The sequence below is a fragment of the Tamandua tetradactyla genome, chromosome 13 (genome assembly GCF_023851605.1).
Source record: "Tamandua tetradactyla isolate mTamTet1 chromosome 13, mTamTet1.pri, whole genome shotgun sequence".
In the NCBI taxonomy this organism is placed as follows: Eukaryota; Metazoa; Chordata; class Mammalia; order Pilosa; family Myrmecophagidae; genus Tamandua; species Tamandua tetradactyla.
In genome coordinates this window covers 14,515,847-14,587,935 of record NC_135339.1, presented here as the reverse complement: position 1 = coordinate 14,587,935, position 72,089 = coordinate 14,515,847, and the positions used below count along the sequence as shown (strand labels likewise).

General features: G+C 35.1%; 1 pseudogene; it reads left to right on the top strand.

Moving 5' to 3' along the window:
• The first annotated feature begins 45,966 nt into the window (after positions 1 to 45,966).
• On the top strand, positions 45,967 to 46,690 carry LOC143653028 (D-aminoacyl-tRNA deacylase 2 pseudogene; annotated as a pseudogene).
• The last annotated feature ends 25,399 nt before the right edge of the window (positions 46,691 to 72,089 follow it).

Sequence of the window (72,089 nt, the reverse complement as noted above, 5' to 3'; positions counted from 1 at the left end):
TTTTAGGGGTTTAATTATAAACTTGTTCAAATCCATACGAATCTGATTCTGAAGTTTGAAAATTTTGACCAAAAACCACTCTACTTAGGATAAAAGATTACGCTGGGGCCTTGGTTATGCTCTAGGTTGGTATTATTGGAATGTTTATTTTCTTGACAACTTTTTGGGTTTAATATCTAGTTATAGCTGTGGTCATGTATCTATATGTTGAATATTTGGGTTAATAATGTGTACATTGGGGATAGGAGACAATATTACAACGAGTTAAATAATTGACAGATTTGATTTGGCCATACTTGAAAGAATTGTCACATTGAATTACAGAAATTGCAATGATTTAGACTTAGAATACAAATCAATGTTACATTTTGCAAACATTAAATTCTTCATGGTATGATAATGGTCCTTAATTAATGCATTTGTGATTGGTTAATTCAGTCGTCAAAAATCAGAGTGAGGCTTAGCAGAGGCATTAAATTGGATGATCCATTGGATGTAAGAGAAATAGTAGAAATATTTTGATTTAGTGCTAACCTAAAACATAATTATATTTCAGGAGGTTTCCTGGTGGAACTATTCAGAGATATTACTAATATCACCTGCCCTCAATGATTCACTATCAGTGAATTGCAGCATAATCATTATACTGGTGATAGGCTAGACATAATTATGGGTTATATTATCTAGTTCTGATGATAAAATATAAAGCATTTTCACTGATTCTTCCAGTTGTGAAAAAGAAAAAGGCAGAGCTGACATGGTTACTGCGAGGTATTTGTCAGCCATGTTAAGATGTAAAAGCTATGGCAGTTAAATAACTTCTGACAATACATGCTTCAAAACTTACAGTAATTGTTATTTCACTACATAAATGTACATCCATTTTCACTGATGATGATGAAATTCGTCTTTAGTTTATATTTTGACAAGAGATAGTGTAGAGATGATTAGCTCTCCATCAAAACTAATGTTCATTTTCTATATTTTAAGTTGTTGCTGGGAATAGATTATAAACCAAGAAATATATTTTCCAGTCTCTTTTAATCAATGAAAATTAGTGAACTGATGTAAGATATTTTAACACTGGCCTATAAAAGTCCCCTACAAGATCTTTTCCCCAACCTATTGAACATGTGTCAATGCACAGGGTATCAAGAAAGGCATGAGTTCAATTTTGAAAAATCTAGGTTAGCCATGAAACAAATATGAATAAGATTACTTTCTACCCTTTTATATCTATCTATCTATCTATCTATCTATCTATCTATCTATCTATCTATCTATCTACCTGTCTGTCTGTCTGTCTGTCTCTCTTTCATCATCATTATCTATATGCACACATATACATATATATAGATACATACATATAAACACACTTATATATTGAATTTTTCTCCTCTTGTTTCTATATTTTTTCTAGTTGATGTGAGAAGTTTCTGCATTTGCCTAACATACATTTTCGAGTTAGAATGCTATAGAATTTTTTATCTCACTGAAACCGTTTTTGATAATATATATACATACATATGTGTAGTTTCCTGGGTAGGAATTAATCCAATTCAGTATCTTGCTGTTTTCTTTTTTCCATTTGTTTTACCTAGTACTTCACTGAAATTTATTTGAAATAATTTTCCTTTGAAATTTATGCTTTAGCTAATAGAATGTACTTAAGTTTAGCAGGGGTACTTATTTTTGTAATACTATATATATATAATAAAGGATTAACAAATTATGTTTGATCAATTTCCATCATCACTAGTAGTATTCATTATCATCAATTGTTTATCTTGGATGTAGCTATATGATTTGTAGGGGAAATAGGATCATGCACATGAAATCCCTCTGGATTTCAGTATTGTATATATAATATTTGCATTAACAAAATAGTATATTTTTCTTATGAAACAATTTTGATTTCACTTAAGTCATTTATGATAGAGAGTTTCAAATTGATTATTTAAAAATATCCTTTTATAAATGAAAGACATTTTCTCATCTCTGGAATAATTATGATGCAAATTTTGTTCAAGTGCATTACTTTTCTCATTGTTTGCAAAGGCTACTTACAGACACAGAGCTAATAAACTGGTCTGCTAAGCAGGTTCCCCTTACTACATTTAGCTAGAAGAAATATTCTGTAGTGCTAAGATTTGAAAAAGTCTTTGGGTTAAAAGTGAGGTACTATTTTTTTCCCTTCTCGTAAAAAGACATTGGACCTTTCAAAAGGATAATACCAACCCAAAGACTTTGGGTGTTAGCGAGCCAGTGATGATCTCAAATACTTTCCTCAATATTAGTAAGCCTACTCATTTTAGAAATCACATCAATTTTTGTGACAATCTTAACAGCAAAAATTCATGTTATTAATGCTTTCCTTATTTTTTCATGTTGTTTAGCACATCTAAATGTTATTCTTCTTATATATTTTTATGTGTACATTTCCCTCACATTCCTCCTGCTCCTCTCCTCCTTCTCATCCTCTCTTTCTCCTTCTTCTTTTTCAACTTCTTCTTCATAGTCATGATATTATCTTTTTAATTTTTATTTGGCTCTTCTAAAAAGTTTGTGCAAATAGTATATTTTCTGAATTTGTATATCAAAACTTTTTAAATTTCTCACTTCACTGCCTTAATGAATGATGTTTTGGCTGGATATAAGATTGCAGTTTCAAAATAATTCACCCAATCTTATACTATCTATAACCATCAGATTATCCATTTATGTATCTATCCATTTATCTGTATATATTTTTTATCGTTCAATCTTTTGGGTGTGGGAAATATAAGCAAATCATGTCTTCAGTAATTTGAAGATAAACTCGTCTTGTATTTTTACTTCATTTTACACTTTTTTCACTTCTAGTCCTTCATGTAATATTTGCTACATACAAAAATATATGGATTATATATGTGAATTATGAAACAATAAGTCAACATTGAAGAACCTATCACACAATTTAACATTCTTTTATGCAAAAAGAATGTATTTTACCCCCACTTCATACTTTATAAAAAATATAGTATGAATATAAAATTTTAACTAAAAATGGAATAACAATCTAAATATAAGAGCAAAAACTATACAATTCTTAAAGGAAACAAAGGAAGAAACTTTCAGGACTTTTTGTATGGTAATTGGTTCTTAGACATGATACCAAAAGTATGAGCAACAGAAGATAAAATATATAAATTGGACTTCATTAAAATTTAAGACTTTTGCACATGCAAGTACATTATCAAGAAAATAGGCAGAAAACCTACAGAATGGGAGAAAATCATTTAAATCATATATCTGATAAGAGTTCAAAATCCAGAATATATAAAGGATTCCAGTAATTTAACATTAAAAGACAAACAACCCAATTAGAAATTGACAATATACTTGAACAGATATTTCTCCAAAGAAGATACACAAATAGCCAATAAACATATGAAAAGGTGCTCAACCCATTTTTGATTAGGAAAAAGAAAATCAAAACCATAATAAGATATGACTTTGCACCCAGTAGAATTGCTATTAATAAAAAAATATGGAAAACAATAAAGATTGCGGAGGATGTAGAGAAGCTGAAACCTCTGTATATTGTTTTTGGGAATGCAAAATGGTGCAGCTGCTGTGTAAAACAGTTTGAAATTTCCTCAAATAGCCAAACATAGAATTACCATCTGATCTGACAATTCAACTCCTAGATATACACCCCAAAGAATTGAAAGCAGGGACTCAAATAGAATCTGGTCCACCAACATTATTCACAAAAGCCAAATAATAAAAACTACCTACATTTTAATCACCAGATAAATGGATAAACACAATGTGTCAAACACAGCTATAAAAAGGAACGAACTTCAGATACATGCCTCAAAATATGGATGATCCTTGAAAGCTTTGGGTTAAGTGAAATAAGCCAGACACAAAAGGACAAATTTTGCATAATTCCCTTATATGAAATACATAGAAAAAGCAAATTCAAAGACAGAAAAGGCAGATTAGAGGTTATCAGGGGCTGGGGGAAGCGGAAATGGAGTTATTGTTCTGTAGGTTCAGATTTTCAGTTTTAGTTGATGAAAAAAATTTTGATAATGGATGGTGGTGATGGTAGCACAACATTGTAATTGCAATTAATGCCACTGAATTAAACTCTTAAAAATTGTTAAAATGGCAAATTTTATGTTACCAAAATAAAATATAATTAATATATATGCAAACTATGAAACACATTACCTTGACCAATGGAACCTAATCAAGAGTGTGAAAATAAATCACCAAATCTAAGGTCAACTCATTTTTGACAAGGCCCCCAAATCCACTGAACTGGGACAAAATAGTCTTTTCAATAAATGAGCATGAGGGAACTGGGTATCAATAGTCAAGATAATGAAAGAGGACCCTTAACTTATACCCTATAAAAAATTAACTCAAAGTGGATCAAAGACCTAAATATAAGAATCAATACTATAAAACTCCTAGAAGAAAATATAGGGAAACACATTCAAGAACTAGTAATAGGCAGTAGCTTCCTAAGCTTTACACCTAAAGCACAAGTAACAAAAGAAAAAAAAATAAATAAATGGGAACTCCTCAAAATCAAATGCTTTTGTGCCTCAAAAGACTTTGTCAAAAAGGTGAAGAGGCAGCCAAATTAATAGAAGAAAATATTTGGCAATCACATATTGAATAAAGGTTTGATATCCTACACATAGAGAAATCATACATCTCAATAACAAAAGAACTAACAGCCAAATTATAAAATGGGCTAAAGATATGAACAGGCATTTTTCTGAAGAGCAAATACTGATGTCTAAAAAGCACATGAAGAGATGCTCATTTTCATTAGCTATGAGGAAATGAAGATCAATACTGCAATGAGATACCACCTCATACCTGTAAGAATGGCTGCTATTAAACAAACAGGAAACTACAGATGTTGGAGAGGATGTGGAGAAATTGGAACACTTGTGCACTGTTGGTGGGAATGCCTAATAGTACACTTTGGCGGTTCCCTAGAAAACTAAATATCAAGTTGTCTTGTGATCTGACGATACCACTACTCAGTATATATCCAGAAAAGCTGAAAGCAGATATTTGCACTCTGATGTTCATAGCAGCATTATTCACAATTGGCAAACAATGGAAATAGTCTAAGTGTCCATCAAAGACAAGTGGATAAATACAATGTGGTATATACATATGATGGAATATTATGCAGCAGTAAGAAGAAATGATGTTCTGAACCACATGACAAGATGGATAAGCCTTGAGGACATAATGATGAGTGAAATAAGTCAGATATAAAAGGATAGAATCTGTATGATTTCCCTTTTATGACCTTGGTAAAGGTAAACTGAGAGGCTTATAATACAGAATATAGGAGACCTAGAGACACACGGAAGCTAGCAATGGGTGAATGGTTAGCTAATGAGGTTAAATGTAATTGTAAGGGAATGGATGACAGTGAAGGCAGTTCATTAATGGGTCTATAAGTAATATTACCATATTGAAGATGAGCATGATTGAAAGGGGTTATATAGACCCATGTGTCCCACAGATTAACACTACAAATATAAATAAATTCTTACTTATTATAACCACTTCATAGGTATGAATCTTGTACAGAGTTTATAATATTGGGTTACAGAGGGAAATCTGCCATTGCATGCTATGGGCTTTGTTTAACGGGAAAACATCAATAGTACCACAGCAATACAAGGGGTAAATAATTGCAGTGGGGGGAGAATAAGAGTTAAGGGAAGGTTTGAGTTTTCTGTTTGGTGAGGGTGTGTTTATCAGTTATTTTTCTCTTGGACGCAATGAAAATTTTCTAAAATTGAGAGTGTTAATGATTAAGGGGATAATGTGAGACATGGGCTATTGACTTTAGACATTATCCATGATGCCCAATGGATGGAGGTGGCTGAAGGATGCACTGACTGAGAAGTAGAATGGCAAACTGTGGTGTATACATATGATCAAATATTGTTCTGCTAAAGGGAGGAATGAAGGTGTGAGCGTGCAACGTTGTGAACGAACCTGAGGGACATTATGTGATGCAAAATAAGCCAGAAACGAAAGAGCAAATATTGTATGGTCTCATTTAGAAAATACCTATAAGAATACTGAGGCCTAGATTATAAACTCTTATAGCAGTCACAATGTGTCTGGATCAGTAATTTTCATTTCTAGATTTTGAGAGGCTGTGCTATATATGCATACTCTGGTATTTCCTGGAACTTTTGGGTACCTGTGCAACACTTAACTCAGGAGGAGTTCTGCAGGTCTGAAAGTCAGCACTGCCAAACACAACTGTTAAAGAAATCAAAACAGAGATCAGACTTCAATTAGAGATAAGAATGAAGCTAATCGGGTTGGGCTAAGGTAAATTAGATTGCAGGGGTAAGGAGGACATTGTCTGTGTTTAGAACCTCCCTTACTCTATGAGACCAAAGGAAGAGAGGTTTATTTTGTCTAAACTCTAAATATTCTGTAGCACTGAATATCTGTAACTGAACCTGTCTGGATAGGTCATTTAAACAACCCAAACACATGGAACCCTGGATAAGAATGAGGACTTGTTATTCTGTATAGCGTAACGGAATGCCCAGATACTCCCCAGAGTATGCTGAGCAGATAATCAAAAAGTATTGGCAAAGTTCCTTGAGGGATGGGAGAAAATAATCTGAAACTATTAAACTTTACCCCCAGGGAAACCCCTAATACTGACTCAAACATTAAGGACTCCCAAGTCAATATCCCAAGCCCTTGATATGAGAGTTCCTCTTGTGAAGCTTATTTATGTAGCAGAGAAGCTAAGCCTACCTAAAGGTATGCCTGAGAGTTATTTCCAGAGGACCTCTTTTGCTGCTCCGATGTGCCTCTCTCTTTCTCTCTCTCTATGCCCAACTCTGCAAGTAAATAATTACCCACCCCCATATATGGGACATAACCTCCACGGGTAAAAATCTCCCTGGCAACATGGAATATGACTCCCAGAGATGAGCCTGGCCCTGGTGCCATGTATTGACATGCCTTCCTGAAAAAAAGGAGGAAAAGAATTGTGACAAATAAGGTATCAGTGACTGAGAAAATTCAAATAAAGTCAAGAGGCTACTCTGGAGCTACTCTTATGCAAGCTTCAGCTAGATATTGCTGTTTATCATGGTTTGCCAACCCCAACCAAACCCATTCCTGCCAACCCTAAAGAAGAATTTTATTCATACAATTCATTTATTTTATTTTTTCTTTTAGTGGATTTACAAAGCATGATGTCAATCTGTTTGCATGTAGTCTTGCTAATTTTATTCATATGTATTCATTTAGATTTAGCTTACTCACTTGTGTCAAATCATGAAGTAAGCAGAGCTGTGATGTGAATCCAGAAAATCTGGGTCCTGACTCAATGCCTTAATATCTTTCTTTGAGAGCTCAGAAATCCATTTGTCTATGTAACATTTTGCATATAGGTTGTCCATGTGTGTTTCTGTGTGTGTGTGTGTTTTAAAATTTAATTGTAATTTCATTTCTTAATTTGTTCTCAGCTTTTTCTATCATTAAGTTTTTGAACATTTATAATCATTTTATGATAAAGCAAAGAAATATAATTACATTTATGTAATTTAATACAGGTGAGCTATTAAAGTTTCTCAATTCTTTAGTAATTTATTATGGTTTATTTGTAACTTGAAAATTTTATTTATTTATTTACATCTTTGCAAACTGGAGTTGTACACCAAATGCTAAACTTGATGACAGTAATGCAATTAAACACCCCTACTCAGTCAGTGATATGTGGTCAAACAACTTCTGAACTCATTAAATTAAAGAGAATATCTCATGTTTAACAGTTGTAGGACCATGAGAAAGAGAAAGCAAATCTTGAAACATTACTGGTTATAGTCAAATAAATAAAAAAGCAAAGTAATTTTTAATTTTAGGAAATTATCTACAATGATTTCATCCAGGTGCACAAGTACAATAAGAAATTTATAAATATGCTGATTGGCGTAGTCAACACAAGTATAAATTGAAGGGAAATATTACTTGGAGGTTCTCAAATATTAAATGCCACCTGATGGAAAAATAAAAACAAGCACTAGTGATAATTAGGTTATTTCACAGATATGGATTCTCATGAAAACAATTCAATTTCTACATTTTTCTGCATTTTTTATTTCATGCAAATCCCAAGAGGTAACACCCCCTACACAGTCTATTCATATTTTAGCACCTTGACAACATTATTTCCTTTTGCAGGTTAGAAAGAGAAAGGGTGCTTTTTGGGGGGTGGGGTGGGGAGGAGAGTAGAGTAGGGTGGGGTGCACCTGCAGGGGAGGTGGTTGCAACTTTGTTGGTTTTTATTTGAATTGCATCTATGTTGAGAAATCTTTACCTCAAGATAAATTGTGTTGGTGTGTGGGTGGGAGGTGAAAGAAAGACTATGAAATAGCAGATATCAGCTTTAATTGCTATATACCTCCAATTGCCTGTTCTACTACATACTGGCCACGTGATCCTGGGCAAATTAATTAATTTGTACTTCAGTTAAATTCTTTGTAAAATGTGTAATGAATTAGTACCTACCTCATAATATTAAATTATTTTTAAAATATAAAAAGCTTAGAACTATGTATACATAACAATTATTCTTATATCTTCGTATATTGCTCTGGGGGATTTCTATTATTTCTTATGCCTCACAGTTTCTCTTTTGGTCTTTCCCATCATTTCTTCAAAATATTATTTAATATTGCTACCAGCAATATAAATACTCCATCTATTCCATTTGAACCGAAAATCCTGCTGATGGGCATTATCTATACATATATAACCACCAGTTCTTAAGGATATATATGAATGCAAGGTGATTTATTATTTTAATCATAATCTAATTTCCTTCATGGGAAATGGAATAAATATATTATGGCAAATTCATGTTAAGGACTATTGTGCAAGTTTTGTTGTTATTTGTGTAATGGTTCACAATAGTCTGGTTATACTGCAGAAACAAACAATCTCAAAATCTTACTGGCTTATAATAAGAAATCATCTTATGTCAGCAAAGGCAACTGGATTTGTAGCCAAGACTTTCTCTGTGCAAAAGGGCAAAGAGAATGTGATGAAGTGGCCACTGTCATGTAAAGTTTCATTGGAAAGTAATACATGTAAATTTGCTTACATTTTATTCGTTAAAAAAAGTAATATGGCCATACCGAACTTCCAAGGAGTGGAGATGTTCCATCATACCATAAACTAGAAAAGGGAGAGCTGAAATATTTGTGAAAAGCAATGACTCCCACTATCTATATCCATAGACCTGGGGTCCTAGACACGAGAAAAGTAAATTGATGAGTAATGGATGTAATGTGATCCAATAAATGTTGACCAGAGCCAACATAAAGATGTGGATGTTTATAGGCATCAAGGTGAAAGAAGAGTTTAGTAAATGGAGAGACAGTGAGCGGTTATTGTTACTTTCCTTTGTATCTTTTCCTTTGTTGCATTTTTAATTTTTGAAAAAATGTAGGGATAAGTAAATAAAAACTCTGTGCTTATGTTTACTGTATTATACTTCAGAGTTTATATTCATTTCAATAAAAAGTACATGAACTGATGATGTACAATGTAAGTCATTTTATTAAATAGAAGCTGGGTCCATGAGGGTCCCAAACCTGAGATGGTCTCTGCACTTACTGGGTGCTCACTGACTTCAGGAGGGTGAATGCAATTATTAGTAAAGTCTTGTAAATTATTGGAATTTTCTTAAGTTGACTTTAGAGTCCATGCATTACTAAACCCATAAAAGAATTAGCTGTTTGATTATGAAATAAGAATTATATATATATACATTTTTAAATTTTTTTTTTAGGAAAGTTGTGGATTTACAGAACAATCATGCATAAAATAGATTCCCATATTCCACCTCACCACCAACTGGCATTGGTGTGGAACATTTATTACAACTGATGACAACACTTTTTATTTTCATAGTAGTTATAGTTGTTAAACTTGATGAAAGATTATTAAAATACTACTATTAACAACCATCCTTAGTTCACATTAGGTATATTTTTTCCATATGCGACCCTATTATAAATGCCGTATATTAATGTAGTATGTTTGTTATAATTCAGGAAAGAACACTCTTATGCTTGTACTATAAACTATAGTCCATCATCTATAATAGGATTGACTGTGTTATAGCGTCCTATATTTTATGTTTTAATTTTCATTCTAGTAACATATATGACCTAATGTTTCCCCTTTTAACCACATTCGCCAATATAATTCAGTGCTATTCATTATACTCACGTAAATGTTTTGCCATCACCACCATCTATTTCCGAACCTTCACAATCAACCTAAACAGAAATTCTAAACAAATTAACCATTGACTCCCCATTATCAACCCCCAGTCTATTCCCTGACAACCAATAGACTAGTTTCTAACTCCAAGAGTTTGCTTGTAATTAGCTCATATGAGTGAAATCATTTGTCCTTTTGTGTCTGACTTATTTCATTCAGCACAATGTACTCAAGTTTCATCCATGTTGTTGCATACATCAGGAATTCATTCATTCTTCATTCATTCCACTGAATGTATATACCATATTTTGTTTATCTAGTCATGGGTCGCTTCCAACTTTTGACAATTATATACAATGCTGCTAAGATCATCAGTGTGCAAATGTCTGTTTGAGTCCCTGCTTTCAGTTCTTCTGGATATACACCTAGAAGGGGATTGCTTGGTCATATGGTAATTCTATACTTATCTTTCTGAAGAACCGTCTTCTAGAGCAGATGCACCATTTTATAGTCCCACAAGTAATAAAGGAGTGTTCCTAATTCTTCACATCCTGGACATTTGTAATAGTCTGTTGTTTTTTTCTTTTTTGGGGGGGGGGGGGCGCATGGTCTGGGAATAGAACTTAGGTCTCCCAAATGGAAGACAAGCATCCTACCACTGAACCATCCATGCACACTTCTGTTGTTTTTTAACACTACCTATTACAGTAGGTGTGAAATGATATATCATTTGACAAATGACAATGACAAATCATATGTTTTTGATTTGTATTTCCCTAATACCTGGTGCTGTTGAGTTTCCTTTCAAATGCATTTGAGTCATTTGCATACCCTCCTTGGAAAAATGTCTATTCAAGTCTTTTAAATGTTTTTTAATTGGGTTGTTTTTATTTCTTTGCAGTTGAGTTGTAGGATTAATTATTTATTCTAGATATTAAACCCTTATTAGATACGTGGTTTCCAAATATTTTCTGCCACTGAGTAGGTTGTCTTTTCATTTATGTGACAAATCCTTCTGAGGCACATACATTTTTAATTTTCTTTATTAATTAAAGAAAAAAAAGAAATTAACACAACATTTAGAAATCATTCCATTCTAAATATGCAATCAGGAATTCTTAACATCATCACATAGATGCATGATCATCATTTCTTAGTAGATTTGCATCGATTTAGGAAAAGAACTAGCAAAACGACAGAAAAAGATATAGAATGTTAATATAGAGAAAAAAATAAAAATAATAATAATAGTTAAAAAAAGACACAAACAAACAAACAAACAGACAAAAAAAACCCCTATAGCTCAGATGTAGCTTCATTCAGTGTTTTAACATGATTACTTTACAATTAGGTATTATTGTGCTGTCCATTTTTGAGTTTTTGTATCTAGTCCTGTTGCACAGTCTGTATCCCTTCAGCTCCAATTACCCATTATCTTACCCTGTTTCTAAGTCCTGTTGGACTCTGTTACCAACGACATATTCCAAGTTTATTCTCGAATGTCGGTTCACATCAATGGGACCATACAGTGTTTGTCCTTTAGTTTTTGGCTAGACTCACTCAGCATAATCTTCTCTAGGTCCATCCATGTTATTACATGCTTCATAAGTTTATTCTGTCTTAAAGCTGCATAATATTCCATCGTATGTATATACCACAGTTTGTTTAGCCCATCTTCTGTTGATGGACATTTTGGCTGTTTCCATCTTTTTGCAATTGTAAATAACGCTGCTATAAACATTGGTGTGCAAATGTCCGTTTGTGTCTTTGCCCTTAAGTCCTTTGAGTAGATACCTAGCAATGGTTTTGCTGGGTCGTATGGCAATTCTATATTCAGTTTTTTGAGGAACCGCCAAGCAGCCTTCCACAGTGGTTGCACCATTTGACATTCCCACCAACAGTGGCTAAGTGTGCCTCTTTCTCCGCATCCTGTCCAGCACTTGTCATTTTCTGTTTTGTTGATAATGGCCATTCTGGTGGGTGTGAGATGATATCTCATTGTGGTTTTGATTTAAATTTCTCTAATGGCCAGGGACATTGAGCATCTCTTCATGTGCCTTTTGGCCATTTGTATTTCCTCTTCTGAGAGGTGTCTGTTCAAGTCTTTTTTCCATTTTGTAATTGGGTTGGCTGTCTTTTTGTTGTTGAGTTGAACAATCTCTTTATAAATTCTGGATACTAGACCTTTATCTGATATGTCATTTCCAAATATTGTCTCCCATTGTGTAGGCTGTCTTTCTACTTTCTTGATGAAGTTCTTTGATGCACAAAAGTGTTTAATTTTGAGGAGCTCCCATTTATTTATTTCCTTCTTCAGTGCTCTTGCTTTAGGTTTAAGGTCCATAAAACCGCCCTGAATTGTAAGTTTCATAAGATATCTCCCTACATTTTCCTCTAACTGTTTTATGGTCTTAGACCTAATGTTTAGATCTTTGATCCATTTTGAGTTAACTTTTGTATAGGGTGTGAGATACGGGTCCTCTTTCATTCTTTTGCATATGGATATTCAGTTCTCTAGGCACCATTTATTGAAGAGACTGTTCTGTCCCAGGTGAGTTGGCTTGACCGCCCTATCAAAGATCAAATGTCCATAGATGAGAGGGTCTATATCTGAGCACTCTATTCGATTCCATTGGTCGATATATCTATCTTTATGCCAGTACCATGCTGTTTTGACCACTGTGGCTTCATAATATGCCTTAAAGTCCGGTAGCGTGAGACCTCCAGCTTCGTTTTTTTTCCTCAAAATACTTTTAGCAATTTGGGGCACCCTGCCCTTCCAGATAAATTTGCTTATTGGTTTTTCTATTTCCAAAAAATAAGTTTTTGGGATTTTGATTGGTATTGCATTGAATCTGTAAATCAATTTAGGTAGGATTGACATCTTAACTATGTTTAGTCTTCCAATCCATGAACACGGTATGCTCTTCCATCTATTTAGGTCTTCTGTGATTTTGTTTATCAGTTTTTTGTAGTTTTCTTTGTATAGGTCTTTTGTCTCTTTAGTTAAATTTATTCCTAGGTATTTTATTCTTTTAGTTGCAATTGTAAATGGAATTCGTTTCTTGATTTCCCCCTCAGCTTGTTCATTACTAGTGTACAGAAATGCTACAGATTTTTGAATGTTGATCTTGTAACTTGCTACTTTGCTGTACTCATTTCTTAGCTGTAGTAGTTTTGTTGTGGATTTTTCCGGGTTTTTGATGTATAGTATCATATCGTCTGCAAACAGTGATAGTTTTACTTCTTCCTTTCCAATTTTGATGCCTTGTATTTCTTTTTCTTGTCTAATTGCTCTGGCTAGAACTTCCAACATGATGTTGAATAATAGTGGTGATAATGGACATCCTTGTCTTGTTCCTGATCTTAGGGGGAAAGTTTTCAGTTTTTCCCCATTGAGGATGATATTAGCTGTGGGTTTTTCATATATTCCCTCTATCATTTTAAGGAAGTTCCCTTGTATTCCTATCCTTTGAAGTGTTTTCAACAGGAAAGGATGTTGAATCTTGTCAAATGCCTTCTCTGCATCAATTGAGATGATCATCTGATTTTTCTGCTTTGATTTGTTGATATGGTGTATTACATGAAATTGATTTTCTTATGTTGAACCATCCTTGCATACCTGGGATGAATCCTACTTGGTCATGATGTATTGTTCTTTTAATGTGTTGTTGGATACGATATGCTAGAATTTTGTTGAGGATTTTTGCATCTATATTCATTAGACAGATTGGCCTGTAGTTTTCTTTTTTTGTAATATCTTTGCCTGGTTTTGGTATGAGGGTGATGTTGGCTTCATAGAATGAATTAGGTAGCTTTCCCTCCACTTCAGTTTTTTTGAAGAGTTTGAGGAGAGTTGGTACTAATTCTTTCTGGAATGTTTGGTAGAATTCACATGTGAAGCCATCTGGTCCTGGGCTTTTCTTTTTAGGAAGCTTTTGAATGACTGATTCAATTTCTTTACTTGTGATTGGTTTGTTCAGGTCATCTATTTCTTCTTGAGTCAAAGTTGGTTGTTCATGCCTTTCCAGGAACCCGTCCATTTCATCTAAATTGCTGTATTTATTAGCGTAAAGTTGTTCATAGTATCCTGTTATTACCTCCTTTATTTCTGTGGGGTCAGTAGTTATGTCTCCTCTTCCATTTCTGATCTTATTTATTTGCATCCTCTCTCTTCTTCTTTTTGTCAATCTTGCTAAGGGCCCATCAATCTTATTGATTTTCTCATAGAACCAACTTCTGGTCTTATTGATTTTTCTCTATTGTTTTCATGTTTCCAATTTCATTTATTTCTGTTCTAATCTTTGTTATTTCTTTCATTTTGCTTGCGTTGGGGTTAGTTTTCTGTTCTTTCTCCAGTTCTTCCAAGTGAACAGTTAATTCCTGAATTTTTGCGTTTTCTTCTTTTCTGATATAGGCATTTAGGGCAATGAATTTCCCTCTTAGCACTGCCTTTGCCGCTTCCCATAGATTTTGATATGTTGTGTTTCATTTTCATTTGCCTCGAGATATTTACTAATTTCTCTTGTAATTTCTTCCTTGACCCACTCGTTGTTTAAGAGTGTGTTGTTGAGCCTCCACGTATTTGTGAATTTTCTGGCACTCCGCCTATTATTGATTTCCAACTTCATTCCTTTATGATCCGAGAAAGTGTTGTGTATGATTTCAATCTTTTTAAATTTGTTAAAACTTGCTTTGTGACCCAGCATATGGTCTATCTTTGAGAATGATCCATAAGCACTTGAGAAAAAGGTGTATTCTGCTGTTGTGGGATGTAATGTCCTATAAATGTCTGTTAAGTCTAGCTCATTTATAGTAATATTCAGATTCTCTATTTCTTTATTGATCCTCCGTCTAGATGTTCTGTCCATTGATGAGGGTGGTGAATGAAATCTCCAACTATTGTGGTATATGTGTCTATTTCCCTTTTCGGTGTTTGCAGTGTATTCCTCACATATTTTGGGGCATTCTGGTTCGGTGCATAAATATTTATGATTGTTATGTCTTCTTGTTTAATTGTTCCTTTTATTAGTAGATAGTGTCCTTCTTTGTCTCTTTTAACTGTTTTACATTTGAAGTCTAATTTGTTGGATATTAGTATAACTACTCCTGCTCTTTTCTGGTTGTTATTTGCATGAAATATCTTTTCCCAACCTTTCACTTTCAACCTATGTTTATCTTTGGGTCTAAGATGTGTTTCCTGTAGACAGTATATAGAAGGATCCTGTTTTTTAATCCATTCTGCCAGTCTATGTCTTTTGATTGGGGAATTCAGTCCATTAACATTTAGTGTTATTACTGTTTGGGTAATATTTTCCTCTACCATTTTGCCTTTTGTATTATATATATCATATCTGATTTTCCTTCTTTCTACACTCTTCTCCATACCTCTCTCTTCTGTCTTTTCGTATCTGACTCTAGTGCTCCCTTTAGTATTTCTTGCAGAGCTGGTCTCTTGGTCACAAATTCTCTCAGTGACTTTTTGTCTGAAAATGTTTTAATTTCTCCCTCCTTTTTGAAGGACAATTTCGCTGGATATAGAAGTCTTGGTTGGCAGTTTTTCTCTTTTAGTAATTTAAATATATCATCCCACTGTCTTCTAGCTTCCATGGTTTCTGCTGAGAAATCACACATAGTCTTATTGGGTTTCCCTTGTATGTGATGGATTGTTTTTCTCTTGCTGCTTTCAAGATCCTCTCTTTCTCTTTGGCCTCTGACATTCTAACTAGTAAGTGTCTTGGAGAACGCCTATTTGGGTCTAATCTCTTTGGGGTGCACTGCACTTCTTGGATCTGTAATTTTAGGTCTTTCATAAGAGTTGGGAAATTTTCAGTGATAATTCCTTCCATTAGTTTTTTTCCTCCTTTTTCCTTCTCTTCTCCTTCTGTGACACCCACAACACGTATATTTGTGCGCTTCATATTGTCATTCAGTTCCCTGATCCCCTACTCAAATTTTTCCATTCTTTTCCCTATAGTTTCTGTTTCTTTTTGGAATTCAGATGTTCCATCCTCCAGTTCACTAATTCTATCTTCTGTCTCTTTAAATCTACCATTGTAGGTATCCATTATTTTTTCCATCTTTGCTACTTTGTCCTTCACTCCCATAACTTCTGTGATTTATTTTTTCAGATTTTCTATTTCTTGTTTTTGTTAAGCCCATGTCTTCTTCATGTCCTCTCTCAGTTTTTTGATTTGGTTTTTGAAAAGGTTTTCCATTTCTGTTCATATATTCAGCATTAGTTGTCTCAGCTCCTGTATCTCATTTGAACTATTGGTTTGTTCCTTTGACTGGGCCATATCTTCAATTTTCTGAGCGTGATCCGTTATTTTTTGCTGGCGTCTGGGCATTTAATCAGATTTCCCTATGTGTGGGACCCAGCAGTTTGAAAGATTTTTCTGTAAAATCTCTGGGCTCTGTTTTTCTTATCCTGCCCAGTACGTGGCACTTGTGGTGCTCGTCTGACTGCGGGTCCCACCAGTAAAATATGCCGTGGCTCCTTTCACTTTGAAAAACTCTCACTGTGGGGGAGCGTCACCAACTGAAGCGGCTTGGGGGAGTGCCGATCCAAATCTCCCAGCCGGCCTGGGACGCCAAGCGTGGTGGTGGGGCGCTGGTCGCTGTGGCTCGGGGAAGTGCCTATCCACCATTCCCAGCCGGACCAGGAAGCCACGTGTGTGGAAGGACCCCGGTCACCGGTCTCCACGGCTTGGGGGACCTCCGATCCAATTCTCCAAGCTGGTCCATGGGGCCACACGTGGGGTGAGGCACAAGCCGCCGTGGCTTGAAGAGACTGCCTGTCCAATTCTCCCAGCCAGCCTGGGAAGGAGGAAGGGAAGGACTCCGGCCGCCAACCGCCCCGGCCCGGGGAAGCACGCGCCCCTCGGTGATCTCACCGCAGCGGTTTCTCCCTGCCGGTTCAGCCATTCCAGAATTGGGTATGCTGTCTTTTTGGTCTCTGTCGTGGCTCTGGGAGCTGTTCTGTACCATTTCTATTTCTTTAATAGCTGTTCTGGAGGAGGAACTAAGACCCGCGCGTCTTACTAAGACACCATCTTCTCCGGAAGTCCCAAAAACCTTTTCTGAAGAGAGTATTCTTTTTCATTTGAGTGGACTTCAGATCCTTAACAAAAATCAATTGGCCATAGATGTGAGGGTGTATTTCTGATTTTTCAATACAGTTCCATTAGTCCATATATCTATCCTTATGCCAGTACATTCGTGTTGTAGAGAGGGTTCTGTCATCTGCAAATAATGACAATTTTACGTCTATTTTCCAATTAGATGCCTTTTATTTATTTTTCTTGACTAAGTGCTCTAGCCAGAACCTCCAGCACCACATTGAATAAAGGTGGAGACAGTGGGCATTCTTGTCTTGTTCCAGATCTTAGAGGGAAAGCTTTCAGACTCTCACCATTGTGTATGATGCTAGCTGTGGATTTTTCATATATGCCGTTGATCATGTTGAGAAATTTTTCTTCTATTCCTATATTTTTTAATGTTTCTTATCCAGAAAGGATGCTGGATTTTGTTAAATGCCTTTTCTGTGTCAGTCAGACACAGAATAGTAATAGGTTAGTATTTGCATGGAATACCTTTCTCCATCCTTTCACTTGCAACCTATTTGTGTCTTTGGGTCTAAGGTAAGTCTCTTGTAAGCAACATATATTTTGATCATGTTCTTCATCCATTCTAGCAATCAGTGTCTTTTGGTTTGAAATTTAATCCATTAGCATTCAATATCATTATTGTAAAAGCACATGATTATATTGATGAGCTAACTCTGAATATCAGTTTCTTTCTCTTGTGTAGGGTTTTATTTCTTACTGGTTTTGCACTAAACCTCTTCTTTAATGCTTGGTCCAAATTATTCTAGGTCTTTAGAAGAGCCTGTCTAACTTACCAGATTTTTTCAGCTTTTTAAAATCTGATTCTTGCCATATATAATAAGCAGTACACTTTTTAAGACTGAACTTTTTATGCAATTGTTTCACTTCCATGAGAAAGCTTGCTTTCTCTATTTATTCTCTAGGAATCTTGACCTGTTCTATTTGTTTTTGTGCAGAATTTTCACCCAGTTACTATGATTTTTAAAAATTATCCCAGTCATTCTGTGCCCCATTTTCCTTCCATATTTCAGTCTTGGAACCTCTGTTTTACAGAAGTTCAGTTTAACAATGCCATCTTTTTTTTTCTGTGATTCTTTTCCGCCACTGGTTTCTTCCCTGTTTGGGTATTATATCCTGGGGCACCAGATGGGTAATCCAGAAAAGTGGGTCACTACAGAAAAGTTAGTCTTGTGTTTAGGTGGTCAAGCCATTGGTAACTGGACTGAGGAAATACAATGCTTGCCAACCTTTCTATCATGTCTCTGTCTCTTCCTCCACCCATGGCCCCTTTGCTGGCAGGACTCCTCAGTGGCTTGTGTTCACTCTGAGTCTCTGCAGACTTGACTCCCTGTGCCTGGACGTGACTGGCATTGTAACTCACTGCTGTGAGTGGCTCTATAATTTGTGTCCCCAGTCGGAGATACTTTGTCACTGCCTCTGAGCAACTCCCAAGCTGCATGGGACCAAGTAAGGGGTCAGGAAGTAGACCAGTGGGTCCTTTCCCTTTTTCTTCAATTTGGTATTTGTGGAGTCCTTCTCCAGTCTCTACTGTCCTCCCAAGGTTGATTGAGTAGGATTTGTCCTTTTATTCATGAAATCTCTGGGTAGGTTTATTCAGGGCACATCTTACATTGTCATGTTAATGATGTTACCCTCCATGCATTAAATTTAAACGTATTCTTTATATTGATTGTGTGATTCATAGATTTGTTTTACAAATATAATATAGGCTAAAGGGATGGGATACTTAGTTTTTCTTGGTGGTCTGAAACAATGAAATGCTTCAAATTAGGGAGGTCACTAATAGAGTTGAGGAAGATAAAGAGGTGACTTAAGAATGTAAGAGATTGGGTGGGCCATGATGGCTCAGCAGGCAGAGTTCTTGCCTGCCATTCCAGAGGACCCCGGTTTGATTCCTGGTGCCTGCCCATGTAAAAAAAAAAAAAAAGAATGTAAATGATTAACTACGGGCTGTAGTAGAAGTGTATTAATGGTGGACCACAGCAATATATTGAATTTTCAATACAGCAAAATAGATAACCTGGCTGAAGATGAAGTTTATATGGAAAGCAGTATCACAGAAGCTTTTTTATGCCACAGTTTAATATTTATATTTCTTTGTTAATGTAAAATAAATTCAAATCATTATTTGAAAATATTTTCTATGAATTGTCAGAACAAATACAAGTTTTTAGAGAAACAAAAAGTCTCAGTGACGTATCTTTAAATCCTTTTTCATTCCTTCATTCACTCATTCAGCAAAATATTTAGTATAACTTACTAACTGAAAAAGCAGAGTCCAAATCTTATCAGTTTTATGTTATCTAGTATGTCAACTAGTAATATGTTGCTTTGTCCTATAAGAGACAATTTCTTTATCATTATGTCCCTTCATAGAAGGTTTCGAGGTAAAATTTGTCAAGAAACCATTTCTAATTTTTTATGTCAAATTTTGAGTAGTCATACTCATGTTGTCGAATCCACACAAGATGGCTCTCATTCAGTATTTGTGGAATAATATATATAATGGTCTCCATCATTTTCTGGGATAGTTTTTATGTTTGTTAATCATCTTCTCTCATCTGAAGATTTACATGTTCTGAGTGATTCATATACATGAATATGTATAAAGACTGTTTGCCAAAACAAGTAAATAAAGCAATGCTTCCTTATCACGTAATTAAGTGTGATAAAGGACAGGACACAGTTACATACTTTTCACTGATTAGGAACCTGTTCTCCATGACTAAGTACTCCTTTGAAGGGAACATGGAAGGAATCGACTGGACAAGAGCAATGGAAGCTAAAGGTCAAAGCTCAAGGCCTACTAATACCACATTAACCAAAAACCATCAAAAGAAAATAAAAGCTCAGAGGTAAATCTTAGTTATACTAGAATTTATGACTGCATATAAGGGCAAAGACAAAAATTTTTTAAAGACATATTAATACACCATTGCTTTTAGAAAGAAAATAGCTAAATGGTATGTACAGCAAAAGCTCATTTGGGGAATAATGAAACATTGCTGAAATATTCAACTTATTTTTCTACTGTTCAGTGAAGTGTTTCATACTTGCCTACTGAGCACATCATTTTCAATCCCTAATGCAAATAGATTCAGTTCCAATTCATTTCATCCTCTTTTTTCACTTATTTGTATCCTATTGAGCCATCTTGATGCCAGATATTGTTCTCTTTTTATCCTACATTTTATTTTTTAATCTATTCAATTCCCCACTGTGGAGTTCACTAGAAGTCATGTCCAGTAATGTTGCATTTAAATAACTGTCATATGTTTGGAATTCTAATGGTCAGTGACCATTACTGAAAAGAAAGAAAATATCATTAAAAATTTACATGCAGAAATGTGAAAAAGCTGATTAATTCTTTTCCTTTAACAAGACTGGTTATACTAAGACTTCAAAATTTTTAGCAAAAGTTCTTAGTCTCTGAATGTTGACTGCTGATAATAGAAGAAAGTTGTGTTTATCAATTATGCCAGATTATATAAATAATTAATACTGCATATGGCTTAAATGATACACAAAAAAATGAACTTGGTCTGAAAATCAAATTAATTGAGACTTTGTTTCTGTAGGAATTAGACAGATAAAGAATATCCTCATTTATTCACTCATATTAACATGGCAGACATTTAAATGCTAACCTAATCATTTTACATTTCTCTGTCCCTCCCTCTTTATACCATGTTCTAAGGAAAGCTTTCAGCCATAAACCATTGTCTAGGTTGGAAATCCTTAGTAAATGGGAGAAAATAAAAACATGTATTCAAAGGAGAAAAAGGAAAACAAGATTAAAAGAGATGGTAAACTTTTGAGGTATTATTGGCAGAGCGTATAAGCTTCTTGTTATTTGGGAAGCAGTCTTTTTTTTCTTTTTTATTGGGTCTATTTCCATAATAAAAATCTAACTTGGTTACTGTTTGTTCTAGTTTGCTAGCTGCCGGAATGCAGCACACCAGAGACGGATTGGCTTTTAATAAAAGGGGATTTATTTTGTTGGTCCTTCAGAGGAAAGGCAGCTAACTTTCCACTGAGGTTCTTTCTTACGTGGAAGGCACAAGATGGTCTCTGCTGGTCTTCTCTCCAGGCCCCTGGGTTCCAACAACTTGCCCCAGGGTGACTTCTTTCTGCATCTCCAAAGGCCTGGGCTGAGCTGCTAGTGCTGAGATGAGGAATGCTGAGCTGCTTAGACTGTGCTACATTGCATTCTCTCATTTAAGCACAAGCCAATTAAGTTAAACGTCACTCACTGCAGCAGACACGTCTCCTAGCCGACTGCGGATGTAATTAGCAACAGATGAGATTCACCTACCATTGGCTCATGTCCACAGCAACAAGACTAGGTATGCTCACCTGGCCAAGTTGACAACTGAATCTAACTAACACACTGTTATTATTGTGTTACATGTTTCTGAGACAACACCATAGAGTGAACTAAAATTAGGACCATGGCAATTATAGCCTTAATGAGTGTCCCTCTAATGCTGCTTCCTTCCACTAGAGGTATTTTGCTATCCCATTAGATGATACCTTAAAATTTCTCTCATTCCAACTATTGTTCAGAATATAATGTAGGGCAGGCAACAGGCAACGGGGGCTCAGTGGCCGAGTTCTAGCCTACCGTGCCGGAGACCTGCGTTTGATTTCCAGATCCTGCCCATGCAAAAAATAAAAATAATAAAAGTAAATATATATATATATGTATAATGTAACATTTTACTTTGATTTACATTTAGGAAATAGAGTCAGGAAATCTTCAAAGCAAATAACACATGAGAGCTAATGTGATTTGCCCAATGAGGTCAATGATTTAATAGAATGGGAAAACTGATTTTGTAGGAGACGTTCTGACAATTTGTTATAGCAAAATTCTTGGGGAGGAGATCTGGAAGGAAATTGGAGTAGAGATACTTCATTGAACATTAGTAGCGAGAAGGAATCATGATATATGGGTGCATATTCTGATAGGTAGATGTGGTTTTAGATTCTATTCAGATAGAAATTCTTTTCTGTTTGCTTAAATTTTCTAAATGAATCAGGAGGTATTTTCTTTAGTTATGAATGACTATGCTAGAATGAAGTGATGCTAGAGGTTGAAGGGAGAGGAAAAACTGCAAAAGAGCTGAGAGAATAGACTAGGAAGTTGTAATCTGATTATCCAGCAATATTTAGAGCCCACATCATGTATTCAACAAGTCCACTCAAAACGGTTATGTGTTTTACTCCAACCTTCTTCAGTTGAAAGAACACAGGCATAGGGCAGGTTGAGGGGTGGCCCCTTGCTAAGTGGGTATGACAGATAAGGAACCAGGATATTTAAGAATGTATGGAGGGAGTTATTGACCATACAATGAAGACTCAATGAGGAAAGGAAGTTTGTGAGAATGGAGAAAACAGTGAAAATGTGGTAAAATCAACCAGAACAGGTGGTCAGAGGAGTAGGATAACTGAAATTAAGTTTATGTATCTGTTGCTATTATTGGTAATGAGAAAGTTTAAGAATATATGACAATAAGAGTCACAGATAAGTTAAGGTTGGAAGACAGGGTCATTGGCGTAGAGGCCAGGGTATAGGAAGAAATATATTCAGACAATTCAGAGATATATTATAATCATTTATTTATAATCAATATTTTATTATAAATAATTACACACATATGTATATATTATAAAGATCTAACCTCAAGGATCAGAGACTTTGCCAGAGCTTTATCCTCCCAGAAGGAAAGGAATCCTACCTAATACTCTCAGAAGGAGAAATATCACAGTCAACAGTGACTTAAAGGAAAAATATTTGGGATGTTGTGGCCAGAGAAGAGAGCATGCGACTGGTAGATAAATACTTATATCAAAGGAGAAATACAAATAAAGGTGACAATCCCAAAACATAAGCCCATGGAAAGGCTGAGATTTAACAGAAAGATCATCAAATATTCACCCTGCTGTGAGGGGACCCTTCCCATCACAGCAACAGGGTTCTGTATAATAAGGATAAATTCCAGCTAAAAGAACTGAAAGGCACGGACTGTTTTTGAAGATGAGTCCCTGGGGGAGTTCAAAGCCAGGAGAACACAAGACCAAAGAAACAAGGTATCTCTGATGCCTAGAGCTACACAAATATTACACACAGCCTGATGCCCATCCAGAATAACCTAAATCCTCACAGTAAAGGCCATTTACCTCATTTCTTAATACCTAATATAACATGGCTTGATTTCAAGAAAAAATTACAAGGAATGCCAAGAGATTTAACAGAATAGTATTAATAAGACACATTCTGAAAGGACAAAGCAGTCATCAAAACCAGAATCAGGCATAACATATATGTTGGAATTATCTGACAGGGAATTTAAAATAAATATGCTTAATATGCTAATGGTTCTAATGGAACAAAGTAGAAAACCTGCAAGAAAAGATGGCTAATATAAGAAGACAGATGAAAACTTGAAGGAAGAAATGAAAATTCTAAAAATAAAAAAAAGTAACAGTGTAAGAATTTGAGAGTTTTGCCACGCAAAGGAAGACTCCAAGAGATGTTCTCTCATGCAACACGCAAGGGGTTTATTTACCACACATGCGTGGGGCTCACTGAACACGCAGGAACAGAGAGCCCCGAGCCTGAGTTTGGAAAAGCTTTTAAGGGGTAAGATGAGGGGGGTGGGGGTCGAGCATGGGTCACAGGTGCTGTTTTGCAAAAAGCAGATAACGAACAGTTTTACAACAAGCATTTCTTGAGCATGAGTCATGGGAGTTGCTTTTTGCATGAAGCAGATAGCCGCAGTTTTACAACAAGTAATTGTGGTGCAAGGAGTCATGGGGGTGGTGAGAAGCAGATAACTGCCCTGGGAAAGTCCCGGATTGTTTATCTTCAGCCTGATGGGGCCCATAATTTTTTTCTTTACAATTCTTAACTCACACCAAATGCATAGCCGTGAATATAAAATGACACAAATGCTTTTGCTGGATATTTCAGAAGCTAAAATATATATAAATAGCTAAATTAAGCAGGAAAAATTAGCTACTGTTAAGCTTTATAAAATCCCTTTTTACAACAGTAATAAAATGTCTTTGATGGGCTCATCAGTAGATTTAACATGACTGAGGAAAGAATCAGTGGTCTTGATGATAGGTCAATAAAAATTTCTGAAATTGAATTGCAAAGATAAAATGAATGATTAAAAAGAATGAAAAACTCAAGAACTGTGCAAAAATATACAAAATCGTAACAAATGCATAGTAGGATTATTGACATAGAAGATGAAAAGAACAGAGCAGGAGCAATATTTAAATAGTAATGGCAAGAAGTTTCCAAAAGTTGTGACAGGCACTAAACCACAGATATAAGAATGTCAGCGAAACTCAAGTACAATCAATCTTTCTCTAATAAAAACACATCTATGAATATTATCATTAAACTAAAGAAAACCAAGACAAAGAAAAAACATGGAAAGAAGCCAGAAAATAGAAATACCTTAAATATAGAGGAACTAAAATAAGAAATGCGATGGACTTCTTGTCAGAAATCAAGGGTACAAGAAGAAAGAGGAGCAAGGTATTAAGGTGCTAAAGAAAGGAACCTAAAATTTTAGATTCAGTAAAAGTTTCCTTCAAAAGTGAAGGAGAGGGGATGTGAGGGAAGTTCAGTGATAGAATTCTCACCTGCCATGTAGGAGAACCAGGTTTGAGCACAAACCCACACACTTCCCAAACAAGCAAACAAAAAACCAAACCAAACAAAAATTCAAAAACTGGTTCTGCAATAAAGGGATACTCACATGGAAAAAGAATGAAATGTGACCCTGCCGAACAGCATCCAAAGAAAAAAAAAGTGAAGGAGAATGTGTTGGTTTGAAAGGATTCATGCACCCTATAGAAAAGCCATGTTTTAATTCCAATCACTTGTATGGGAATAACCGTTTCTTTTAATCTGTATTCAGTAATGTAGACTGGAAATGTGATTAGATTATCTTGATGGAGAAGTGACTCACCCACTTGTGGGTATTAACCTTTCCTTAGAGGGAGCTGTGACTCCACCTATTCCAGGTGGGTCTCAATTAGTTTATTGGGATCCTTTGAAAGAGGAAGCGTTTTGGAGAAAGCTTGACAACAGTGCGAGAGCAACAGCCCACAGTCACGAGAATAACGAGAGCATCAGAGACACGAGAACTATACAGTCCCCCAGCCAGCAACCTCTGGAGATGAAGAAGAGAACACTCCTGGGGGAGTTTCATGAAGCAAGAGGCCTGGAGATGAAGCTAGCAGATGTCACCATGCTCACCATGTGCCTTTCCAGTACAGAGAGAAACCCTGAACTTCATCAGCCTTTCTTAAGTGAAGGTCACCTCTTGTTGGTGTCTTCATTTGAACATTTTTATAGATTTGCTTTAATTGGGACATTTTCTCAGCCTTAGAGTTGTAAACTAGCAACTTATCAAATTCTCCTTTTTAAAAGCCATTCCATTTCTGGTTTATTGCATTCTGGCAGCTAGTAAACTAGAACAGAGAAATATGAGTTTCTCTGAAAAAAAAAAAAGTGAAATCAGACAAATAAAAACCAACTGAAGTAATTTGCTCCCAGCAGACCTGTCCGGCAAGAAATGTTAAATGAAGTTCTTCAGGATAAAGGAAAATAATATGTCATAAACATAGAAAAGGAAGAATGGTAGAAAATGGATAAAGTGAAATAAAATATTTTATTTTCTCATATTCAATTTTTTTTTTTAACGTGGGCAGACACTGGGAATTGAACCCGGGTCCTCTGGCATGGCAGGCAAGCATTCTTGCCTGCTGAGCCACCATGGCCCACCCTCATATTCAATTTTGATTCACTATATAACTGCTTAAATCAATAATAGTAAAAACATAATGAATGATTAAAGAATATGGATAAGTGAAATGAATGAATAATATCTTGAGAGATAGGAGGAAAGAATTGGGGATATTCTAAGATATCTGCAGTATGTATGAAGTCATGTAGTGTTATTTGAAATGGAACTTACACTGGTTAAAAATGTATATGTAAATTCCAGGGCAAATGTCAAAATTAATAAAATAAGTATAGTTGATATTTGGAGGTATGTGAGAAAATATAATAATATAAAATGTTCAATAAAAACAAAAAGAAGGCAGGAAAGGGGGGAGAATGAGTAAATGCAACAAATAGAAAAGTTACAAACATGGCAGATTTAACTCAAGTTTATAAATAATCACTTTTAAATGTGAATGGTATAAATACACCAATTAAAAGTCAGTGATTGTTAGAATGTGTAAGACAAACTATATGTTATCTTCAAGGAACCTAGTGCTAATATAAATACTCAAATAGGGTAAAAGTGTAGGGATGACCTGAGAGAGAAAACTGGCAGACTTTTTCAGTGGCATTACCACAGAAGTATCAAAAGGCAAGCACAAACAATCAGAATAAACTTTACTGGGACTCCGGAAAACAATCAAAGTTTATGGCAACCAAATGAAAGATGAATCAAGAAAGACAATTAAAAAATAGTAGGAGAGGGTGATGCAACAGTTGCTCAGTGGCAGAATTCTCACTGCCATGCCAAGAGACCCAGGTTGGATTTCTGGAGCCTGCTTATGCAAAAAACAAAACAAAACAAAAACAATATATAAAGGAGAGTTTGTAACCTTTTTATTTGCTCATGTTGCAAGCTTTTCTGGCTTAGGGACCATCTTGAACATAGCAGACTTCATTCTCCATCGTCCCTGGTCCTGGAGGCAGCATAGCAGACTTTATTCATATATTGTTGCATTTTGTCTTTCTACCCTGTCTGGGGCCACCAGAAGGAATGATGCAAGGCATACTCCTAATTTGGTAACCACTCAGGAGAAAAGTGGTGGGCACTGTTCAGAAACAGCAGAGGGTAAATGAAAAAATCTGCAGGTGCCTTGCCCAAAAGACTGTAATTGTGACATATAATAGATGTTCTGAGCCTTGAAGGAATCAGAGAGAGAGTTTCTTTGGGAGATTACAACAATCAAAAGATCTGGTGTAAGGGGTACAAGGATAAGACAGTGGTAGAACTCTTGCCTGCCATGTGGGAGACCAGGGTTTGATTCCTGGCCCATGTGTTCCCCACTCCCAGCATCCACCTCCCCCCAAAAATTCAACAAACGGTGCTGCAATAACAGGATACTCACATGGAAAGAGAATGAAACATGATCCCCACCATAAAGCTACCAAAAAAAAAAAAAAAAAGTCCCTGTGTATACCGGGGATTTAGAAAGTCAGACATGCCCAGGATAGGATGCATGCTCAGAAAAGAACTGAGAAGACCCAAAACTTTCATTACAGGTCTATGTCTTGGCTTGGGTCAATTAAGAAGTGAAGGCATGGCAGAGTTGTGAATGAGGTGGATTCAATCTGCAAAGATGGAGAGAGGTACTTCCAGAGTCAACATATAATAATATTTAAATGTCCAATTTTCAACCTGAAAAGAAAAAGGCATGCAAAGAAACAGAAAAATATGGCCCAGTAAAGGGAGAAACATAAAAATATAAATTGACAGAACCGTCTCTGGGGAAGTCAGTATAAACCAATTAAAGCTAACAGCACACTCCTCTCAACAATAGCAGGATGAAAATTCTTCTCAAATACTCATCGAACATTCTCCAGTATGAACTACATGTTAGGCTACAAAACATGGTTCAATAAATGTACAAGGATTGAAACCATACAAACTATCTTTTTAAAATAACGATTGAAAATAGAAATCAGTAACAAAGGGAAATCTATAAAACTGGAAAAATGTAAAAAATAAACAACACACTCAAAATGAGAAATGGGAAAAAGAAGAAAGGACAAGAGAAATTAGAAAATACATGAAGATGAATGAAAACACAAAACACATCTTTCCAAACCATATAGAATGTAGAAAAAGCAGTGCTCATAGGGCACTTTATATCAGTAAAGGGCAAGGAGAACAGGGATTTATTGCTTAATGAGTTAAGAGTTTCTCTTGGAATGATGAACATTTTGGAACTACAGTAGGGCCTGATTTTACATGAAGTCAACCCGCGTGAAATTAGGTATATGAGATTGGCAATGGAAAAAAAATAAGGCAGAGAATGGGGGAGGGGAGACACAAATTACCAATATCTGGGAGGAAAGAACAGTCCTCATTGTTGATCTTATAGCCACTAAAAAGATAATAAAAGAACATAACTTAGATGAAACTAACCAATTCCTTAAAAGACATCAACTGTCAAAATCCACACAAAAAGAAATAGTTATCTTGAATAGACATTAAGAAATTAAACCAATGATTAATAATCTTCTGAAAATGGACAATTATATAACTATATAGCTTTTACAATGTGACTATGTGATTGTGAAAACCTTATGTCTGATGCTTTTTTTATCCAGGATATGGACAGATGAATGAAAAATGATAATAAATAAGTAAATAAATAAATAAATAAATAATAGAGGGGGATAAGGGTAAAAAATTAGGTAGATTGAAATACTAGTGGTCAATGGGAGGGAGGGGTAAGGGTATGGGAAGAATAAGTTTTTTAATACTTTCTTTTTATTTCTTTTTCTGGAGTGATGCAAATGTTCTAAAAATGATCACAGTGTTGAACATACAACTATGTGATGATATTGTGAGCCATTGATTATATACTATAGATGGGCTGTGTGTTTGTGTGCAGATTTCTCAATAAAAATATTTTTTAAAAAAAAAGTACACAAGAATGTCTGAAAAGAGATGGGGACATTAAAGGCACTGAAATTCATCAAGCCAGGGGGTGATAGAGTTTGGGAATGGTTTGGGGCTGTGAAAAGCAAACTGGCCTGACTGAGCTGTGAGAAGCTGGGACTAGATTATACTTGTGACAGGTCATGTGCCATGGAGACAATCACATGTCCAGACTGTGGATTTCTGGAAGAAGCAGGGTAAAAAGCAGGGGGAGAAGGGTTGTGCAGTCAGCAGTGAGAGAAAGACAGGAAGCAAAGAACGTGGAGTAGGAATCACACCTGACTGTGATACTCCCTGCACCCCACTCCACAGTCTGAACCCACACTTCTTCAAGTGGAGTTAAAAAAAAGAAAAAGAAAAAGAAACAAGGATGAATTTCTTTTGGAAACTGGTGAAGAAGATGGCAGTTCGCTTCAAGTGAGAGGTAAAATCAAGAATAGCTGCGCAATATAAGACTTGAAGAGACCTTTCTTCTAAGAGGAGATATAAATGACAAAAAAAGGAGATGAAAGGACGCTCGATATCACTACCTATTAGGTAAATGCAAATCACACCACAATGAGATACCATTTTGCACCCACTAGAAAGGCTACTATTAAAAAAACAACTGTAAGTGTTGGAGAACATGTGGAGAAATAGGAATATTCATTCATTGCTGGCGGAAACATAAAATGGTAGAGCCACTGTGCTGTGAAAGACAGTTTGGTAGTTCCTCAGAAAATTAAATATGGAATAACCATATAACCGGGCAATCCCACTAATAGGGACTTGAACAAATATTTGCACGTCAGTGTCCACAGGGGCATTATTCACAATTGCCAAAAGATGGAAGCAACCCAAGTGTCCATCAGCTGATGAATGGATAAACCAAATGTGGCATATACATACAATGGAATATTCAGCTGTAAAAGGAATGAAGTCCTGATAGAGGCAACAACCTGAATGATCCCTGAAGACATTGTGCTGAATTAAATAAGCTGGGCACAAAAGAACAAATATTGTATGATCTCACTGATATGATCTAATTATAATAAGAAACTCATAGAGTTAGAATCTACAATATAGTCATCAGGGAACGGGATGGGAGGTAGAGAATAGAGAGCCAATACTTAACTTGAACAGAATTTTTATTTAGGGATTTTAAAGTTTTGGAAATGATTGGTGGTGATGGTGGCACATTAGTAAGAGTGTAATTAAGAGCACTGAATTATATATGTGAATGTGGTTAAAAGAGTAACTTTTAGGTCATATATGTGTTACTAGATAAAACGTAGGATTGCACAACACAGGGTACCCTACTGTAAATGATGGGTTATAGCTAATAGTACAATTATAAAAATCTTCTTTTATGAATTTTGACAAATGTACCACATGTATACAAGGAGTTAATAATAGGGTTGTATCTAGGAAAAATATACCTAATATAAACCATGGACTGTAGTTAATAGTACAATTTTAATATTCTTTCATCAATCGTTAACAAAGAAAGGCACCACACTCATGCAAAGTGTCACCAAGAGGGGTTATACGGGAACGCTGCAGTTTTTACATGTTTATTCTGTAAAGCTACAACTTCCCTAATTAAAAATAAATTAAATATAATAATAATTTAAACAATAATCTTCTGAAAATGAAGGAACCACACCCAGATGGTTCCTTTGCTAATTTCTACCAAACATTTAAGGAAGAAATAATACTCATGCTCCCCATGTTTTCCTGAAAATAGAAGTAGGGTGGGAACACTTCCTAACTCATTCTGTAAAGCCAACATTATCCTAATGCCCAATATAAATAATGACAAAATAAAAAAATAAAACCATAGACCAACACCCCTCATGAACATAGATGCAAAAATGCTTAAATTGAAATCCATGATGGATTAAAAAAAGTTATATGCCATGATGAAGTGTATTGTCTGGACCAACATTTGACAATCAATAAATGCAATTCACCACATCAACTAAATAAATTAAAGAACCATACATCAATTAATGCATCAATATTGGGTTATTAATTGTGACAAATACACAATACTATAGTAAGATGTTAATAATTGAGGAAACAATATAGGTCCAGAGGAACTATATGTACTATTTTTACAACTTTAGCCTAAATCTAAATTGAAAATAAAAAGCTTTCTTTAAAAATAAGCAAATAATAAAGGTTTTAAAAAGCTGTTCAAAACTGGCAGAAGGAGAGACATATAGAACAATGGAATAGAATTGAGAGTGCAAAAATAAATACATACATCTATGGCTAATTCATATTTTTATTTTAAAAAATTTTTTATTAGAGAACTTATAGGTTCTCTAATAAAAATGCAGAAAATAGAGTTCCCATATTCCCCCCCAAACACAGTTTTCCCTATTTTAACAATTTGCATTATTGTGGTACCTTTGCTACAACAGATGAATTAATAATATTATACCAATATGTAAACTAAAGTTCATAGTTTATATTACGGTCCATTATTTACGTTGCATATTATATTGTGTAATATAATGAAGCATATGTTAGTGTTCAGTTTTGAGCTTTTTAAAATTTTATTCCAGTAACATATATAAAACCTAAGATTACTCCTTTAAACCACATTCTAACATAATTCATTGAATTTAATTATGTAATTCCAAATATTGGGCTACTATCATCACCATCCATTACCAAAATTTTCCATCACCCCAAACAGAAGCTCTGTACCAATTGAGTATTAACTCCCCACACCCACACCCTGCTTCAGGCTCTGGTAAACTGTGTTCTAGTTTCTGATTCTATGAATTTGCTTATTAGGCATCAGTGAGATAATACATTATTTTCTAGCTTACGTCATGCAACATGATGTCTTCAAGGTTCATTCATGTTGTAATATGTTTCAGAATTTTGTTCATTTTTAGAGCTAAATGCTATTCCATTGTATGCATATAACACATTTTGACCATTCATCTGGTGATGGATACTTGGGTTGCTTCAAACTTTTGGCTATCATCATTAATGCTATTATGAACATTGGGGTACAGATATCTGTTCAAATCCTGCTTTCAATGTTGGGGGGGGTGTCTTCCTAGAAGTGGGATTGCTGGTCATATGGTAATTCTAAGTTTAATCTTCTTGAGGAACAACCAAAATGTTCTCCACCATGGCTGCACCATTTCACACTACCACCAAGATTTATTCTTATTGATACATAAGAATCAATAATGTTGAGAAATGCTGAATATCTTCATGCTTTTCTTAAATAATATAAAAAACCTATAACATTTTCATGGCAATTTCCTCCCATCTTGTGTGGATCTCTTTTATCTTGCTAGTTGGAATAAAAATTGTACAACCATCCTGAAAACAATTTGACAGTTGTTTCTGTTTGTTTGTTTTGTTTTAATGTTTTAATGCAGCTTCTGTACAACCAGAAATTGAAGTCTGGGTATTGATATCAGAGATATGATATTAGATTTACTCAAAAAAACCTATGCAGAAGTGTTCATAGATTTATTTGTTAATGATCACAAACTGGGCAGCCATCCTTGAACAGGTGAATGGCTAAATATACTTTAGGTACTTCCATACCATGAAACACTATGCTATAATCAATCAACCAATCAATAATATACACAACATAGATGAATCTTGAGAATTATTGTGACTGAAAAAAGCCAATGCCACAGCATTACATATTGCTGTTATTCTATTTATACAACATTCTTTAAATAAAAAATTATAGAAATGAAGAAGAGATTAATGGTTGCCCAGAAGTAAAAGAAAAGGTGGATATGGAAGGGAAGCAGGTGTGAATGCAAAAGGGCAACATGGAAAGTCCTTGTGATGGAATTGTTTTCTTGTATCTTGATTTTCAATGTCATTATCATGGTCGAGAAATTGGACTTCAGTTTTGCAAGATGTCACCATTGGGGAAACCAGGTAAAGGATACACAGGATCTTACTGTATTATATCTCAAAATTGCAAGTAGATCTATATTTACCTCAAAATAAAAATTTTAATCAAAGAGAACTATATACCAATATTCATATGCATCAGAAGCTCATTTCTGTGAATTTTTTAGTGATAAAAAATTGTTTAAAATTAATCCTGTTACATCATAGAATAACATAAGGTCATTCAAACAGTATTTAAGAATTAGTTATAGAGTAGCATGTTCCTGATTTAGTGAATTAAGGAGAAAAAAATATCCATTTGTTTATATTTTTAAAAATATATAAACTGGAAGTAAGCAGCAAAATAATATGAGTAATTATCTTTGAGTTATTTATTTTACTTGATTTGAATATTATTGCTTAGATACTATTCAATTTTCTACAGTGGAAATTTGTAATTAAAAATAATCTCAAATAAATTATGCAGTTAAAACATAAGTATAATTAAAGTGACATCAACAAATTTGGAAAATATCTGCAATTTACGTACACTGGGGAGATAATTCAATAGACAATATTGATATCATTAAAACATTTTCAGAGAATAAAGAAGAAAGCTTCAATATTATTTTTTAAACAAAACTAGAATACTGACATCAAACTTAACAAAGATGACAAAACAGATGAAAAATAACTACAGACCAATATGATATATGCATATTAATGCAAAGTATTTTAAAAATATTTGTAAATAGAATAACAAAACCAAGTGGAATTTATCTATAAATTCCTAACATGCCTCAATATTAGGGAATCCAACATTTCTTTTTAATTGAGAATAAATCATTGGAAATTAAATTAACAGATCAAAGTATTGTAGAGTCTTAAAACTTGTTTCACATAGACAAAATGTTCCCAGGCTAAATCAATCAGCTTTATAATTGAAATATTGCCTAATAGTTTTCTCAATGTTAGAAAATCCATCTTCTTATTTAAACAAAAAGCCAAGGCATATTTTATCCCAAGAGATGCTGAAACACTTTTGCCAAAATTCAATATTCATTCATAAAAAATAACAGCCCATAACAATAATAAAAACCCCTGCAAAATTTTAACATCTTATGATTTCAAATAAATTTTCAGTATTTTGTTTTAAAGTCAGTAACAAGTGAAAGATGCTCAGTACCACAAAAATGATTAGATAATATGCTGAAAAAACAGTGATTATATAGAAGAAATATGAAATGCAAATAATGGCAAGGAGATGACAATTTTATTATAATTCCCAAAGTGTTATATATCTAAAAGTTGAAAGAAAAAAATGAAAAAAAAATTTTTACTAAATTAATATAAAAATGAAATATCTCTGAATAAACTAATGATATCTAATAAGATGAAAATTCCACTTAAAGTAGCATCAAAAGTTAAATACGCTACATATAAATATTTATGTACCAAGGAATGTATAGAGAATGTAGAAGAAGACAACTTATCTATGTAAAATAAAAAGCCAAATTTTCTTGGCTAATAATTTTCAAAAGCTATAATTCATCACAAAGTTAAATTTAAAAATACAGTGTTAACCAACTTTATTCATTTTTAATTTTAGAAGTTGGTATTAAAGTTTATTTGGTAAAATAAAATTAATATAAATAGAATCCTTTTGGAAATTAAGAGAAATTAAAAGAAATATTCTTATCATATATGAAATGAATTATTAAATTATACTGAACACATAATAAAATCATAGCTACTCCTTATAGAAATACTCGATAATTATTGAACAAAGTGGCTAGATCAGAAATGGATCGGCAGAATATGATTGAGTTTCCAGATATTAGTTGTAAAATGTATATGGAACTCTAATCTAAAAATACTACACTAAATCAGTTGGTTACATTTTCTAAAATTTACATAAGAAGTTGTGTTGATGATACTGGCCAGCATTTTGAGACACAGAAGGCTGACATGCTACCTCATTTCTTACTCCTAAGTAATTCAAGATATATCAGTAAATCAGGCAGACAAATTGAAACCTGAAAAGTACTACAAAATAATATGGATGACTCTAGAAAAGAATATCTAATATATCATGATATTAGAAGGCCTTTCTACATATGCCATCAAATCTTAAGGCCATAAATTAAAAGACTTTTGAAGTTGATTATATAACACTTAAAGTGTATTTAAGGTCAAAATAAATCTGAAAAAATCCAATAGATAAGAAAAAGAGGGAGAATAATTCCATTGCATACTTGCATTATTTTAATTAAAGGCAGTCATAAACATCACATTTAGAAAAATATGAGCAATCACACTCCTAGGGAAAGGCATTCGAGACAAATAAATGGCATTTTTTTTTACCCATCACACTGATCATAATTAAGGAAGCTGACTGCAACTGTGCTAGTGAATTGAGAGGGAATTAGCTAATCTCATGACCTAATGCTTTGAGGAGGATAGTTGCAAAGTCTTTGAAAGATAATTTGTCAAAATATGTGTAAATTTAGAATGAACAGAAACTTTTATTCAGCATGGGCAATATTAGAGGTTCATACTTGGCATACACTGACCCAGACTGATGGATAGATAGGTGGAAAGAGAGCTGAAGGTTTTAATACCCTGTCATACATGTGTGCTCCAACACACATGCATAAAGATATTTACTGAAGCTTTGTCAGCACTGGAGAAAAAAGTCTAAGATAGTAGTGAACATTTTTTAACAAAACACAAGATGTAAAACCATTTTATAAGGAAAGTATTCAATTTTTAATACATGCAGATTTATGCACTTTTTCCTTTAGCAATTCAGAAGATAATCTACTGGTAATTGGAATGAGTGAGGGAGAAATTTTACTTTTTAATTTATATCTTTCCCTACTATTTGATTTTTTAAAACATAAATCACTGTTTTCCTTCTTTTTCTCTCTACTGCTACCATGCACACAATGCTGGTCTTCTTCCCTCATGGCTACTTGAGCTCCCTGCCACAGCTGCTCTCAGATGTGCCTATTCTCTACCATGCCCACAGAATATGGTCCAACAGTGGCTCTTTCAATCTACTGAAGCACTGAGGGTTATCTGAAAGGCAAACTCAGCAAACTCACCAGGAATGAGGAAGATAACAAAAAGTTCAGGCAAAGGCTTTATTTTAGGGAGAAACAGAGCCACTTGGGCAGCATTTCAAGATCAAGAGAGAAATGGCTGCCCCGAAGTGGTGGGGGATAGAGTTTTTAAGTCTTAGGGTTAGGGAGTTGGGAAGCAAGAGTACGGCAGGTCTCCATTGGCTGGTTGGGGGCAAAGTCACAAGTTGGCAGCTTTCCATTGGTAAGGTTTGAAATTTAAATGCTGCCTTAGGCAACAGCAGGGTTGTAAACGCAGGAGGATACATGGTGAATAGGGAGAATTTACACAAGAATGCATTTGTCAGAGAGTGGAGGCTGAGTAATGGGAGGTTATAAGAGCAGCTGATGGAGGGTGTTCTAGTTTGCTAGCTGACAGAATGCAATATACCAGAAACAAAATGTCTTTTAAAAAGGTGAATTTAATAAGATGCTAGTTCTAAGGCCGAAAAAGTGTCCCAATTAAAACAAGTCTATAGAAATTTCCAATCTAAAGCATCCAGGAAAGATACCTTGGTTCAAGAAGGCCAATGAAGTTCAGGGTTTCTCTCTCAAGTGGAAGGGCACAGGTAAACACAGTCAGTTTTTCTCTCTCATCTGGAAAGGAACATGGTGAACATGGTTAGGGTTCCTCTCTGATCTGGAAGGGAACATGGCGAACATGGCATCATCTGCTAGCTTCTTCTCCTGGCTTCCTGTTTCATGAAGCTCCCTGGGAGGCATGTTCCTTCTTCATCTCCAAAGGTCACTGGCTGGTAGACTCTGCTTCTTGTGGCTATGTCACTCTGCTCTGCTCTCTCTGAATCTCTTTCTTTCTCCAAAATGTTTCTTCTTTTATAGGACTCCAGAAACTAATCAAGACCCACCCAAATGGGTGGAGACATGCTTCCACCTAATCCAGTTTAACAACAACTCTTGATCAAATCACATCTCCAGGGAGATGATCTAATTACAGTTTCAAACATACAATACTGAATAGGGATTAGAAGAAATGGCTGCCTTTACAAAATGGGATTAGAATTAAAACATGGCTTGAAGTTCTTACTATGTTTGCCATGTGCCTTCTCACTTAAGAGAGAAACCCTGAACTTCATCGGCCTTCTTGAACCAAGGTATCTTTCCCTGGATGGATGCCTTTGATTGGACATTCTATAGACTTGCTTTAACTGGGACATTTTCTCAGCCTTAGAACTATAAACAAGCAACTTATTAAATTCCCCTTTTAAAAAGCCATTCTGTTACTTGTATAATGCATTCTGGCAGCTAGCAAACTAGAACAACATACATCATTTCAAACCAGCACAGAGGGTGAAGGAAACGCTGGGCTGGCATGGTTTGGGGGTGAGAGAGGCTTTCTGAAATATTTGCCAGGAGTAGATTAAATCCAGGGGGTAAGGGGTTCTGTCCTCCAGGCCTAACAATATCAAGGGGGCTGGGAGAGTCAGAGTCTGATAGTGTATGTCATTGGTAACGTGGTAACAAAATGTTCATAGAAGCCTCAGTAGTTTCTCCCCTATCTGAAGTTTTCTTGTGGCTCTCCACATTATGGGAACTGAAAATCTGCAGGTCTCATCTGCACATTTTTGCTGGGTGTTCATTCAGGAACTACTCTGATTTGAATATTAAAACTTTCCACTTCGCAGAGCTAAAAATGATTGTCAAGTTTTACCCAGCTAGCAGAAATTCTGGATACACAAATTCAAATTTGGACAATTTATCTCTAAACTTCTGCTATGTTTAAGGAAAGATATCTATTTTACTTGAGTCCATTTTTAAAAAAAACATTTCCTTAATTTGTTGGTTTAAGGAAATCCAAACTACACCTTTTTGGAAATTGCTGATCGAGTTACAGAATCTTCACTAACTCAGTATTTTTTCCGGACAGCTCGTGTATCCTGTTTATATCCTGCAATATCCGAAAAAGTTTTCTGATAAACCACTTATTAATTAAACCATAATATTAATAGGGTTAATTAAATAACTATGATTTTTTGAAAGTTATATTTCCACTAAGATGATATTCCCCAATGTTCTTCAGAAGAAAATATCTATAAAATACTGGCAGAAAACCCTTTGTTTATATGATTGAATAATTTGATTAAATCAAATTATGCTACCAAGTGATACATACTAGTGATGCCATGCACATTAGAAACAGCATCAGATTTTTCTGGCTGAAATCATTTTTAGGGAACAAATTTTAAGATTGTCTAAAATATATCTCTAGGAAACCAATGTTAAACATTTATGTTTTATTGCTATATATGAAAATAATTGGTTTGAAAAAAGACAAGTATTTTGTGATTCCAAGATAAAGAAATTCTCTGTTAAACAGAGCTTTACCCATTATATTTCTGATTTGCTATTTTTGGGGCAAGCCATTTTGGGGTAAGATAAAATTTTAAAAATGACTTCCAGTTTTTTGATCAAGATTATAAATCAACATTACACATTTCATCCACCCATCTTTCAAGTTACCAATGAAGAAAGCTTCAGTTTAGTGCTAGAATTCAGGGCCATATGCGTGACAGAAAGTGTGAAGACAATTTACATGGTGTAATTCAAAAGAGTACACTTTTTAACAAAGGACAGCCAGATAATGATCCATTGTATTCTAAGGCACATCTCAAGTCATAATTAATGCTGATGAGGATAGGCCAAGGTTTCCAATAAGTAGCCAGTCTCAATTCATCTTGATCCCCTGTGAAAATTCACTTATTGTAGTGAAAGAAAGTACAGACCATACTGGAAATTTCTAGTGTACCTAAAATGCTTAGGCTTCTGTATTCAAATCTAATTAATGGTATCTCATTTTCTGATTTAGGATAAAGCAAAAGTACTCAAGGAAATGTGATACTGAAGTAAGTCTGAATATATAGGTTAAGGGAGTACAATACATAATACAGGAATAGATTCACACATAAGTGACTTGGTAGGTTTTCAATAATGGTGTCAAAAGAGGAAAAGATAACATTTTTTCACAAATGCTGTTGGAACAATAGTGTATTCATTTGGGGAAAAATAGAAAAAAAAACTTTATCATTACTTCAAACAAATGTTTTGAAAGATCATGGACTTATATGTGAAAGCTAAAATTGCAAATTATCTAGAAGAAAATAAAGGTTTGAAAATACAGTAGTCAAAGATTATTTTTTGACATACAACACAAGAAGAACAAGATATAAAACAAAAAGTAATGATAAATTGAGCTTAATTAAAACTAAAAAATGACAATACTGCCTGTAGTGTTTTGTTTTTTTAAATAGTGATTTCGAAGTAGGGAAAACTCTGAATACTCACAAGAAAACACCAAAGCCTCTGAGAAGTGAACAAACTTTTTATTGCCCTGCAGACTTAGAGGACTTTTGTCTGAAGTCTAAGTTCGGAATATTCTTTCTCTTCTGATTATATAGGCTAGCAAGAGGGGCAGGAGTTACTATGGAAATGGACAGGGACAGTGCTATGAGCTCTGGCTCTTAACTGATTTCTTTTGTCAAGAACGCAGGCAGGGATCGGCTCTCACCTCCTTGAGTCCGGCCGAGAGAACAAGACAGTCCGCAGCCAGTCTAAGCCCTGGGTCCTCTGTCCCTGAGGCACTCCGCTCACTTAGAAATGCGACGCAGAGCCGGCCAGCGGAAGGAAAGTTTGGCAACAGGAGTTGCCCGGAGCCACGACAGAAACCAGACACACAGCGTACCCCATTCCGGAACGGCTGGACTGGCTAAGAAACTCCACTGTGGTGAGGTCCCCGAGAGGCGCGTGCTTCCCCGGGCTGAGGCGACTGGCAGCCTGAGCCCCTCCCTCCCTCCTTCCCGGGCCAGCTGGGAGCTTTGGATCGGGTTCCACAAGCTGCAGCGACCGGAGGCCCTTCCACACACGCGGCTTCCCGGGCCGGCTAGAAACCTTGGATCGACGGTTCCCCAACTGCAGCAGCCCTCCCACATGTGGCTTCCCGGGCCGGCTGGGAGCTTTGGAGTGGCGGTTCCCCAAGCCGCGGCGGCTGGCGACCCTCCCCCACACACGGCTTCCCAGGCTGGCTGGGAGCCTCGGAACAGCGATTCCCCAAGCCGCGGCGGCTGGTGACCCTCCCCCACGCACGGCTTCCTGGGCCAGTGAATGCAGCCCCTTCCACACATGCAGCTTCATGGGCCGGCTGGGACCATCGGAACAGTGGTTCCCCAAGCCACGGTGGCTGGTGACCCTCCCCCACAGGTGACTTCCAGGAGGGAAAGAAAAGAGTCTCCAACAGTAGTAGAGACTGAGCTCAACCTAACACCAATAGTGGCATTATGGAACAACTTCTGACTACTAAAAATAGGCCCTCAGCTCTGGCGAAACTGATCAAGGCAGAAGTCGCCAATTGGGCTAACTGAAAAGAGGAAAGGGGACGAGACAGAGTCTTTTGCGGGTTTCTATGGAGGCTTCATTGCCTCTGGGCTCAGCGCTGGGATTACATAGATTACAACTGCCCCAAACACAGAAACAGGCTGCTTTTTGGGGCTCTCTACCACCTGAACCTTCCCCGCGGGAAGGGTGAAATGCAACTCAGGTGGAATCCCTCTCTAAAGGAATTCAGATCCCAGGACATCACAATTTGAAGCCATTAAAACCAACCTACAACCTTTCCTCTGTCTTCACCACACACCCAGCAGCGAGAGTCTTCCAAAGTTAAAGGAGCAAAAACATCTTTTACTGGTGGGACCCGCAGACAGACAAGACCCATGTACTGGGCAGGATAAGAAAAACAGAGCCCAGAGACTTCACAGGAAAGTCTTTCAACCTGCTGGATCCCACACTCAGGGAAATCTGATTAAATGCCCAGGTGCCAGCAAAAAATAACAAATCACACCAGGAAAATTGAAGATATGGCCCAGTCAAAGGAACAAATCAATTGCTCAAATGAGATACAGGAGCTGAGACAACTAATTCTGAATATATACACATAAATGGAAAACCTCTTCAAAAACCAAATCAATAAATTGAGGGAGGACATGAAGAAGGCGTGGGATCAAAAAAAGAAGAAATGGAAAGTCTGAAAAAACAAATTACAGAACTTATGGGAGTGAAGGACACAGTAGAAAAGATGGAAAAAACAATGGATACCTACAATGGTAGATTTAAAGAGACATAAGCTAGAATTAGTGAACTGGAGGATGGAACATCTGAAATCCAAAAAGAAACAGAAACTATAGGGAAAAGAATGGAAAAATTTGAGCAGGGGCTCAGGGAATTGAATGATAATATGAAGCACACAAATACACGTGTTGTGGGTGTCCCAGAAGGAAAAGAGAAGGGAAAAGGAGGAGAAAAACTAATGGAAGGAATTATCACTGAAAATTTCCCAACTCTTATGAAAGACCTAAAATTACAGATCCTAGAAGTGCAGCGCACCCCAAAGAGAATAGATCCAAATAGGCGTTCTCCAAGACACTTACTAGTTAGAATGTCAGAGGTCAAAGAGAAAGAGAGGATCTTGAAAGCATCAAGAGAAAAACAATCCATCACATACAAGGAAAACCCAATAAGACTATGTGCAGATTTCTCAGCAGAAACCATGGAAGCTAGAAGACAGTGGGAAGATATATTTAAATTACTAAAAGAGAAAAACTGCTAACCAAGACTTCTATATCCAGCGAAATTGTCCTTCAAAAATGAGGGAGAAATTGAAACATTCTCAGACAAAAAGTCACTGAGAGAATTTGTGACCAAGAGACCAGCTCTGCAAGAAATACTAAAGGGAGCACTAGAGTCAGATACGAAAAGACAGAAGAGAGAGGTATGGAGAAGAGTGTAGAAAGAAGGAAAATCAGATATGATATATATAATACAAAAGGCAAAATGGTAGAGGAGAGTATTACCCAAACAATAATAACACTAAATGTTAATGGACTGAATTTCCCAATCAAAAGGCATAGACTGGAAGAATGGATTAAAAAACAGGATCCTTCTATATGCTGTCTACAGGAAGCACATCTTAGACCCAAAGATAAACATAGGTTGAAAGTGAAAGGTTGGGAAAAGATATTTCATGCAAATAACAACCAGAAAAGAGCAGGAGTAGCTATACTAATATCCAACAAATTAGACTTCAAACGTAAAACAGTTAAAATAGACAAAAAAGGATACTATCTACTAATAAAAGGAACAATTAAACAAGAAGACATAACAATCATAAATACCTATGCACCGAATCAAAATGCCCCAAAATATATGAGGAATACACTGCAAACACTGAAAAGGGAAATAAACACATATACCATAATAGCTGGAGACTTCAATTCGCCACTCTCATCAATGGACAGAACATATAGACAGAGGATCAATAAAGAAACAGAGAACTTGAATATTACAATAAATGAGCTAGACTTAACAGACATTTATAGGACATTACACCCCACAACAGCGGGATACACCTTTTTCTCAAGTGCTCATAGACCATTCTCAAAGATAGACCATATTCTGGGTCACAAAGCAAGTCTTAACAAATTTAAAAAGATTGAAATCATACACAACACTTTCTCAGATCATAAAGGAATGAAGTTGGAAATCAATAATAGGCAGAGTGCCAGAAAATCCACAAATATGTGGAGACTCAACAACACACTCTTAAACAACGACTGTGTCAAGGAAGAAATTACAAGAGAAAGTAGTAAATATCTCGAGGCAAATGAAAATGAAAACACAACATATCAAAACCTATGGGACGGAGCAAAGGCAGTACTAAGAGGGAAATTTATTGCCCTAAATGCCTATATCAGAAAAGAAGAAAACACAAAAATTCAGGAATTAACTGTCCAATGGAAGAACTGGATAAAGAACAGCAAACTGACCCCAAAGCAAGCAAAAGGAAAGAAATAACAAAGATTAGAGCAGAAATAAATGAAATTGAAAACATGAAAACAATAGAGAGAATCAAGAAGACCAGAAGTTGGTTCTATGAGAAAATCAACAAGATTGATGGGCCCTTAGCAAGATTGACAAAAAGAAGAAGAGAGAGGATGCAAATAAATAAGATCAGAAATGGAAGAGGAGACATAACCACTGACCCCACAGAAATAAAGGAGGTAATAACAGGATACTATGAACAACTTTATACTAATAAATAAAACAATTTAGATGAAATGGATGGGTTCCTGGAAAAGCATGAACAACCAACTTTGACTCAAGAAGAAATACATGACCTGAACAAACCAATCAGAAGTAAAGAAATTGAATCAGTCATTCAAAAGCTTCCCAAAAAGAAAAGTCCAGGACCAGATGGCTTCACATGTGAATTCTACCAAACATTCCAGAAAGAATTAGTACCAACTCTCCTCAATCTCTTAAAAAAAATCGAAGTGAAGGGAAAGCTACCTAATTCATTCTATGAAGCCAACATTACCTTCATACCAAAACCAGGCAAAGGTATTACAGAAAATGAAAACTACAGACCAATCTCTCTAATGAATATAGATGCAAAAATTCTCAACAAAATTCTAGCAAATCGAATCCAGCAACACATTAAAAGAATTATACATCACGACCAAGTAGGATTCATCCCAGGTATGCAAGGATGGTTCAACATAAGAAAATCAATTAATGTAATACACCATATCAACAAATCAAAGCAGAAAAATCACATGATCATCTCAATTGATGCAGAGAAGGCATTTGACAAGATTCAACATCCTTTCCTGTTGAACACACTTCAAAAGATAGGAATACAAGGGAACTTCCTTAAAATGATAGAGGGAATATATGAAAAACCCACAGCTAATATCATCCTCAATGGGGAAAAATTGAAAACTTTCCCCCTAAGATCAGGAACAAGACAAGGATGTCCATTATCACCACTATTATTCAACATCATGTTGGAGGTTCTAGCCAGAGCGATTAGACAAGAAAAAGAAATACAAGGCATCAAAATTGGAAAGGAAGAAGTAAAACTATCACTGTTTCAGACGATATGATACTATACGTCGAAAACCTGGAAAAATCCACAACAAAACTGCTAGAGCTAATAAATGAGTACAGCAAAGTAGCAGGTTACAAGATCAACATTCAAAAATCTGTAGTGTTTCTATACACTAGCAATGAACAAGTTGAAGGGGAAATCAAGAAACGAATTCCATTTACAATTGCAACTAAAAGAATAAAGTACTTAGGAATAAATTTAACTAAAGAGACAAAAGACCTATACAAAGAAAACTACAAAAAACTGATAAACGAAATCACAGAAGACCTAAATAGATGGAAGGGCATACCATGTTCATGGATTGGAAGACTAAATATAGTTAAGATGTCAATCCTACCTAAATTGATTTACAGATTCAATGCAATACCAATCAAAATCCCAACAACTTATTTTTCAGAAATAGAAAAACCAATAAGCAAATTAATCTGGAAGGGCAGGGTGCCCCGAATTGCTAAAAGTATCTTGAGGAAAAAAACGAAAGTGAAGGTCTCAAGCTGCTGGACTTTAAGGCATATTATGAAGCCACAGTGGTCAAAACAGCATGGTATTGGCATAAAGATAGATATATTGACCAATGGAATCGAACAGAGTGCTCAGATATAGACCCTCTCATCTATGGACATTTGATCTTTGATAAGGCAGTCAAGCTATTTCACCTGGGACAGAACAGTCTCTTCAATAAATGGTGCCTAGAGAACTGGATATCCATATGCAAAAGAATGAAAGAGGACCCGTATCTCACACCCTATACAAAAGTTAATTCAAAATGGATCAAAGATCTAAACATTAGGCCTAAGACCATAAAACAGTTAGAGGAAAATGTAGGGAGATATCTTATGAAACTTACAATTGAGGGTGGTTTTATGGACCTTAAACCTAAAGCAAGAGCACCGAAGAAAGAAATAAATAAATGGGAGCTCCTCAAAATTAAGCACTTTTGTGCATCAAAGAACTTCATCAAGAAAGTAGAAAGACAGCCTACACAATGGGAGACAATATTTGGAAACGACATATCAGATAAAGGTCTAGTATCCAGAATTTATAAACAGATTGTTCAACTCAACAACAAAAAGACAGCCAACCCAATTACAAAATGGAAAAAAGACTTGAACAGACACCTCTCAGAAGAGGAAATACAAATGGCCAAAAGGCACATGAAGAGATGCTCAATGTCCCTGGCCATTAGAGAAATGCAAATCAAAACCACAATGAGATATCATCTCACACCCACCAGAATGGCCATTATCAACAAAACAGAAAATGACAAGTGCTGGACAGGATGCGGAGAAAGAGGCACATTTATCCACTGTTGGTGGGAATGTCAAATGTTGCAACCACTGTGGAAGGCCATTTGGCAGTTCCTCAAAAAACTGAATAAAGAATTGCCATACGACCCAGCAATACCATTGCTAGGTATCTACTCAAAGGACTTAAGGGCAAAGACACAAACGGACATTTGCACACCAATGTTTATAGCAGCGTTATTTACAATTGCAAAGAGATGGAAACAGCCAGAATGTCCATCAACAGAAGAGGGGCTAAACAAACTGTGGTATATACATACGATGGAATATTATGCAGCTTTAAGACAGAATAAACTTATGAAGCATGTAATAACATGGATGGACCTAGAGAACATTATGCTGAGTGAGTCTAGCCCAAAACTAAAGGACAAATACTGTATGGTCCCACTGATATGAACCGACATTTGAGAATTAACTTGGAATATGTCATTGGTAACAGAGACCAGCAGGAGTTATTAACAGGGTAAGATAATGGGTAATTGGAGCTGAAGGGATACAGACTGTGCAACAGGACTAGATACAAAAACTCAAAAATGGACAGCACAGAAAAAGCCGGAAGCTGCGCGGGCTCGAGCCATGGCTGAGGGTGTTGGGGCCCCCCAGGCCCAGGCGCTCCTGCAACAGTGCCTCCACGCCCGACTGCAAGTACGCCCCGCGGAGGGGATCGCCGTGTCCCGGTGGGTGGAGGTCCAGAGAGGATTAGTGATCTACGTGTGCTTTTTCAAGGGAGCTGATAGAGAACTCCTTCCCAAAATGGTTAATACATTGTTAAATGTGAAATTAAGTGAGACAGAAAATGGCAAGCACATTTCTATATTGGATCTACCCGGTGACATTCTTATCATCCCTCAAGCCACCCTTGGGGGGAAGTTAAAGGAAGAAACATGCAGTATCACTCTATCTGGAAAAGAAGAAGGATTAGAACTTTATTCCCAATTTGTGACTCTATGTGAACAAGAAGTAGCTGCTAACAGTAGGTGTGCTGAAGCTGGGCTTGTGGTGGAACATGGCACTTATGGGAACAGGCAAGTGTTGAAGCTGGATACAAATGGACCATACACACACCTAATTGAGTTTTGAAAAATTATAGTCAGTTTTTATAATTGTTTTCTAATATAAAATGATCTGAACTGAAATGAGATTTTCTTCCTCTTTATCTTGAAAACACTAACATTTCCAGAATCTGAAAATCCCAAATTCCCATACACACTCTGCAGCTTGCCAATGGGATGACCTTGCCAAAGTGACTTAAATTCTAGATTTTAGTCACCTATTATTCTGCTTTCCCCTGACCCTTCCATTCGAAAATTTGACAAGGGCTTTTGATTCACTTCACAGTCAAGAAAATGGAGAACTGTATTCAAAAGGTTTATGTATATTTGAAGTATTTTGCAATGAAGAGTTTTGTACAGTAAGGAAGAGGACATTTCTTACACCCTCAAATGTATGCAGTAAATGTAATGAAGACAACTACTTGTATTAAAAAAAATCCAGCACGAACTGACCATAACTGTCGATTTTGTTTAACTTTCAGTTTTCCATATTTTGAGTGAAAGATTATATGGTTTATCTGTAAAATTTTAATATAAAAATGTTATCATGTATTATAATATTACTTTCAGGATAGCTAAAAGTTTTAAATTATTTTAGGACTTTTTAGTTGAAATAGGAGCAAGGTGTAAGGGATTAAAAGTTGTTTTTATTTAACATAAGATAGGTTAACTTTCTGTTTTCAACTTTTTACCAATGGCAAATATTTCTCATTTTCTGTCTTTGGTTTTTAAAAGATACTGCTTCATGAAATTAGTGTTAATTGAAAAACTTTTTAGGAAGTTCCTTTTCTGTTGAATTAGATTGCTATAAAAGGAAGGAAAGGGGGAAGCATTGTACTGGAATTACTTGAAAACAAGTTGACTTGTTCAATTCCATATTATCTGCTTGATGATTTGGAGCCAGTGTCAATTTTTCTATTAGTGATATGATTGACATTACTGTTCAAATGCAAGAGAGGAAGATAGAAAATATAAGAAATCAAAGAATAAGCAAATCAATAAAAGGTAATATTCAATTTTTGCAAACACCTCTGTCCTGATTTTAAAAGATATTTTTAAAAGTAAAAACCAAAAAATGTTTCTAATTACCAAGATGTGAGACATTAACTTGAATAAACATTTTAAGTAGGACTGAAAAAAAAAAATGGACAGCGCAATAATACCTAATTGTAATGTAATTATGTTAAAACACTGAATGAAGCTGCATCTGAGCTATAGTTTTTTGTTTGTTTGTTTGTTTGTGTCTTTTGTTTTTTTTTCTTTTTCCTTTTCTTTTTTTATTCTTATTTTTTAATTTTTTCTCTATATTAACATTCTATATCTTTTTCTGTTGTTTTGCTAGTTCTTTTCCTAAATCGATGCAAATGTACTAAGAAATGATGATCATACATCTGTGTGATGATATTAAGAATTACTGATTGCATATGTAGAATGGAATGATTTCTAAATGTTGTGTTAGTTAATTCTTTTTTAATTAATAAAAAATTAAATTAAATTAAATTAAAAAAAAAGAATGCAGGCAGGCCTGGGGATGCCTAGACATGACTGGACAGATGCAGCAGACACTTTGTTTCACTATCTCTTTCAGAAAGCATGTTTTTACACATTCTTGAAAGTATACAAATTCATAAAGTCATTTTAGAAAGGAAATACAGTAATAATTCTGGGGCCACTCTTATGAATGACCTCAATTTCTAGGGAAAAAAATGATAAAATGCTGAGATCTGCTATATCTAGACTTGGGTGTAGAACTAGTTCCCATATGATTCACTAATTTTCTGGAAGTTTGGAATATTTCAAAGTAAAAATGTATGTATTGTGTATTATTAACTAGATTTTGAGAAATTGAACAAAGTGTTAGATTACCATCAACAAAATAAGTACATGCACAAATTTTTTAATTATTTTTAAAAATAATATTTGAAATAATCCAAAATCTACATATATAAAAATGTTGAATTATGTTTCATATGAGGTAAAATTTGTCTTCTTGAATTTATGCTTATAATTATGATTTGTAGGTAGAGCCTATTTATTGCAAGTCAATGAAAAATAACCTTGGTATACTCCACTCTTCCTAGGATGCATCTTATCATCGTCCTAAGAAACTTTCTAAGAAATTCAATTGCCAAGCCGGGTTCACTGCCCAATGTGCGCGAAAGACCCTGTGCCAATTTGAAAGTATTCTGAACTGCAGAAAAGCCAGGTTTTAATTTGATTCAATCTTGTGGAGGCAGCTATTTCTTTTAAACTAATTCAACACTGCAGGCTGAAAACTTTTCATTGGATTATATCCACGTAGGTGTGATGTGCCCAAAATGGACACTAGCCAGCCACTCTCACAGATTCCAGAATTTAGCAGAACCACTGATGGAGATGTAGACATGCATACAGAAAGAGCCTTGTCTAAGACTGATGCTATTAGAGGCATTAGTTAAGGGCTCTATGGTGAGTAAAAAGGGCTTCTACAAGGGACATAACTGAGACACCTATGAACAATGATATTGTAGGTTGCGATCTTTTTGATTAAGTTGTTTCCATGGAGATGTCAAACAAATAGATGCTGAAATAATGAGAGTAGGTTTAAGTAGCTGAGGGACCCCTGCTACCAAAACAACCTCATGGTCAAAGACAGCTCCCTGTCTTATTTTCTGGAATCATATTGCTGTCTAAAGATGGTGAGAGAAAAGTAATTCTCAGACTCTTTTATTTCTTTAAAACCCACCCAAAACACTTAGTGAATTAAAAGAATTAGAGAGAAATGTCTTCAGGAGGACTCTGGTCTCTAAGTCCCAACCACAAAACAGGAACCATGACTCAACAACTCTGCAGTCTCTAAATCAAAACAAGTAAGGATGCTGAGAGTCATTTACACTCTTCAATTCAAATCTCCATTCTCCTCTGCGGAGGGAATTGCTGTAAGGTATGTTGTGGGAACACAGGCTCAGGTACAACTGAGACACTCAGAAAATGACTGCTTTATTACTTACACCTCACCAAGGGCCAAAATAGTAGGGAAAGAGGTCCCTTATGATGGCTGGTCCTCCAGGGAGGCTGACGGACCTGGTCTGCTACAGTGAGAGTGTGTGGATGGCAGCTCCACTGGCTCTACTTTGGGTTGGAGAAGAGGGAAAAGTCCTTGCTGCTGGAAGGTAGGAGATTGATACATCCTAGAGGAGAGGGCTCTGCCACTCAGCAAAATGCCTATATCAAGCAAATTTTGCACACAGTTTCTGCCCTGGCAAGCAGCCTGTGGTAGTTAGATTCAGTTGTCAACTTGGCCAAGTGAAGGCACCTAGTTTTGTTGCTGCAGACATGAGCCAATGGTATGTGAACCTTATCTGTTGCTAATTACATCTACAGTCATCTAGGAGGCATGCCTGCTGCAATGAATGACATTTGACTTAATTGGCTGGTGCTTAAATGAGAGAGCGCAACTTAGCACAGCCTAAGCAGCTTAGCATACCTCATCTCAGCACTCGCAGCTCAGCCCAGGCCTTTGGAGATGCAGAAAGGAATCACCCTGGGGAAAGTTGTTGGAACCTAGAGGCCTGGAGAGAAGGCCAGCAGAGATTACCCTCAGCCTTCCCACATAAGAAAGAACCTCAGATGAAAGTTAGCTGCCTTTCCTTTGAAGAACTAACAAAATAAATCCCCTTTTATTAAAAGCCAATCCATCTCTGGTGTGTTGCATTCTGGCAGCAAGCAAACTAGAACACAGCCGATGCCCTTTTTCCCAGTTTAGAGCTATAGGTACAGTCAAGTCAGTCCATTAGACCTGACCCTGGGTCTGTGGCATGGAAACACACTGAAACATCCTCATATAAAGAAAAGGAGGGGGAGGGTAGTAAAAGGGCTGGGAGATGATTCTTGTTTGTCCCTGACTTTCCCCACATTCTCAGACTACAATTATTTAAGAGTACACACACACACACACATACACACACACACACACACACATATCAAATGGTGGCCCTCTGTGCTTGGATCTCTTATGAAATTTCTCATTTCACTTAGAGTTAATCCAAAGCACTTATTTGGCCTTCAGATATTGCATGAGCTGCCCCTTCTACTTCTTTGAATTAGTCTCCTACTATACTCCTATTTCAGCAATTCTACAACTTCACTGACCCAACTTGTAGATTTGATTAATTCTCCCCGCTTCCTGGGGCACTCTTATACAAGAGCAACGTACAATGAGTTAAATCATTCCATGCCTGGCTCATATGTGACTTGCTAGCAAAGACTTTCCATTCATGTAAAGCGATCCCTCCCCTGCTGTAATGTGTCTCTCAAGTATCACATTACTCTGGTTTAATCTCCATGCAGCACAATTGCTATCTAAAACTATCATGTTTATTCAATTATTTCATGATTTATTAGTAAAATTTCAATGAGAGTAGGGATTTTGTCTGCCTGGCTTACCATTTGCTTCACAGCATCTAGAAGGTGTCTGCTTTCCCTAAAATAAATTCCTACTAACCTAAAATGCCTATGTAGCATTTATATGAACATGGCAGTGAGATCTATGAGGCAAAGACAGGACATCAAATAACAGAGTGCATCTGGAGGTACATGGCTCTACATTCTAGAAGGACAAAGAACAGAGAGAGCTGAAGGAGAAAATACCTGAAGTACAATTTTTCTTGTATTCAATATGAAGGGTCTAAAACTAGCTGTAATCAGTATTTTAAAAATGTTTTCCAGTCTAATGGAAATAATGTCTCATTTTAGTTTTCATTTGTTTATCAGTCATTTTAATATATATTACTCTTAAATTCCTGAAAATATTTTGACACCTTTTCTGGTTGTCTTTTTTTATTTTTTTACAAACTTGTTATATGTGTTATATTAATATTTATAGATTTTATATATATTTTCTCTTAGGATGTCACTGTATAGCTGAGTTTAAGGAGTTTACAGTCTCAACTCATTGGGGTATAAAAACCAAATTGCTTTATTTTTCCAATGACTGCTACCAAATGTGCTTGTCAACAACTGTAAATGAAAATAGAAGTCTCCCTAAACCTTACCACTCTTTGATTCCAATATTTCACGATTTTAGAACACTCTAATTTTCACTAAGATTCTTAAAACGCCATCTCATTCATCTCACTTTTTTATTCAGTGACAAGTTATTTTGCATTATCGTTGTCAATTCCAATGCCATTTTCTTTTATTAAATTTATATTTTAAGGAAAAAAATACTTAAACTATTGAATTCTTATATTGTATTTTCTTGAGAAATGTTGGTTGTCTAATAAACAAAATAAAAATGTATGCACATTATTGTGAAAATAATTAACAGTGCTGAATGATGCGTGAGTATGGCGGAAAGGAAAAGTTTAGAATCATGTATGTCACCAGAAGGAAAGGTGGAGCTGAAAACATGGGAATGTGTAACACAATGAATCTTGTGGTGAACAATATCCATGATTAATTGTACAAATATTTAAAAGTTCTTTCACGAACTAGAGCAAATGTATGACACTGTTACAAGGAATTAATAATAATAATCAGTAGTTACCAACAGTAACAAATGTACTACACCAGTACTATGGATCAATAATAAGGTGAATATGGGGTATAAGAGAATTTGGGTTTCCTTTTTTTTTTATTTTTATTGGAGTAACTGAAAATGTTCTAAATTCAATTGTGGAGTTGTATGCACAACTATGTGATGATACTGTGAACCAGTAATTATACACTTCAGATGGTCTGTATGGTGTGTGAATATATCTCAATAATACTGCATTTTTTTAAAAAGCATGAAATGAAGTATTAAGGATATAAATTTGTCATATCCTATGAATTTTCATATTCCCATTCTTAATTTTTGTTAATTAAAAAACAGTACATCCTGTGAGAAAAAAATGAAATGTATTCCTTTGAAAAGATTTATATCAGTCTTCGCTATCTGCCACTCTTGGAACATAGTTTTCATCAATTTGTCATTGAAAATTATTGGGAATAAAGTTTTCAGTGCAAATGCACATGAAAGATCCATAAGGGCTCTCTTTTCTTCTAAAATTGAGAAGGTCTTGTACTTCGAATTTACACTTCATAATGAAGAAACCGAGTATGGTTCTGGAAAAGTAAAGCATGGAAAATTGCTTTGAGACTTCAAACCCATTAAATGATTATACTTAATCCAGTTTAACACAAAAGAAAGGGCAAAGCAGGGGTGAAAATAACTTTGGCCATGAATAAAGTGTGCACCTGCAGCTGGCATTTATTTTGCCTAATATTGTAGACACAGTACATACTGGTTGGAGATGTTGACTCTTTGGGGGTCCCAGACAATGTAAGGAAATGGTTTATGGGACATGTTGATGAGATTACAATTGCTGGATTGAAGGGTAAATGGTGTGGAGGGAAAAACAATTAGGAGAGGGTGTTGGAAAGGTAGCCTGAATTCATTTATAGCTGGGATTTACTTTATTCTAAAAGTAGTGGGAGATCAAACGTTTGAACATAGGACACATTATTATGCAGCTTTAAGACAGGATAAACTTATGAAGCATGTAATAACATGGATGGACCTAGAGAACATTATGCTGAGTGAGTCCAGCCAAAAACTAAAGGACAAATACTGTATGGTCCCACTGATGTGAACCGACATTCGAGAATAAACTTGGAATATGTCATTGGTAACAGAGTCCAGCAGGAGTTAGAAACAGGGTAAGATAATGGGTAATTGGAGCTGAAGGGATACAGACTGTGCAACAGGACTAGATACAAAAACTCAAAAATGGACAGCACAATAATACCTAATTGTAAAGTAATCATGTTAAAACACTGAATGAAGTTGCATCTGAGCTACAGGTTTTTGTTTGTTTGTTTGTTTTTTTACTATTATTATTACTTTTATTTCTTTTCTCTATATTAACATTCTATATCTTTTTCTGTTGTGTTGCTAGTTCTTCTAAACCGATGCAAATGTACTAAGAAATGATGATCATGCATCTATGTGATGATGTTAAGAATTACTGATTGCATATGTAGAATGGTATGATTTCTAAAAAAAAAAAAAAAAAATTGTCTCTCTAAGGAGAAGCCAAGTCTCCTTATGGTTATGCCTAAAAGTCACCCCCAGAGAACTTCTTTTGTTGCTCAGATGTAGCCTTTCTCTCTAAGCCAATTACATAGATGAACTCACTCCTTTCATGGGACATGACTCCCGGGGGTGTAATTCTCTCTGGCAATATGGAACACGACTCCCAGGGATGAGCCTGGCCCTGGCATCAAAGGAGTGAGATGTGTGGACAGATGAGTAAGAAAAAAAAGACAAATAAATAAATAAATAAATAAGTGTTAGAGGATATGGGATGCTTTGAGTGTTCTTTTTACTCTTGTTTTTAATTTTTATTCTTTTTTTTTTTTGAGTAATGAAAATGTTCAAAAATCAATTGTGGTGATGAATACAGAGCTATATGATGATACCGTGAACCATTTTGGATTATTATATGGCATGTGAATATATGACATATCTTTAAAAATGATCTCTCTGGGTGCTGTGAGGATAGAGTATGTTCTTATTTAGAAATTCAAGACATCTTAGAGGGAGTTTCATGGCATGAGTGGGCACTGCCTATTGAAATGGAGGTTTAATTCAGTACTCAAGAAAGGTGACTGGCTAGGAGTAAGAGGACCTGGTTAGTACTACAGGCCAGTTGATAGCTTACAATTCTAACTCATAGATTCTAATCAGTATCTTTTGCCATTTTAACATTTCAGTTTATTTTAGAATCTTTATACTAGTAATATGAATAAGAATAATTTTCAGAATAGCCTAGTACATTTCATGAAAGAACTGAACTGCCTGTACTTTTCTTAATTGCATTTCTTGTTCCACCTTACATTGCCATTTCAAAAATAAATCCTTTTTTGTCAAATTAGTGAGATAGTTTCCTCATTATATTAGAATAACTTTATCTAAACCTAATGGTTATTAATGCTCATTTAAAAAAATTCACTTTTCTACATTTTATTAATAGGTATTTTACAAATTCTCCATTACCACCTAATTGTGCAAAATGCCCTTGCCTACTTTTCTTATTAAAGCCAGGTTTTAAAATGAGTTCAATATCTTAGCATTTAAAAATATAATTATTAATTTCATGCCTACTTGCTTTCTACATGTTTTATTCCTGAGATATTTATATTGTTCCTTTCTGCTCCTTTAATCCTTCAGATAGAATTAACTGAGCTTTTTAGCTATTCTCATTTTTATTTGCATTTCTCAGAAAATGCCTTAAACCCTAACTCTTGTACCCCCTACCCACTATTGTCAATATTAAGTTTTCAGAAGAGAGTTGGTGGAACACCAAAAGGGTTTTTCTGAATTATGTATTTCAGGAATGTACATGCTATGCCATTATTTGTTTGGACATCGTATTTCCTCTGCTTTATAGGTGGATTAATCTCTCTAGCAAGAACATAATCGTCACTTGATTTTATAATTTCTTTAAATGGTTTCCTGATTTTTCAAACCATTTTACAACAGAAGATAATTTGAACATTGTTGACCTGAGGTCCTTTGTTCCCTTAGTAGACTGTTATATCTGATTCATTTGTCTCCTATGCTTTAGCCCATTCTTTTATTTTTTCCTTCCCAATTATCAGATTATTATGAAATATATGTCTCAAAGGTATTTTCTGATATTCTGCATATATTATTGAGTTGGATGGTTAGAAAGGGCTTTAAATTTCCTCCTATTCACTCCCATACAATGTAGCTCTCCTTCCTAAGTCCATCCCTGCAGACTCAGGCTTCATTTACACACACATTTCTCATATATTACTTTAAAAGCCTCTCAATCTTTTGTTCATTTTTCATATTTTAATTAGTAAATCTCTCAAATGGCAGGGGAATGATTGGTTGGGGAAATAAAGGAATAATAATAAAGGAAATAAATAAGTAATAAAATGTAAATGGTAAACTATAAGTATAAAACATAAAAGATTTATAAATATACATAATATATTTAAATATATTTAATATATAAAAATAAAATATTTTAGTAAATGTTTTATAATTTTATAATTATTAAAATTAGAAGTATTATTTTTAATATAAAAATAATAATAAAAGAAAAATGGGTGTATGAATGTCCAATTTACAAACAAGTCTTTTCACTGCGTTGGTTGAGTACTCCTGAATGCTAATCATTTTTTCATCAAACATAAAATTCACTATTTAAACATTTAAAGTGTACAGTTCAGTGACATTATATTCACAATGCCGTGCAACTACCTCTGCTATCTGGTTGAAGAAGATTTTCATAACTTCAAAAGGAAATCCTGTATCCATTAAGTATATCCTCACCCCACTTCCAGCTCCTTACAACAACAAATACACTTTCTGTTCCTATGAATTTCCCTATTCTGGATATTTCACATAAATGGACTCATATAGTACATAGACAATTATGTCTGATTTCTTTCATGCAGAATAGGGTTTTTGAGGTTCGTAGCACATATCAATACTGTATTAGGTTGTTAAGCTGCTGGAATGCAATATATTAGAAATGGACAGACTTTCTGAAAGGAATTTAATAACTTACAAGTTTACACTTCTAAGTCTATGAAAATGTCCAAACTAAGACATCCAGGGAGAGAGACCTTAATTTGAGAAAGGCCAATGGGTCTGGAACACGTCTGTCAGCTGGGAAGACCTGTGGCTGGTATCTGCTGGTCCCTTCCTCCTGGGTTCCATTGCTCTCAGCCTCTGTTCCTGTGGGGGTTCCTCACTTTGCTTCTCTGGGGTTGTCTTTTCTCTCTTGGCTTCCCTTGGCTCTCTCCAGATTTTGGCTTGCTTAACATCTCATAAGAAGTCACAGGGTAATGTCTGCTGGGCTCCAAGTATCTCCAAATCTACATCTCTGTTCTATGAAGCAACTATTCTCCAAGTGTCTGGATTGGCTCTTCTGTTGGCTCTGTAGTTTCCATCATTTCTGGTTCTTTCTCCAAAATATTTCCTCTTTTAAAAAGACTTCAGTAAACTAATCAGATCCACCTGGAATGGGTGGAGTCACATCTCCATCTAATCAGTTGGGTATGTCACATTCCTCTGGAGATAATCTAATTGAAACTGTCTGCCCTACAGTAATGAGTCAGGATTAAAAGAAACAGCTGCCCCCACAAGCTTGAATCAGGATTAAAACATGGCTTCTCTGGGGTACATAATACTTTCAAACAGGCACAAATACTTATTCGTCTTTTAGCTGAATAATATTCCATTATATGGATATACCATATTTTGCCCAACTACTAATCATTGATGGACATTTAGGTTATTTCCACCCTTTAACTATTGTGAATAGTGCTTCTATGAACATTTACATATAGCATTTTGTTTGAACACAGGTTTTACATTCTTCCCTTAAATATGCTGCTAAACTTGATTTACTTGTATTTTGTTGAGGATTTTTTCATCTGTATTCATAAGGGATATTGGTCTGTGGTTTTCTTCATTTGTAATAATTATATCTGGCTTTGATATCAGAACAATGGTGGCCCCTTGAACAAGGGTCAAGCAGTGGTCCTTCCTCTTCTATTTTTGAGAAAAGTTTAAGGATTGGTGTTAATTCTTCTTTAAATGTCTAATAGAATTTACTAATGAAGCTAGAATTTTTATAATTTTACATCATACATTTATGTATATGAACCCTTTTGAGTAAATTTTTCTAAAAGGTGTAAAGTCTGTGTTTTGACTCACTTTTTTCACATGTGGATTTCCTGTAGTTCAAGCATCATTTGTGGAGAAGACTATTCTTCCTCCATTGAATTACTTTGACAACTTTGTAAAAGATCAGATGAACAGAAGAATCTGGGGTGAGTCTATTTTTGAGTCTCTATTCCTTCTCATTGATTTATTTTTCTATTCTTTCCCCAATACCATATTATCTTGATAACTGTAGCGTCATAATAAGTCTAAGGGTAGTGTCGGTCCTCTAGTTGGTTCTCTTCTGCAGTATTATGCTATTTATTATGGGTCATTTGTCTTTCCCTATAAAATTTAGGGTTGGTTTGTTGATATTCATGAAATAACACACTGGGATCTTGAATATAGAGATAAAATTGGAAAGAACTGACATCTTAATAATATTATGTATTTCTAGCCATGAAAGTGAAATATGTCTCCATTTACTTGAACATTCTTTTGTTCTTTTCTTCAGAGTTTTATAGTTTCTCTCATATAGATTATATACATACCTTATTAGATTTACGCATAAGCATAAATTTCTTGGTGTTAATGTGAATGGTAGTGTGTTTTTTGTTTCAAACTTAAATTTTTCATTGCTGGTTTATAGGAAAACAGCTGATTTTTATACATCAACCTTTTATCTTGGAATATTGCTATAATCGCTTAAGAGTTCTAGTTGTTTTTCAATTATCTCGTATTTTCTACATAGAAATCAAAGAAAACTGCAAAGATGGTTTTATTTCTTCTTTCTCAATCTGTATATCTTTTATTCCAAATTCTTATCTTATTGCAATAGCTAAGATCAGCATAATTTTTAACACGATTGGTGACATGAGACATCATTGCCTTGCTCCTTATCTTAGAGGGAAATCATCTAGTTTTTCACCATTAAATATGATGTTAGCAGAGGTAGGTAGGTTTTTTTGGGTAGTCGTTCATTATCAACTTGAACTTCATTAAGTTCCCCTCTATTCCTAGATTCCTGAGATTTTTTTCCTCATGAATCAGTGTTGGTTTTAGTCAAATGTTTTTCTGTATCTATTGATGCAATCATATGATTTTTCTTCTTTAGCCTATAAATGTAATAGATTATATTAATTGATTTTCTAATGAGGAAATACTGCATATCTAGAATAAACCCTAGCTGGTTGTTTTGTCACCAAATATTTGTATGTTGTACAGCTATCTTTCTGTATTGATTTCTATTTTAATTTCACAGTCTGAGAGTAAACTTTATATAATTTTTTTTCTCTTAAATTTGTTTAGGCATGTTTTATGGCTCAGGATGTGGTATATCTTGGTGAATATTCCACGTAAGATTGAGAAGAATTTGTATTCTACTGTTGATGCATGAAATATGCTAGAAATGTCAAATTCAGTTGATTGATGTTGCTATTAAGTTCCATACTTACTGTTTCTGTAGCCTTTCAGGTCTGTTGATTAGCAATAGAGGTGTTTATCAGTCAGAATTCTCCATAGAAACAGAATCCATAGTGTGTGTGTGTGTGTGTGTGAGAGAGAGAGAGAGAGAGACAGAGAGAGAGAGAGAGAGAGCGAGCATGTGTGTCTCCAAATCCTGCAGAGAATGCTAGTAGACTGCCAACTCAGGAAGGAGTTATGTTGCAATTTTAAGGCAGGATATCTTCCTTTTAGGGAAACTTAAGTTTCTTACTCTAAGAGGCCTTTCAAATGATTGGATGATGCCTACCCACACTATTGAATTTCTTTTCCTTAAGTCAACTGATTTTAGATGTCAACCATTTCTACAAAATAATTTCACAGCATCACCTAGATTAGTATGTGATTAAATAACTGGATACTGTAATCTAGTATTTCTATATTGATGCTTCCAACTGTACCTGTGGATTTTTCTATTTTTTGTCATACAGTGCTTTAAGATTTTCTCTAAGGCATTTCAGGGCTCTCTTGCTAGAAGCATATACATTAAGGATTGCCATGTCTCCTTGGAGAGTTGACCTCTTTATCATTGTAAATGGCCTGTTATATTTTCCTTTTTCTGTTACATATTCTCCTTTATCTGAAATTTATAAAGCTCTTCCATCTTTCTTTCTATTAGAGTTAGCATTGTATGTTCTCCATCTCTTTACTTTTACTCTAATGTGCCATTATATTTGAAGTGGGTTTCTTGGAGACAACATATGGTTTGATTCTTGTTTTTTTAATCTTCTGTGTTTACCTTTGTCTTTGAATTGTTGTATATAGATCATTTATTTTTAATGCAATTACTGACATAGTTGTAATGGTAGCTACTATGCCTGTAGCTGTTCTCTCTTCTTTTCACTTCTTCTGTTTCTTTACTAATACCCTTCCCTTTTCTACTTTCTCTTGTTTTAATTGAGCATTTGATATAATTCAATTTTTTTCCTCTCTTAGTGTATCGATTACACTTATTTTAAAGGCAATTTTAGTGGTTGTCTTCAAGTTTACAATACAAATTTTAGTTCATCTAGGTTCATTTTCAAATAATTATATGTTCCGCTTCATGGGTAGTGCAGGTACCTTATAAAAGAGCATTTCCAATTCCTTCCTCCCATATGTCAAAATATTACTGTCATTAATTTCACTCAGCTATCATCATTTGAGACATAGTTGCTCTTAATATTTTGAACAATTATTTATTAGGTTAAATAGAAATAAGAAAAATAAAGGTTTGACTTTATCTTTATTTATTCCTTCTCTAATAGTCTCTCTTTCTTTATGTTGATTTGGGTTTCTGACCTATATCATTTCCCTTCTCCCTGAAGAACTTCTAACATTTCTTAGTAGGCAGGTCTACTGGTTACAAATTTGTTGAGGTTTTGTTTGCCTAAAAAAATCTTTATTTCTTATTTACTTTTGAAGGATAATTTCACTGGACCAAGAATTTTAAGTTCTTTATTTTGTTTTGTTTTTTTACTTTCAACACTGAAAATATTTGACTCCACTTTCTTCTTGCTTGCATGGTTTCTGTTGCAATTCTGCTTTCCTTTAGGTAACAGGACTAGATTGGATACTTATTAACAAAGTCCTCTTTATTTAGAATGTATTTGAAATTAAAGCTTTGCATAAAGAAATCAAATTCCATAGACTATTGCTGTAATTCTTATTCTTGTTTCCCTATAGCTAAGTTGTTTCTCTTTCCTCTGACTTTCAATATTTTTTCTTTTGTCTTTGTTTTTCCACAGCTGGAAGGTGATATGCTTATTGTGCATTTTTGTTCCCTGAGATTCCTGGACCTGTGCTTTGGTTCTGTCATTAATTTTGCAAAATTCGCAGACATCATTATGTCAAATTTTCTATCTGCTTTATTCTTCTCCTTCTGAAATTCAAATTATGCATATATCACATCCTTTTATTAGTTCTACCATTTCCGGCTAACCTGGTCCATCTTTTAAATTCTTTTTTCTCTTCGAATTCCAATATTGCAAGTTTCTATTGCTACATCTACAGGCTCACTAAGTCTTTCCTCAGCCATGTTCAGCCTACGGATGATCACATCCCAGGATATTTTTCATTTCTGTTAGAGTGTCAATTGTCACATTTCTTTCTCATGCTTTTTTAGACTATCTCTTTTCTTGGGTGACCCATCTGTTCCTCTGTATTTTCTATTTTTCCACTAGAGTCTTCAGTATATTAGTCAGAGTTATTTCAAATTCCCTTCCAATAATTGCAAATCAGTGTCAGATAGGAATCTGGTTGTGATGCTTGCTTTTTTCTCTTCAGACTGTGTTTTTCTTGCCTTTTAGCATACATTGTAATTTATTTGTTGAAACCTGTACATAGGACGTGATAAATTAGATAATAGGAACTGAGGTCAATAGACTGTTAGTGTGAGATTTTCTATTAATCTGGCTGGGTTTTATGCTAAATTGTAGCTGTCAGTGCCAGAGGCTTTAATTCCCTCTACTGTACTTGTTTCTGTCACCCCTGTTATGTTTGGGGTTCCTAAGAACCTCCTTCTTAGATAAAGCCTCTGTCGTTTAGCTCTCTAAATTGTAATCCACTTTTTTATTCTGGAAACTTGTTGTTGTTTTAGTAAGATATGGAGAGAGGGAAGAATTTTATAATCTTCTGATTAAATTTCTGCTGTTATTTTTTTTTTTCCTGAGAATCAGGTATCACTCAGTGCTAGTTCTATCGATGGACACCTGGGTGCAATGTTTAGTGGAGGAATGGAGCCTTAAGGCAACAGTCCTATTTATTTAGAAATTATTTTAAAATGCATTTAGAAAAGTCCTATTTATTTAGAATGTATTTGAAGTTGAAGCTTTGTATAAAGAAACCGAATTCTAAGAGAGTATTTCTTGAAAGTTAAGTAGTCTCAGTTTGGATTTTAGCCCATCAAATGAGTTGTAGTGATCAAAGTATACACATAAGGAAAAACACTTATTACTTATCTGTTGAACCACAGAGTATATATCCTGAGAGTAAAAAATTACATTAAATATTGGCTGGGGTGCTAGTACCATAAACTTGGGTCAATGGCAGCTATACTTAAAGATAATTGAAAAAAAAGTGATTTTAATTTATCAGTAACAGCATTGTAGTAAAGAAAGGGTCAAGAGACATGACATTCAGAGGTGAAAGTCTTCTTGGTAACATGGGAGATGACTCCCTGGGATGAATTTGGCCCTGGCATTGTGAGATCCACAATTCCATCCTGACCAAAAGGGGGGAAAGCAGTATGATTAATAAAGTGTCAGTGGCAAAGAGAGATTGAATAGAGTTGAGAAGCTACTCTGGAAGTTACTCTTATGCAAGCTTCAGTTAGATATTGCTACTATCCCAACCTGCCAAGCCCCAACTAGGACCATTCCAGCCAATCCTAAAGAACACCTAGGGCAACATATAAGATTCTACAAGAGTTCCATGCACTACAGTAACTTTCCAGAAACCTATAACCTCTAGATGGGTCCCTGGTCCAGATAAGTCCTGAAACCTAGCCCAGCCTCTCCAGAACATCAGATAGTTCCATCTCTCTACCCCATAATAGTGACAGGTCCTTCCAATAAGAAAATTTAGAATAGCCATAATCCAAACACCCCTAAAGAAAAGGATGGAAAGATCAAAGGTGATGGTGGAGTTATACAGTGAAGACAGGCTTTAGTAAATGAATATGAATGCTGAATCATTAAATTGAATCTCCTTTAGTCTCTAGTATCTTAGAGCAGCTGGAAGTAAAAACCTAAAATCGTGAAATTATAACCCATCTCAAACTCTGAAATATGTTCTACAAATAATTGTGGTGTAGTACTTTGAAATTTATTGCTCTTTTTTATATATGCTATTTTTCACAAGAAAAGAAGGAAAAAAAGTTGATTGTGATGATAGAAAAATATTTAAGCCTTCTGGCCTCCTATGTTCTGGAGCAGCTAGAAAAGAAAAAAATCTGAGAGGATCATATGGAAGCCCATAACAAATTCTGGTATCTGTCATGTAATCACTTGTTGAAGAGTGCTTTGAAACTATTGCTTTTTTATTCCTTTACTTTGTATATAAGTTATGCTACACAACACAAAAGTTAAAAAAAAAAAGAGAGAGGGTCAAGTTTGTGTTATAAAGTAAGCAGGTTAACACCATGACCCATTTGACTTGTTATCTTTTGTGACTATATCTTTGGAAATTTATGCAGGTCAGGTTGCTAAAAGTCAGAGTGGCTGGCTATTGCATTGCTTCTTAAGAAAATAATTTTGTAAGTTTGTTAATTTTAAGAGACTGGTCCATAGTGACAGTAGGACTTTATATTTCTAATGCAACCAAAAAAGTTCTAGTACTCATAGTTAATTCTCAAAAACAATATCCCTCTCTGAACTGCAGAAATGTAGATTTATTTCTGAATTACCGCCAACAATAGCATTTAATCATCACTATTTAAATGCTGTTCTCAGGAATTGCTGTCCACAGCTGCAATCTCATATGTCACTTTGTTTCGATTTAATTTCATAAATTGCAACCAAATATTTAAACAAATAATATGCTTCTGTCTAGTTTTATTTAAATTCTTTCTTTATAAAGGAACTATTGAGGGAGAAATAAAAACAGATCTGAGAGTGATCCTTACTTCCCTTTCATCCCTCTGAGAAGCATGACAAGAATTTATAATCATATGAATTCAAGAAATCTTTCTTATGTCATTCTAAATGGAATCTTATAATTGCTGTTATTACATTTCCCCCCAACTTCGTGTGTATAATTAAAATGCTTTATTTTAAAAGTTTACAGGGTAAAAAAGAACTTCAGTCTGAGATTACTAATTTTCATTCAAAAGTGTCTTAGCCTAGTTCAGATTATCATCTTTTTGACCATCGGCTCTCAAAAAAGATAAAAGGCCTTCACAGCTCTCAGTAGTATTGAAGTTGTAAGCCTAGGATCACTACAACAGTCTTTAAGAGATCAATAACAATTAATTTTAAGAGTGGCATATAAATTTCAAATATTTATCTCTTTCCACGAGATTTATTTATTCATTTCTATAATTACTATTTAGGATAAAGCCAGAAAACTTGATAAAGGAAAATGTAAGTTATTCTCACAGAGGCTGTTCCTAAATGCTTTTTAAAAGATAGTTAAAACTTTGAGTGTGTTTTAAATAATCAGTTGTTCTTATTTCTGACACAAATACAGGTCCCTAAAAAGCAACATTAGATCACTTTAAATTCATTTTAATATTAGCATTTCCAGTCTGTAATCTTTATAATATCATCTTTTATTAAACTAGGGTCTATTAATTTAAAAAGTAAGACATATAAGCATAGTAAAGATAGTCACTTATATATTTCTCATTGATTTAATTTGACAAATCTCATATTCTAAGCACATCAGTCAGACTAGAAAATACCACAATCTTTCCAACTTGATTTATTATTTTCCAAGGCTATTCTTTCATTTACATGAATTTGTTCAAAGGAAAAATAATTGATCCAAGATGCAAAGTCAAAGTAAACTAAACATGTCCAATGTGATTTCCTGCCAGTATATTTAAAAATTAGCTCTTTTTAAAAAATAAGCTTATTAAGGCTTGGGTATGCAAGTGATGCTTGCACAGCAGGAACTTTCTGTTCTGCTTCTACATGATGGGCTGGAAGTGTTGACCTGTTTTCTTATACTAAATTCTTTCCTTGGGGAAAACATAAGTTCCCACTCCTGAGAGAATCTTCTTTATTAAAGGAGACTTTGAAAGAACAAAATATACTCTCTGTTTAGAATCAGAAGATCTAAGTTCAAATCCTGACTCTGTTACTTGCGTACCATAAAAACAAATCATGTCATCTGAGCCTTGGTTTCTTGTTTTATTAAAAGGGGATAAGAATGGTATCTATTCTGCCAAATTATTGACAAGTACACATGACAAAATGGGTGTTGAAAGTATTCTGATTATGGTACAATGCTTCATGACTATAAAAAACCATCCTTCTTTATGACATTTACATGTAACAGAAAGTATAAGGATTGACAATGTATCAGAACCTGTTTACTAGGGTTGTTGAGATCTACTCACAGCTTTAAGTTTCTATTTGAGAAGTCTTGCTCTTCTCTTCCTTTACAGTTTTCCATTTTCAGTGGTGGCTCTTCCATTTATTGAGGGGACAGCGCCATTGTCTTTTTGTTTCTGTATGTTTATCAACTCAGATTACAGTGGAAGCAACAAAATGCTGTGGAAAAGACGACACTGAGACTTTGTTTCAAGTCCTGTCTCTGCAACCTACTAACCAGATAAATGTGAGGGAATGATTTAACTCAGTACACATAAAGAATGGATAATAATTCATATTTCAGAAGGTGGTGATGATTAAGTTGAAGGTAATGGAAGTAACAACTACTCCCAAATACACTTCTTGTGACTGAAAATGTGCCTCAGTCCATCCTAATTTTATGGCTGGTCAAACTCCCCACACAGTTGATGATAAAGCTACAAGCCCACAGAGTGTTAGGGTACAACACCCAATATGCCATGACAGTACCATTGATTGGATGAATTGGGTGACATGAAATGACAAAATCTGGCCTGATATCTAGAATTAAGTGGCCTGGAGTATTGGAGGACTCGTCTCATGAAGAGACAGAGGAAAAGGGGAAGAGTGAGTCAACTGGACCTGGGCTCCAAGGTCCAGCCTTAGAAATCAAAGATAGAACCTGGCATGTCTTTCAAATACCATGTGTGATTATAAGTTAAGGAAGATTAAAAAAAAATTTTTTTTCCTGCCTTTATATCAAAAATACTTAGTATAAAGGAAGTTTGGTTTTATAAGTATACAGCTTCAACAACATCTTCTGTTCTTTTTCCACATGTTTTGTACTTTGGTTGGTGAAGGTGAAGGAAAGCTGAATACTTCTGTGTGGTGACTGCAGAAAATACTATCCATTCAGTAGGTCATGAATCTACCAGAAGTTGAGCTTTTCTACCAACTGTTAAACAGGGCAGTCTCATTGTGAGATCAAAGATAAGATTGTTTGTATAATTGCTGTACCATATTTCAGAGCTGTTAAAAATATCCCTGCTTTATGTGCTATTAATTCAAGGTCTTGGGAAGTTCCTGTTAGAATAGATAATAGGCGATGCTTTAGATTTGGCTAATTGACATTAGCAGCTTCCAATGTCCTTTCTCTCTGCAGTTACAATAGATAAACGAAATGCTACATTCTTTGTTGAACTACCTATTTATCTGTATATCTCTATTTTCAGTGTCATCAGGATGTTGTTCATTTTAAAAGGAAATCTGCTTCCATAATGAAATGTGCTTGTTAATGGAAGTCAGAAAACCTATGATATTATCTAAAATGGAATGTTAAAAAGACAAACAGGATTTAGAGTGGAACGCATTAAAGAATGCATGTGCCTTGGCTACTCTAAAAACTTAGAATAGTCACAAAAATTAATATTGGCCATATTTTCTGAATTGCTACTAATAAAATAAACTATAATGCCTTTATATATAAAATAAGTCTCTCTCATACCACTCAGCTTTTATGTTATATTGCATTTGAATGTAGATATAACCCAATATACAACTACACAGTAAGCTGCTAGAAAAGAGGCATAAGACATAAGTACCACAGGAAAGACTGAGATTTAAAATCAACATTTTTGTCATAAAACATGGACAAAACTTACCTCTCAATATTGTTTTGAGGATCCAACAACATGTGAAATGGTTCTGAAAGAATTAGAAAAAATAGCAATTAATTAATTAATCTGTCTATTTTCTTTAATGTTCTATGGTATGCTACAAAGAGCTTGGTAGAGATTATATCTATATTTAAACAGTGAATCTGTTGCTTATTATCTACATGGACTTTTAAGACTACCTACCTTATTTGATCCTCAATTTATTCTTCAATAACTAAAAAAAAGAAAACGAAAAACAGTTATCACAAAGTAACTATGGCAAGTAACATAGGGAAAGGATGTAAAACATCCTAACACATTATTTTACTGCAACAGGAGCCCAATAGTTCACTTTCCTTGTACTCCTTTCTTCATCTAATACCAGTATGTAAAAAAATTAGAGAGGTTGTAGGTTTACAGAAAAGTCATGTAAAATACACAGCGTTCCTAAAGATCCCCTATTACTCACCCTTGTATTAGTCTCTTACCTTTTTTACAACTGATGAAAGAACGTTCTTATACTCATGCTATTAACTATGTTCCATCATCTACAATAGATTTCACAATGTCCTATGTTTTATCTTTTAACTTTTATTCTAGTAATATATGACCTAAAATTTCCCTTCTTAACTACATTCACATATTTAATTCAAAGCTCTTACTTATTCAGGTTATTACGTGTTACCATCACCACCATCCATTTCCAAAATTTTATAATAACCTAAACAGAAAGTCTAATAGAAATTAAGCATCACATCCCGCTTTCTCCTCCCAGTCCATCCCCTGGTGACCTATGATCTAGATTCTAACCTATGAGTTTGCTTACTATAATTACTTCATTATAAGTCATACCATATTAAATATTGTATAAGGTCATACAATATCTGTCCTTTTGGGAGTGGCTTATTTCACTCAGGATAAAATGTCTTCAAGGTTTTCCCTGTTGTCAGATGCATCAGGACTTCATCCCTTTTGATGGCTGCGTAATATCATATTGCATGCATATACCACATTTTGTTTAACTCTTCATCGGTTGAGGGACACTTCGGTTGCTTCCATCTTTGGGCAATTATGTCATCGGTGTGAAAATATCTGTGTGGCACCCTGCTTACAGTTCTTCCAGGTATATGGTCTAGTAGGGGATTGCCAGGTCACGTGGCTATTCTGTACTTTAGTTTCTCAGGAAGAGCCTGTTTTCCATAGCAGCTGTACCATTTTACACGCCCACTAGCAGAATGAGCATTCCTATTTCTCCACATCCTCTACAACCCTTACGATTTTCTGTTTCTCTCTTTTTTTTTTTTTTTTTTTTTTTGGCATGGGCAGACAAGGGGAAGCAAACCCAGGTCTCCAGCTTGGCAGGTGAGAATTCTGCCTGCTGAGCTACCATGGCCTGCCCTCTGTTTCTTTTAATAGTAGCCGTTCTAGTGGGTGTCAAATGACACCTCATTGTGGTCCTGATTTGCCTTTCCCTAGTAGCTAGTAATGCTCAGCATCTTTTCATATGCTTTTTAGCCATTTGTGTATCTTCTTTGGGGAAATATCTATTCTTTTACCATTTTTAAAAAAAATTTTCACTAATAAAATCAATCAACATACAACACAAACATTATTAACATATGAACATTCCACACTTGGTATGCAATCAATGGCTCACAATATCATCACATAGTTGTATGTTCATTACCATGATCATGTCTCAGAACATTTACAGAACTCCAAAAAAAAAAAAATAAAGAGAAAAAAGAAAAAAAACTCATGCACACCATACCCCTTACCCCTCCTCACACTGATCACTAGTATTTCCCTCTGCCAAATTTATTTTAACATTTGTTCCTCTTATTATTTATTTATTTTTAATCCATATTTTTTACTCATCTGTCCATACTGTAGATAAAACGAACATCAGAACAAGGTTTTCACAATCATGCAGCCACTTGCAAAAGCTATGTCATTATACAATCATCTTAAGGAATGGCTACTGGAACACAGCTTTACAGTTTCAGGCATTTCCCTCTAGCCTCTCTAATACACCTTAAATTAAAAAGAGGTTATCTATATAATGCATAAGAATAACCTCCAGGATAACCTCTTGACTCTATTTTAAACTCTCAGCCACTGACACTTTATTCAGTCTCATTTCTCTCTTCCCCCTTTCAGTTGAGAAGATTTTCTCAATCCCTTGATGCTGAGTCACAGCTTGTTATAGGATTTCTGTCCCAGGCTACCAGTGAGTTTTACACCCCTGGAGGCCATGTCCCATGTAGAGAGGGGGAGGGCAGTGAGTTTGCTTGTCACATCTGAGCAACAAAAGAGGTTCTCTGGGGGTGACTCTTAGGCCTAATTTAAGTAGGCTTAGCCTATTCTTTGTGGGGATGTGTTTTGTATGAACTAACCCCAAGATTGAGGGTTTGGACTATTGATTTTGTTGTCCTCACTGCTTGTGAGAGTATCAGGCCTTCTTCATATGGGGAAGCTGAATTTTCCCTTTTTCTCACCATTTCCCCAAGGGGACTTTGCAAATACTTTTTTATTCACTGTTCAAGTCACTCCGGGATTTATCAGGGCATCACTCTGGACAAACCTACAAAATCTCATGTCTTACTCAAAGTTTCCATGTACTTAATGGTGCTCAATTAAACTATCCATGTAAGTTATATTAGGAGATGCACTAGTCAAAATATAAACTTTGTACCAAATATACATTTTTTGCTTTAGTCTCACATATAAGTTAAAGTTTTAAAATATGAATTACCATCTATTTCAACACCCTGAAATATTAAATATTGACATTTTTTGCTTTTCCTCATGCAAAACATTTTTTAATTTGTACATTTAGTCACTGTCTTTGTATGCTCTAGGCATTCATAGATTATGCCATCTCAGTCTTTATCATCTATCTTTTCTTCTTACTTGATTTGTGCCCACAGTCCTCCTCCCCTTATCCTTCTCACAGCTTCATTCAGTGTGCTCACATTATTGTATCACAGTTAGGCAGTATTGTGCTACCCATTTCTGAATTTTTAGAACCAGCCCCATTGCACAATCTATATTCCTTCAGCTCCAATTACCCAATATCTACCCTATTTCTAACTCCTGATGGTCTCTGTTCTTAACTGAAATTCTCAAAGTTCATTCCTTAACGTTAGTTCATATCATTGAGACCATACAGTATTTGTCCTTTAATTTCCGGCTAATCTCACTGAGAATAATGTCCTCAAGGTTCATCCATGTTGTTACATACTTCACAACTTATTTTGTCTTACGGTTGTATAATATTCTACCATATGCGTATACGTTTAGCCACTCATCTGTTGATGGACATTTGGGCTGTTTCTATCTCTTGGCAATTGTAAATAATGCTGCTATAACATTGGTGTGCAAATGTCCATTTGTGTCCTTGCCCTCATGTTCTCTGAGTAGATACCTAGCAATGATATTACCAGATCATATGGCAATTCTATACTTAGTTCCCTGAGGAACCAACAAATTGCCTTCCACAGCAGTTGTACCATTTTTTAACATTCCCACCAACAGTGAATAAGTGTGCCTCTTTCTCCACATCCTCTCCAGCACTTGTCATTTTCTGTTTTATTGATAATGGCCATTTTGTTAGTGTGAGATGATATCTCATTGTGGTTTTGATTTGCATTTCCCTAATAGTCAGGGAAGTTGAGCATCTTTTCATGTGCCTTTTAGCCATTTGTGTTTCCTCTTCTGAGAAGTGTTTGTTTATGTCTTTTGCCCATTTTGTAATTGGGTTGCTTGTGTTTTTGTTATTGAGTTGAACAATTTCTTTATATATTCTGGATACTAGACACTTATCTGATATATCATTTCCAAATATTGTCTCCCATCATGTAGGCTGTCTTTTTACTTTCTTGACAAAGATCTTTGACACACAAAAGTGTTTAATTTTGAGGAGGTCCAATTTATCTATTTTTTTCTTCAATGCTTGTGCTTTGGGTGTAAGATCTAGGAAAATGCCTCCTATTTTAAGATTTCTAAGATAGTTCCTTACATTTTCTTCTAAAAGTTTTATGGTCTTAGATTTAATGTTTAGGTCTTTCATCCATTTTGAGTTAATTTTTGTATAGGGTGCAAGATATAGATCCTTTTTCATTCTTTTACATGTGGATATCCAGTTCTCTAGGCACCATTTATTGAAGAGACTGTTCTATCCCAAGTGAGTTGTCCTGACTGTCTTATCAAAGATCAATTGTCCATAGATGAGAGGGTCTATATCTGAACACTCTATTCAATTCCGTTGGTCGGTATATCTATCTTTATGCCAGTACCATGTTATTTTGACCACTGTAGCTTCGTAATATACCTTAAAATCAGATAATGTGAGACCTCCAACTTCATTTTTCATTTTCAGGATATTTTTAACTATTTGGGGCACTCTGCCCTTACAGATAAATTTGATTATTGTTTTTTTCTATTTCTGAAAAGTAAGTTTTTGAGGGCAGGCCATGATTGCTCAGCAGGCAGAGTTCTCCCCTGCCATGCCAGAGACCTGGGTTCAAATTCCTGGTGCCTGCCCATGCTAAAAAAAAAAATAAATAAAAAAAGTAAGCTTTTGGGATTTTAATTGGCATTGCATTGAATCTATAAATCAATGTAGGTAGAACTGTCATCTTAACTGTATTTAATCTTCCAATCCATGAACACTGTATGCCCTTCCATTTATTTAGAACTTCTATGATTAATTTTAGCAATTTCTTATAGTTTCTTTGTATAGGTCTTTTGTACCTTTAGTTAAATTTATTCCTAAATATTTTAATCTTTTGGTTGCAATCATAGATGGAATTTTTTTCTTGATTTCTCCTTCAGATTGTTCGTTACTAGTGCATAGAAACACTACAGATTTTTTTTTTTTTTTTTCTACATGGGCAGGCACCGGGAATCAAACCCGGGTCTTGTTGAGCCACCGTGGCCCACCCAACACTACAGATTTTTGAGTGTTGATGTTGTAACCTGCCACTTTGTTGTATTCATTTATTAGCCCTAGTAGTTTTGCTGTGGATTTCTCAGAGTTTTCAACATATAGTATCATATCATCTGCCAACAGTGAGAGTGTTACTTCTTCCTTTCCAATTTTGATGCCTTGTATTTCTTTTTCTTGTCTGATTGCTTTGGTTAGAACTTCCAACACAATGTTGAATAACAATGGTGATAGCAGATATCCTTATCTTATTCCTGATCTTTGGGAAAAAGTATTCAGTTTTTCCCCATCAAGAATGATGTTAGCTGTGGGGTTCTCATATATTCCTTTTAGCATGTTGAGGAAGTTCCCTTCTATTCCTATCTTTTGAAGTATTTTCAATAAGAAAAGATGTTGAATTTTGTCAAATGACTTTTCTGCATCAATTGAGATGATCATGTGGTTTTTCTGCTTTGATTTGTTGTATTACATTAATTGATTTTCTTATGTTGAACCATCCTTGCATACCTGGGATGAAGCCTACTTGGTCATGGTGTATAATTATTTTAATGTGCTGCTGTATTCGATTTGAAAGAATTTTGTTGATGATTTTTGCACCTATATTCATTAAAGATATTGTCCTGCATTTTCTTCTCTTGTAGTATCTTTGGCTGGCTTTGGTATGAGGGTGATGTTGACTTCATAGAATGAGTTAGGCAGCCTTCCCTCCTCTTCAATTTTTTTGAAGAGTTTGAGCAGGATTGGTACTAATTCATGCTTGAATATTTGGTAAAATTCACATGTGAAGCTATCTGGTCCTGGACTTTACTTTTTTGGGAGTTTCTTAATGACTGATTCAATTTCTTTACTTGTGATTGGTTTTTTGAGGTCTATTTCTTCTTGAAT